This window comes from Crocuta crocuta, unplaced genomic scaffold, assembly GCF_008692635.1.
Source record: "Crocuta crocuta isolate KB4526 unplaced genomic scaffold, BGI_CrCroc_1.0 scaffold337, whole genome shotgun sequence".
NCBI classification, from domain to species: Eukaryota; Metazoa; Chordata; class Mammalia; order Carnivora; family Hyaenidae; genus Crocuta; species Crocuta crocuta.
The window spans coordinates 3,239,867-3,311,955 of record NW_027528873.1 but is presented as its reverse complement, the minus strand read 5'-3'; the positions used below and the strand labels follow the sequence as shown (position 1 = coordinate 3,311,955).

Below are 72,089 nucleotides of genomic sequence, written 5' to 3'. Positions count from 1 at the left end.
GGTATCTGAGTGGGGCAGTGACAGTGTCTACTACATTGACTGAGGGTCTTGATGTGGAAAAACTCTTTTTTGTAATGGGAATGCAGTAGTGTCTGCCTCCAGGAGCTCAGAATCTACTTGGGGACACCCACATGAATGACAGTGGCTGTGTTGAATGGAAGGAAGCATGGGAGACTCAGAGAAGTGACCCTCACCCAGCTTGGAGGGGTAGAGCATGGGGAGCAGGATGCGTAGGGTTTCCCAGAGGAAGGGATATTCAGTAAGGATTTGAACATAATAGGCACTTAGCCTGGTGAAGAAGTTGGGAAAGCAGGGAAAGATGATACTCCAAATAGGGAGATTTGAGATGTAAAAGAAGCCCAACTACAGAAAAAATATGGGATGGGATGTCTAAGGTAGAGCTGAAGGTGCTTTATATATTAGTTACCTAGTGTTGAGAAATAAATTACCACAACACTTTGTGACTTAAAACAGCAAACATTAATTGCCTCACAGTTTCTGAGGGTTAGGATTTTGGGAACAGCTTAGCTCTCTGATTCTAGCTCAGAGTCTCTCATGAGGTTACAGATAAGACATTGGCTGGGGTATCTGAAGCCTTGACTACAGCTGTGAGATCCACTTCCAAGATGGCTCACTCTCATGGCTATGGGCAAAGGCCTTCAGTTCCTCTCTGGCTGTTGGCAGGAGGCCTCAGTTTCTTACTACATGGGCCTTTCTAGAGGGGGCTTGAATGTCTTCTGATATTGCAGCTGGCTTCTCCTAGAGCAAGTGATCCAAGAGGGAGCAGGATAGAAGCAACAATGCCTTTAAGACCTATGCTCAAAGTCATGTTCTGTAATTTCAGTCCCATTCAGTTGATTAATCAGAAACGAGTCACTAAATTTGGCTCATACACAAAGAGAAGGGAGTTGGGCTCCACCTGTTGAAGGGAGAAGTGTCAGGTAATTTGTTAACATATTTTAAATTCATCAGATCTAGGGATGAAAATGAGGTCTGTCATTCTCTCTGTCTCTCTGTCTGTCTGTCTGTCTGTCTCTTTCGCTAACTTTTCCATTTTAGTTTCTCCAGCTAACAATCTCTCCATCTTGGAGGCAGGGGAGAAACAATGGCTTTTGGCAGCCCTTGGTCTACATTATTCTATCTGACCAAAGAGATAAGACATACTTCTCTTCATTTAATAACATCAGAAGGGAAAACTCTGATTTGCCTTATTTGGATCACTTGGCCATACCTGGACCAATCTTATTTCCAGGGGGAACACACTTCTCTGACTGGCTGAGCCCAAGTCACATGCCCATTCCTGTGTCTAGAAGGAATGAGTCTTGTGATCATTGGTCCCACAGGAATCACATGATAATGCTGAGGGAAGAAAGTACCTTCCAGACTGCAGTTTCCATTAAATGTGATGGAAGCAAAGGGGACAGCTTTCACAAAGGTGAGAGGTAAAGCAAGAATGTGATGCTTCCAGGCTAGTCAGTCTGTGTGTCGGGGTTAGAATATTTGTTGGTATGAAAGAGTTGGAGGTAGTGGTAGCAGTGAAAGACGAGACTAAAGTGGGGGCCAAAGATGTGATGATGGAAACCTCCCATGCCTCACCAAAACCCAATACGACATGATAACACCTATTTGTAGAGATTACCGTAGTAATTTAGAAGCTATAATTAGAGGAGGTTGATTGGAAGCAAGCATGCTGGTTCGTAAATGATTTCAGTGATACAGCTGAAAAAAAATCATTTAATAAGAATTTAACATGTCATCACGTGGTGAAATCTTAGTTACTCTTGTTGGGTGACTAGGAGATTACCGTGAAGGAGAGCTTTCTAGCCCTTTTCACCAAGTCTATGTTAGAAATACCTTGGCTAGTCCCATTATGCCCTTTCCCTCTAAGCTTCATGTAATTAGTTAATGTTTGTAAGGCACTTAGACCAGGTAATGGTTAAACCAAAGGAATTAACTGCTAATGAGAAGATATCAGGCATCTTGGCAGGTTGGCAGGGGAGATACTTTGGGTAAGGATAACTACCACCTGGTTCCATGCACAAAACTGTCTCATCCTATCACAAATGCAAGGGATCTCTGATGTTCACACCTTTTTTCATTTCATTCTCATAGCACTTACTGGCCAGGTTGTCCTTTGTGAGCAATGAGCACCTGGCTGTATGACTGTGACCATTAGTCCCTGCATGAGATTGATGGGCAGAGGCTTGTAGAGCCAAGCCAAATGACAATGCCAACAACAGCAAGAAGAGCAATGTAAAAAGTCCCAGGCCAGTACTATTCTAAATATTTTAGACATTTTATGTCTTTTGATTCTCATGACAGTCTCCAAAGTACTATTATTATTGTCATTTTACAGCTGAGGAAACTGAGACTCAAAGAAGTTAAGTGGCTCATAGTCACACACTAGAAAGTGGTAGTTTTCAACTCAGACAGTGTGATATCTACTACACTATTCTTTCCACTCTGCTGTGCTGACTCTTGCTAACACACCACAGACTAAGCCAAGAAAATGCACCTCTGGGTAGAAACTTACTGATGTGGGTCACGTGTGGCATCTCCATGTGTTCTACGGAGTTAGCAGATGGATATGATTGTGAAAACCCTGGGGAACATTTTGTTCTCTGTGAATCTCTAGGCAAGGTCAGGATTTCAACCACTGTCTCTTCCCTGGGAAATGTCCTTACAAGCAGCAGCAAAGAAAAGCTTCCTCCTCCCCGCAAAATACAGCATATTAGAGCAGAAGAATACAGGATAACACCATGCATTATCTCTCTTCATCTTCATATAGGTGCTTCTGCATTAAGAAAGTGCTCTGAAAATGTCCTTGAACAGGAGCCTGAAAAACTCTAATCCAGATGTGGTCATTAGGAATGCAGTTCTCCAGTAATCCTGGTTTTCCTCCTTTTGAGGCATGGCAGGGTTTCACACACCTGGCTCTTTGAGGTCAGGTGTGGCCATGTGACTTGCATTGGCCAATGAAATGTGAGTGGAAGTGACACGTCTCACTTCTGGGTGGAAGCCATGCTCCATCCCTTTGCTGAGGTGCCCAGCAAGGCTCAGATAGGACATGCTGTGTTAGCTGTGTCTCAGAACATCAGAACCCCAGAGGACCTGTGATAGGTATGCAGCAGGAGAGAGTTATACTTTCCTAACACATTATTATTGGGGTTGTTAGTTACTAGATCATAATCTGGCATGTCATGACTGATAATAGCAAGTCTCTGTTAAACCAAAGGAACCCTGTGTCCCACTGTTGAAGGAATTACCTGGGTCTCTAATTGGCTTTGATCTTGGGACATATAATGCTTTGGTGACCAATGTAGCTGGATTTGGAATGGATCTATTGCTTACTTCACAGTAACACTAACCAAAGTAGATTATACATGGAAAATTGAAGTGGAGATCATAATGGTGCTGGATCAATACAGAGAAATTTATTTTTTGAAAGAGTTTCTATATCATAATTTTTGTTGAGAATAACAACAAAAACAATACGTGACATTCTGTTTTCCAATATCTACCGTCCCATTTGCTCTTCTGCAATGTGATGCTGTTTTTCCTCCTTCAGATGAAGTTGATTTCTCCATCCTGGATTCTAGGTAAGACTGTGACTACTTGGACCAGTAGAATAAATGCAGTGGAAATTATGTTGTGCTACTTCTGGGAGTAACTCCTAATTGACTGGAAGTTTCTGCTTCCTTACTGCTGTGTTTAGGGATACCAAGTGGAGGTGGGGAAGAGAAAGAGAGAGAGAGAAAGTGGGGGGGGTTGGAGAAGGGGAGAGAGAGAGATCAAGAAGTGTCATTGTGCCAGATATGTGAGTAAAGCAGCATTCTGGAACTGAATCCTCCAGCCCCAGAAGCCCCAGCTGGTTCTATGCAAGGCTGAGATAAACCTTCCAGCTGCATCCTTCCCCAGATCCTTGACCCACATAATCATGAGCAAAATAGATGATTGTTTTTAGCCACTATCTTTTGTGGTAGTATGTTAACACAGCACTAGATACCCAACACATAAAAACAACAGTAGAACCTGGGAGGGAGGAAGGAGGGCATGACTTATTTTTCTTGTTTTAAAGATAAGAAACTGATGCCCAATGACAGTAAATCCTTTGCTGAGATCATAGTGCTCCTTGGCAAAATAGGAAGGACTAGAACACAGATGTTCTAATTAATGTACCTTCAGATTTTTCCACAACAGAAGATACCCTGACACATAGGATTTGGGGGCATATATTTTTTTTAATATTTTATTTATTTCTAGGAGAGAGAAAGAGAGACAGCGTGAGCAGGGAAGGGTCAGAGAGAGAGGGAGACACAGACTCTGAAATAGGCTCCAGGCTCTGAGCCGGCAGCCAGCACAGAGCCCGACGTGGGGCTCGAACCCACGAACCGCGAGATCACGACCTAAGCGAAAGTCGGACGCTTAACTGACTAAGCCACCCAGGCGCCCCTTGGGGACATATTTTGCAGAGGATCTACATGAGAGGAAAATGAAGCCCAGAAAGATTGAGAGCCTTGCTTTAGGTCCCTTGGGGGAGTTCAGGCCACTGACCAGGCCACTTTCCCTGTCTTCTGACTCTGGGATTTAGTTCTCTGCCCTAAAAGGCTCTGATTCCTCTGTTCTCTGAAAGAAGAGCCAAATAGTTTGAACAATTAAAATGTGTTTTTGTTGCTTTTGTTTCTTGATAATACCGCGTAAAAGCAAATGATAATTCTCGGGGGGATATTAATAAAAAGCTATAAAAATATCTCATTGCCACAGGCTGAACATTTGAAGGGAAATTTGCTGAGGAATGAGCCATATTGTTAGAGCCAAGGGAACTAAGGAGAGGAGAAGCCTGCAGTCTGTTCTCACTGCAGGAGCCCCCTACCTGACAGGCAGCCCTGGCTCAGGCCCACCCCTGGCCATTGGTTTACTAAAATAGAAATAAAAATATAAATCTGTCTATTGACATGCTTAATATATATAATCGGTGTAACTATTTTATTGAATTGTCAAAGTTCCCTTCATTGTCTTCCCATATGTTCTGTCAGATTTCTTTCTTTCCCCATGTAAAGGGGAAAGTGTAACATCTAGAAGATTCCACAGCTTTCTGGTCGTTCCCAGTTACAAGAATTCTGTTTTCAGGTATTTATTAAAAGGTCTAGCCAAGTCTAAATAAAATTCCTGATCTCCCGTTACACTTCTCTGTCCAGTTTACAATGACCCAGGCTTGGGATCTACAGTGAGAAAGGGAGCATTGATGACCTTTCCACTCTTCCTTGTGTTTCCACACCCCTGATGCTGGCTGCTATGCCCTCTACTCTTGCCCACAAAGGTATACCCACAGCCTCTTCTCATTGGATTTCCCCACCTGTTAGACACTACTTGTCATAGACTCTGGGTCTAATGTTCTCTCTTGTCTTAGCAAGAAGGTGGGACTCAAGATTAAAAAAATAGGAGAGATGGCCAATGTCTGGGAAAAGACAACAGCCCCGAATAAGGGTTCTTGCCCCATATTTATTAAGATCAGAAGGCTTACAAATGTGATAGGCATGCACAAAGAGACAAACTGTGAACATTAACTGTGAGCATGAGGGAAAGGGAGGCTTTTGAAGATACACAGTGTTTGGGATTTGGGTCAATAAAAACAAAATCCAGGCACTGGGCAGAGGGGCAGAGGGTTGTTAACGGCAGATAGGATGCTCCGTGTCTGTTTATCTTAGCCAGCCTAGGGGAGAAGACAGGGGAAATAACCTCAGGGTTAACAAGACACCTTTTCTTTTGTTAACCATCTCCACCCTGGGCTACTTCCCCTGCAGTGCAGGTCTGTAGTCCAATTTACTTGTTTTGCCCAACCTAGCCCTATTCTCCTATTGAAAGCAGCTTCTCTGCTAAAGTCCCAACTCTTCTTGTCTGGACATTATGGGAAACTTCTGCCAGATTCTGCCCTCATAAGTTTCTAGGCAGGAGTCAAACATGAGTTTCTAGGTTCACTATGTGACAAACTCCTAAATTATCAAAAGTCTGAAGAACCCACCATTGTATTGGTTAGCTCTTGGTGCAATAACACTATATAACAAACCACCCCTAAACTTAGTGATGTGGAACAAATTTTAGCTCTTATTCTCATACTAACCAGGCTGCAATTCAACTGATTGACAAGTTGGCCTTTTCTGGGAAGCTCGGCTTTAAGTGGTGGTTCTTGTTGGCCTTGGCTCCTTGCTGCTGGTTGGGCTAGGTTTATTTCATGTGTGTTCCTTCTAGGCCAAAGCTAAAGAAGAAGCATCCACCTAGAGGCAGCTGTACCCAGACGATGACAGAAGTACAAGGGTACAAACCATGCCATCCATGTAAGTTACCTCTCAAACCTCTGTATATTTCGTTGGCCTGAGCAAGTCCCATGACTGAGCACAAAGTCCAAGGGTAAGAGGAGGTTGATATACTCTGCTTATTTGGGGCCCAAAGCAAGTCACATGGCCAAGCCCAACACTGATGGGGTGGGAAAGAACACTCCCATGCAGATGGTTGATTGGAGGGAATATTTGCTCAGTAGTACAATCACTGAGATGGGACTCAGTTTTTACAACTCAGTTTCTAGCTGGTGAGCAAACTAGTAGTCCTTCTTCTCACAAGCACCCCCGTCTCTGTAAACAGTTCTCTTCCTGGGGATAGCCGCTGCCACCACTACAGAGGAATAGAGGAAACCAGTTCTTTAATCCTACTTCTTGTTCAATGAACTCTGTCTGAATGACTCATTTTCTCATTTATAACCAGGATGGAATAGTTGTTACTGGACTGGTTTTACTGCCTTTTAGGAAGGCCTGTATAGATGTGTCTAGGAACTCTCTTTAGAATGGATGTATATGTATCACCTTTTGTTCTCAGCTTTGGAGCTTACATCAACCAATAGAGAAGTCCAATTAACTAGTCTCTTCTGGATTATGCTATAGTTCCTCGCATACTAGCTCCTTTTGTTTTTCCCCCATCTACCTATCAGTGGACATCTTTCTATGCCATCACATAAATGCTACTTTCATTCCTTTTAATGACCTTATAGTGTTTCATAGCATAAAGACATATTTAAATAACCAAGCTCTTGAATGGTAGACATTTAGATTGTTTTTACTTATTTATTCATTTTTTTTGTGATTTTGAACCTCTTTGCAACAAGCCTGCCTGACATTCATCTTTGTGTATTTGTTTTATGTTCATAGAATATATTACTAAAAGCAGGGTTGCTAGATTAGCAATAAACTCCAAAATAAGTCTTTATTTTTGCATGGAGAAATTAAAACTCAACACAACATGTTCATAAAACATTTCTTTACAAGTGCTATTGCAGGAAGCATTATTACTCTATAGAATTTTTTTTAATGTTTATTTATTTTTGAGAGAGTGAGAGAGACAGAGCATGATCAGGGAAGGGGCAGAGAGAGAGGGAGACACAGAATCCAAAGCAGGCTGCAGGCTCTGAGCTGTCAACACAGAGCCCCATGTGGGGCTTGAACTCATGAGCTGTGAAATCATGACCTGAGCCGAAGTCCAATGCTTAACCGACTGAGCCACCCAGGCATCCCAGCTCTTCAGAATATTTGCAGACTGGTAATTGTGATGTGAAAATGGAAAATTCCAATAATAAATCTGAGAAGAGTTAAGGAGATAAAGGCAAGAGAAACATCTCAGTTGTCCCTTTATTTTTGTCTTAATTTATTTGTGCATACGCTGCGCAACAGTGACATATTGAAAGGATATCTTAAGGCCAAAGGTGAGACCAGTCAGTGGAGTTTCTTGGATTCATATTCTTTGCAACAGCAGCATTTGGTGTCTTTCTTTGGACCTAAATTAACATGCTGAGTGCAGGGGTGACAAGGATGAGCATTCAGATAATAAAGAGCGTCTTAATAGGATGGGCAAGCTATAGACTGTGGTTGCATCAAAGTCCCTGAATTTATCATATGTATGCCATTATATTTAATAGTAGTAAAAGGTAATGTCCCAGCATTCATTTTGCTCTTTATATTTGAATATTTGAATATATTTGAATATAGGAAAGGGAGTGATAGATTTGTTCAACTTTATTTCAGGACAAAAGCCCTTGGAAAATTAAGTAAGAGGAAGGGGGTAGGGGAGGAGGGAAGAAGCATAGTCTTGGGATCAGAGGAAGAACACAGAGTGATGGAGGGGCTTTGAAAGAGTCATTCATTCAACTCTCTTTCGTAAGGCATCTGTACTTGTTACAGTTGTTAAAACATGTTTTCATTGGCAAAAGCATAGTAGGTTGAAGACAGTTTAAACCTGCTATTTTGATTGAGTAGCAGTTGGGAGCAAATTGGAACACAGGCTCCCTGAATTTGAGAATTAGGCAAAAGTAATCTTTTTATCTAACTTTAGTTTCTGTGACTTTAAGAGCGCAAGATAGAAGGAAAAAACAAAAACAAAAACAAAGACAAATAATCCAACCTAAACCTTCTCTGTGCATGAGAGGCTATATGTGGAGAACTGGCAAAGTGGCTCTGAGCAGACACCATGACCCAGGGACCCTGTAAATGGGATTTATGTGCAGGAGCTAAATAAAGGGGCCCTTGATTATAGCATGATTCTTTCCTGGTTAAACTGTGCTGGAAAAGGTTTCTACTTTAATTATTTTAGTTGCTACAGCAAGCCAACTGCTCAGGCATTGCCTAGGCAACCCTCTGTCACGGATGCCGACATGGACTGGGGGCCGGGGAAGGGCAGCTGGATCACAGCAGGGATTTCTGACCTTGTCAAGTTTGAGGGTCTCCCTAAATGTCAAAATATTTCTGGTACCTCCACAGCTTGGTGCTTGTTCTTATAGTAACTCTTTGTATTTTTATTTGTTCATTGCAGCAGTAGCTTTCCACATTTGAAAAATGCAAGCAAGCTCATGCATGAGATAGGCAGTGCTGTTTTCTCAGTCTGCAAATAGTGCTTGGTGTACATGCCGATTCCCAAAACCCTGTGTTTGCTCAGTGGCCCAATGCTGGGCCTCTCTGGGCCAGGAGCTCTCTGTGAGCCATTCATGGTGGCATGGTGACAGATCTCCCAACACTACTCGGGAGAGTTCAGAGTCCATCTCACTTTTATCTCAGTGCAAAATAAATAAGCTCAGAGATAGGCTAGTTCTCTAAATGCAGGGCCTCAGAACTTGTGGCCCTGGACTCCAGCAGGGTGAGGCATGGAGGTGGAATTAGAGACGTCTTGACTTCACTGAAATCCTGTGCAGAATTTCATGTGTTTGTGCTTTTCGTTAGGGTCTGTCATTTCCGCAGATTCTCAAAAGGAGTCCAGTAATTTGGAAAAAGTTAGAACTGCTCTGCTTTAACAGAGGCAGGCTGCATGAAGACACAGTTGAATGAAATAATGGCAATTGTGTGGATTATCACTGCGATTGTAGCAACAAATCTCAATTGCTAAGCATCTGTCACAGGACAGGCACTATGCTTGAGGCTGTAGGGATATATTCTCATTTTACACCCCTGTAGTCTTCATGATTATCTTTCCCAGTGGGAGTTCATATCCCCTTTTACAGAGTGAAGTCCTGGGGCCCAGAGAGTGTAAATACCTGGACAGAGTCCTATAGGAACAGGATGGTAGAGATGGGACATGTGCCCAGGTCCGGTTGCCTTGATGCTGGTAGTCTCCTGGGGCATCACCCTGGGAAGGTGATAGTTGCTCAAATGTGATGTCCTCCTGGGGATGCTGCAAATGCATCAGGGACTTCCCTTTCCCTTCCTGGCTGTTCCTGAAGAGCTGGAGCCAGGGGGAAGACCTTGTTTGCATAGTTAGAGCTGACCCATTGAGAAAATCCAGCCTTCACAGGTGAGGCTTGAGGTAAGGTCCCTTCAGGGGAGGTAGACAGGTAGAGTCTCACCTTTAAACCTACAGAGGTGCTGGGCTGGTGCAGGGAGAAACCGACTTGGTCTCTAAACTACAGCCTTTCACTTTACCCACATAANGAGCTGTTTTTTTTTTTTTTTTGTTTTGAACTGGGAGACAATGTAGTTAGGGATACCGAGTGTCTGGCACTTGGATATCAGTGGCCTTTCTGTTACTATTCTTTGTGGGGTGATGAGTCCCAAAAGCTTCTACTGATATGAGGCAACCATGCAAGGGAAGGGGCTGTCTGGACCTTGTCACAAGATCTTGCTGGGTGTGCCTTGGCCTAGGCGAGGACCTGGGTCTCTCTTCCAGTGTCTCTGTCCCATGCTACCTTGCAAACTTTATGCCACCTCCATGCTGCCACATGTTCCTTCCCCTAGGAGACCTCCTTGACTTGCTGGAGCATCTTCGGCCCTCCTCGTCCCACTATGGCCCACCCTGTCCTGCATGCTGTGCCCCTTTCCACTGTTTTCCACCTAGAGGGTGAGGAAGTGTCTCCCTTATCTCCGTGTCCCCAGCACTTATCAAGTACTTAGTAAGGTGCTGCTGAAGAAGGTACAGACAAGCCCCAATCTGGTACTAATAAAGGGTGAAGGGAAAGCATGTTGTAAGTGGCAGAATCCCTACTCCAGTTAGCTTAAGACACAAGAGAGGATTCAAGAAGGCAGGTATATCCTGATCCTGACAAGACCCAGGAACACTGCCAAACTCCCCTCTACCTCACCTCATCTTCTCTTGCATTTCAGTCTCATCCTCAGACAAGCTCTCTATGAGACAGGACACAGAGAAAGCAGGGTGGAACCGTCACCCCATCACAGCCTCCAGGACAGGGCTGCATTCCATCTCAACCTCTCTATGCCACTTAGAAGATGTGTGACCCTGGGAAAATTACTTAAACTCTCTGGGCCTCATTTTTCCTCATCAGTGAAGTGGAGATCATAACAGTGCTTACCTCAAAGGGCTTTTGTGAGAATTACATAGCCAGTACATATAACATGCTATGTACAGTACCTGTAATGTTGTCATAAATGTTAGCTATTACTATTATAATTACTATTATTCATTTTCAACTCAACAACCTATGTATGCTTCTCATTAGCAGTAGGATAAACTGAAAATCTGTTTTTCATTGACTCTTGCAATCTGCCTCAAATCCCCATCTAGGCTTAGCACTTTTGAAGAGTAAAAACATGCTCCCATGTATTTCTCCTTCTCTCTCACACTGCTGCCACACTTCACCTCTGACACTTCTGATGTCACTTGTGTGGGGCAGTTCTTACACCAAGAAATTCTCTGTGATATCAGCTGGGGTCCAATCACTCGCTTCAATTCTGACACGATCTACTTGGAATCAGCATTAGATCCCACAGCCTAAGGGCTCAGTCCCACAAGACTGCCCCATTTCAGACACCACTCGCACATCCTAGGTAACATGTATTCTGACCTACCAGCTATAAATCTGGGTTCCTGCAATCCTCCTTGGGTTCAGTCATTTGGTAGAATAGCTCACAGGACTCAGGAAAATACTTACGTTGACCATATAGTATTATTGACCATATAGTTTATTATGGATATGATTATTCACCATATAGTTTATTATATAATAAAGGATATGATAAAAGATACAGAGGAACAGCCAGGTGATGAGGTGTATAGGGCAAGGTCTGGGAAGGTCTTAAGCATAGGAGCTTATGTTTCCATGGAGTTGGCATATGTCCGACTTTCCCAGCAGGTGGATGTGTCTACCAACCCAGAAGCTCCTGGAGCTTTACACTATTGGGATCTTTATCAAGGCTTCATCACATACGTATGATCAATTTAAACTCTCGAGTATGAGGGGTGGGACTGAATTCCAAGCTTTGAATCATAGCTTGGTCTTTCTGGTGACCAGCCTCCAACCAGGAGCCCACTGAACTATCTCATTAAAACAAAAGACACTCCTATCACCGAGCATATTCCAAGAGATTTAGAAGTTCTGTGTCAGGAACCAGGGTCCAAGACCTAGTATTAGAACAAAAGATGTTCCTAGTACTCTAGGAAACTATAGGGGTTTGGGAGCCCTATATCAAGAACCCGGGCAGAGACCTATATAAATTTCTTATTGTCTCATGTTCATACATCTGACGTGTTACTCCAGGCTCTGCACCTTTATTCACACTGTTTCCCTTCCTCCTATGCTTACTTTTCATTCTATGCTACTTTAATTCTCCTTAACCTTCATGACCCCAGGGACATCACAAAGGGCTCCACTCCTTCTGTGAAACCTGGCCTGGACGCCAAAGTCCACGTAGGGATAGGACTTGATTTTCTCCTGCTGTTTCATGTGTGGAAATCCATGGAGGGCACAGCCTGCCCTGTCTACTCCATGTGCCCAGGGCCAGATGGACGCAGCACATGGTCAGTTTTTCTTGACTGAATTTGTTGTCTGCATCAGTGCTCAGAGAGAAACTTCCCACATCTCTCTTCATTAAGATGAAATACTCTCTTTATTCTCATTTTCTTGGAAGGAAACAAAGTCAAAGAAATAAACCCTGAAACTGCTACAGTTTTATATAGAAAGCATTATTTCTGAGCTAAATGATTTTTTTCCTGAAGGAAAATTTAGAAATTATGGCTCCTGGTGGAATTAAAGGAATGGAAATGAAGTCATGCATAGATTCACAGCATCTGAAGAACTCTGTTTTGGACCCTATTTTGCTCACTTCTACAACTTGGTATAAAAAATTCAAGCTTCTGGGCCCACTTCAGCTTTGCAGTATCACGTGTCCCTTGGGCTTTACCCCAAATTGCATTTTTTCCTGGTTTCAGTCAATTATTTGCCTTGGAATGTATTAGCTTTTCTTAGAACTTCTACAAAACTGGATTCTTCTGGTCATTTGCTGGCAAAGAAACCCTTTGATGTCAAACCAGAATGTCCTCATGGATCATTTGGAGACCAGGGTGACAGCGGAAATACCTCACCTTACCCCTTGCCATCTCATCACCCCTACCCTTCCATCCTGTTCTACCTCCCATCACAGATATTAAAGTGTTCTCTCAGAACCATGCCTATTTGATCTTCTAGCCCTTAAGGCCTCAAGGCAAGTCCCTATTAGTTGAGGAAGTTTTCACTGACCTTGGAATGGATGCTGTGGTTCAGAGGCAGTGAATGTGGAATGTGCATGTGTGTGCATACAAGTGTATGTGTGTATACTAGTGTGTATGTGTGCATGAACATATGTATGTCCACACAAATGTATGCATACAAGCATATGTGTATACATGTGTGTGTATGTGCCTGTGCCTGTTTATGTTGATGTATACATGCATACATGCTTGTGTGTCTGAGTGTATGTGTGTATGTGGCATAGCTGAGTATGCAGGGCTGGGTGCTGGTGATGGCTTGTACTAGAAAGGCATGGCAGTAGGAAGAATTAGGGACACTTATATGTAGAAGTGCTCCCAGTATGTTGGTATTCATATTATCTCCTTGCTTTCTGCATATACCTCCTTATTTACTCTGGAGTAGGGCAACTGTTGACATGATATCAGCAATTTAAATTACATCAACATTTCCCCACATACCCTGTTTCTTATTATCTCTCAAAACAAAAAGAGGGAAATACATACAAAGCAACACACCAAACCAGTGAGTGCTTTTTGTGTACCTATTAGGGACCGTTCCTTCTCACTCTTCTGTAGACTATCATCATGGTAGCCTTTTCTTTGTCCTGTGTCTTCTCAGTGTCTCTTTCATGTCATCAGTTCTCCAGTCTGTTTAACCAGCCTCTATGTTCAATTCTCTCTGTTAAAAGGACTGGTGTGGTTTCTCTTTTCCAAGCTGAACCCAACTGATAAAACACCCAGCTGCTGCTATTTGATTCACCTGTCCTTCAAGATCTTCCCCATTCAAGGCTGAACTGTGATATTCTCCAAAGCTTGTCCAATCTCCCCTGCCTGGATCTGCCATCCATTCAGTGCTTAATCCAGAATCATGGGCACCATCCTTAATTCTTCTCTCCTGCTCACCTGTGCCTACCATCCGTTGGTTAGAAAGGGCTATGATTCCACCTTGAATCTCTTCTGTCCAGGTATCCATGCTTGTGCTAACAGACCTCTTGCCTTTTCTTTTGGCCCCCCACAACTCATTTCCTAACCAGAATCAAAAGTACAACTACTGAAATATAAATAGGATGTTATATTGTGTAGCTTAATATCTTTCAACAACGTCCTGAGGCACTTGTCCTCTGTGATGACCCATAGATTCTACCAAGGCCACTTTCCTGTCCTTTACTCCTGCTTTCCTACATACTAGCTTCCTCAGCTGTGTTCCTCTTTCTTAAACATGCCAAGCTATTTCCTGCCTCAGAACTTTGGCATCTACTGCCCTTCTATCTGGAATGCTTTTCTTCGCTGTTTGTCATATGCTGGATTTTCCCCATTCTTAAGGAAATAACTTTAAATTATTTCCTGGGGAACTCTTCATGGACACCCTTTGTTTTCATCTGTGAAGGCTGCCATAATAAAGTGTCATAGTCTGGGTGTCTTATAAACAACAGAAATGTATTTCTCATAGTTCTAGAGGCTAGAAGTCCAATATCAGGGTGCCAGCATGGTCAGGATCTAGGGAGAGTCCTCTTCTGGGTTGCAGACTGCTGGCTTCTTATATCCTCACATGGTAGAAAGAGAGTGAGCTAACTCTCTTATAAAGGGCACTAATCCTATTCATGAGGGCCCCACCCTCACAACCTAATCACCTCCTGAGGCCCCACCTTGGGATTAGGGTTTCAACATATGAACTTGGAGGGGGGCACAAACACTTAGTCCATTGGACCCTCTTTAGAGTTGATACCTCCCAGGCCCCGCATTCCTTTCCTTCCTAGCACTTGTTATCATTTCTAGTCATCCACGTATCTATATCTTTATCTTCCCCCCTTATTCTAGTATAAAATACATGGGGCAGGGACCATGTCTGCTTAATTCACCACTGTATTCCCACACGTTGCATGCAGGCCTCAGTACAGATGTGCCAAATGAATAAATAAATATAAAGTGGAAGTCAAAAGAAAAAAGAAGAGGAAAGAAAAAAAGGAAAAAGAGGAGAGGTGTAAATAAACCATGGTTTACTTAGCCAGCAACTGTACCAATATGCTGCAAGCTGTTTAAGAGCAGACATGGCCACTAATTATCTGTTCCTGTAGCCATAGACTCTTCTCTGAAGACAGACTAATAGGATGTCGAAATATGTAGATATATAGAGAGATTGTGGCTCAGCACAGTGGCATATACCTATGAATTTCTTGCTTATAAGTGGCATACATGTTTATGTATATATACTACTGTGCACATATATCGTTTCATCTTATAAAACCTCATCCTTTTTAACAGCATTTTCCACTTTGTAACATGCTGTCACCTATGTTGCTCATTTGAATCCAACAACTGTCCTAAGAGTCAGGGAAAGGAGCATTATTCTCATTTTATTAAAGATCACTTGTAAAATATCACATCAAACCACATCATTGTACAGACAAAGAAGCTGACACTCAGTGTGAAAGCAAGACTTCCTCAAGGTCACACAGCAAGTTCAGGAAGAGCTGGTGTTAAAACCAGATCCTTGCCTCCTTTTTTATACTCCAGGAAGAGTCCTGGAAAGGGTGCCTCTGCATCATGTGCAGGGGGTTCCGTGCCATTTAGAAATCCTACCTTGCATTTGTAGAATGGCTTGGCTACTGGTTAGGTGGGCCTCTCAGAGAATCTAGCCAACAGTTGTGGTCGCGAAGGCAAGGCTCTGTGTTCTCTAGAGAGGGAAGATCTGGGCACTGTGGCTTATCTGATTCTGGCTGTACTTGCTTGCTCTGTGTATAGGTGTGATCATTGTAATGCAATATTTATACCACTCTGTTTTTTTAAGTTTAATTTCATTTTAGTTTATCAGTAGTAAAATCCCTGCTGGCATGTCATTTAATTTGCTCCCTGTGCTAATGATGATTCTGAAGCCTTTTACAGAAATGATTATATGGTAATACCAAATCTGATGGTGGATTCAAGCCATCATTTACAGTAATAGGATCATAATGAAGCTCCCTGGGGAATTTCTTCTTGTAATACTGTTAGGGAGCGGGGTAGGAATCTGCTTGACTTTATCCTACATTATTAGAAGATCCTCACTGGGGACCTCTCGTGGGAAAGGGCCTTTTCTGGCTTTGATGCTGAGGCTCAGGGCAAAACAAAGGATTACAAAGCAGTGGTCCTATGGGTGAAGCCAGACAGGGTGGCCACACCTGCTCATGGAACAGCTCATGAAAAGGATGGGATTAGAGAAGGTAGAGACCAGTGACTCATGTACCCCACTCCCACTTCTGTGTGTAGACCCTTGTCATGCAGATTGACATGTGGGGAGGAGGGTTATTCTCTGTGCCTGCCTTCCAGCAATACTCTCTCCCTCCCCAATACTGATGTGCAGTGTGAGCCTCACCAAGCCAGACACTGAGAACAGAATGAATGAGATCCCATCTCTGCCCTACAGACTGGGGGCAAATGCAAGCACCGAGTTTCAAGGATTGGAATAGATGTCTCTGTGAGTGATGAGCGTGGGGGAGGAGAATTTGTTTAGTGAGGATCCAGGGGAGGAGGGAGGTGTCATCCCTACCTAGAGAATCAGCAAAGGCTTCTCAGAAGTGGTTGAACTGGGTCTTTAAAGACTGGTGGTGTTTTCCCAGCAGAAATGGGGTATGATTCATGAGAAGGTCATTCCAGGCAGATGGGACCTTATCAGTCAAGAACCCTGGGGATTTCCTGTTGTCTGCAGGGCCAGGCCAAGTTTTGTGAGGCTGGAGCTGACTTGTGATTCTGCTATTCTTTCTTGCCTTGCTTTCAAGGATCATAGAGGAGCCTCCAACCAAGCATTCTGCTGTTCCTTCTTTGCTCTGGGGACCAGCAGGAGTGGGAAGGGGAGGGAGTACTCTCATTCTTTATGGCTCAGAGGCAGACTTCAGATCATGGAGTAAAGTTATGGGAAGGCAAGTCCAGACTCCATAGTTAGGAAATGCATTCTAGCAATGTTGGCTGCTTACTGTTGAAAGAGACAACAGGGTGAGGTAATGAGCTTCCCATCAATCACTGACTTGCTCAAACACTGAAAGGTAGCTAGACTAGGGTCAGAATGTAGACCCACAGGACCTGGCTGCAAAAAGACTGCCCCTCTTACCACGCAGAGACCTGGTGGCTGCCATGTGCATAATACCACAGAATTGGGAGCCAAGGGTTAGGCCCCAGCTAATGGAGGCATAGAAACTTGCTGACTGTTTCACATCTTAGTTCTAAAATAATCAGTGAACAGCAAGCCATGACATCAGGCATTTCCTTTTATTAGCTCTTAGAAGACTCAGATGTTCTGGGAATATCATCGACAACCTCACTGAAGCATGTGGTGAGAAAAGTACGTATGTATGTGTGTATATATGTATATCTGTGGTACATCGCTGAGGTTGCTGTCTGCTCTGCGGGGGGCTCAGAAGCGCTTCTGGAGGGCAGTCTGGATGTTTTTCAGCAGGCCCCACTTAGCTCGGTTCTTCCCACGCCCATCTGGGGTTACCACCTGAAATCAGAAGCAGAGAGCCATGGCACTGGCCACAAGGGAAACAGCAGCTTCCAAGAGTGAGGCCACTACTCTGCACCAGACCCTATACCCGTCATCTCATTAACTCTCCATGAAGCAGGTGCTGCTGACCCCATTGTATGAATGAGGAAACAGCCTCACAAGGACTGGTTAACTTCTCACTTTTCTTTTCTTTTCTTTTTTTTTTTTTAAATGTTTTATTTATTTCTAGGAGAGAGAGAGAGAGACAGCGTGAGCAGGGGAGGGTCAGAGAGAGAGGGAGTCACAGACTGAAACAGGCTCCAGGCCCCGAGCTGGCAGTCAGCACAGAGCCCAACGCGGGGCTCGAACCCACGAACCGCGAGATCATGACCCAAGCGAAAGTCGGACGCTCAACCGACTAAGCCACCCAGGCGCCCCAACTTCTCACTTTTCTAAAGTCACATGCCTAATATGTGCTGAGCCTGAGATTCCACAAACCAGGTTCCATTTCTTTTTATAAAAGGCACCTCATTTAACTGCGTGCTGTGACCCCAGTTAGGCTTCATCATAGAGTAGCCCTCCAGGTGATCCCCAGTCCCTGGAAATTACCCCTGTCATCACTCTTATCATTTGTAAATTCCATTGAATGTGTTTGACTCTTAACAGACTGACCATCCTGACTGGGGTGTGGGGGAAGTGACTGTTTTTCATCTCTGTAATCCCAATGTTGGTTACGGCAAAGAGAAGCTTCTTAGAGAAGTGAATGAAAGATGAATTGAACCACAATTTGTATATCTGTCAGTTGCCTCCCTCTGATGGTTCACACTGTGATCGCAGTGAGTGATCAGAACTACCTGGAAAGGGGAGACTGCACTGGGCAAGTTTCTTACAAGTCTAACTAACTCCATTATACGTGGATCTTCTGGCTTTTCTTTGGAGGTGCTGGGTTTCTCTATGCCTCCGGTCTGGCAGCATTCCTGTTCTTTCCCTGTACACATTTACTGAAGAGGTGGTTAGGGAGTGAGGCTGAGATCCAGGAATGAGAGGCAGCCCACTGGATCAGCAAGCTCTGTCTAGATGAATCAGGACTCACAGGGCAGATGGGGTGGGGGTGTGGTTTGGGTGGCAAAGAACGATGTTTATACACTGTCCCTATATACAAAGCTTGTAACTTTTTATATTACCCATTGCTGGATAAAAATGGAGATAACACAGAGAGACAGCCCTGGTAAAGGTAATAAAAATAGTGTAAAAGAAACACACTGAGCAATGGTAGTGGGTGAATACTGAAGGGATAACAGTGTTGTGGCAGAGTTGGGAATTGACTCATACAACACAGAGGAGTTGAATTTTGTCATAAGTAGTCAAGGTCTCCAGAGACAAAGATCATGCGTGATGTGTGAATGGGGCAGTAACAATTGGGGTGTGTCTATGAACAAGGGAATCAGATGTAAAAGGACAAAAGAAACACAGAACAGAACATGAGATACTGAAGAAATTAAATAATTGACATCCCTTTCCCTACCCAAAATGCTCAGATGGTTTTCCAAATGAATTCTAACAAACTTTTGAGAAAGAATTGTTCTAGAAAGCAGGAAGAGCAAAAGCTTCCTACCTCATTTTATTAAGCTAATAAGATATTGATTCTGGAGCCAGATGAAAACAATATAAGTAAAACATTATAGGGCTAGTTCACTTATGATCATAGATACAATAATCCAAAATAAAGTATGAGCTAACTAAAACCAAGTATATTAAATAATCACAGCATGATCACATGGGGTTAATTCCATGAATCCAAGTCAAGCTTAACATCAGAGAATCAATGTAATTCATTTGATTAATGCCTTAAGGAAAAGAATCATATGATCGTCTCAAATAATACAAAAAATTGCATAAGGTTGTACAAGCTCTCAGCAATTTAGATGTGGAAGGAAATTTCTTTAACTCAATTAGAATTATACACCACAAACACTAAATTAAAAATCATCATAGCTCAATGGAGAAACCTTAAGATTAGGAGTAAGACAAGGATATCAAGCATTTCAGCCTCTATTTTCTGTAGGACTCATGGCCCTAGCCAATGTTTAGGGAAAGAAAAGAAATAGAGGTTCAAGGATTGTAAGAAAGAGATAAAACTATCATTGTTGATAAATGATAGGGCCATAGACTGGAAAAAGCAAGCAGAATCAACAGATAGACTCTCAGAATAATAAGAGAGTTTATCAAGATTGCCAGAATCAAGATCAACCTCCAAACACCAATGGCTTTTATTCTAAGCCAGGAATACATTAGAAAATATAATCAAATATAAGATAACATTCATAATATCTACAAAGTCTGTAAACTATCTGGTTAACCAGGAACACATAGTACCTCTATGAGAAGAATTTAAAAGCTCTAGTAAAGCACATTGAATGAAGATGATTTAATAAACAAAAATATCAAATGTCTCCATATTTAGAGACTCGATGCCATCCTAATCATTCTATCTGGATTTTTTTTTTTAGGAATTCAGTTTACTCACTCTAAAATTTATATGAAGGAACAAATTCCTATGATTAGCTAAATAAACATTAAAATAGAAAGAAGGGTAATGGGTAGTCTTACTTTAGCAGTTCATCAAGACAAAGCAGAAAGCTGAAGTTAAGCAATAAAACCAGTGTGGTATTGACATAAAAACAGACAAATAGACCAACAGGAGACTATAGAAAAGTCAGAGACAACTTCTGAATATATGGCACTTTAATATAAGATTTCAGTGACACATTTACCATATACTAATGGAAGAGACATTGCCTGATAGATACTATTGAAAAACCTGTCTCACTAGATGGTCAAAAATGTGCATCCCTACCTAGCACTACACACAGAGGTGGACTCTGGGTGGATTAAAGCCCTAAATTTGACAGGTAAAACTAAAGTTAATAAAAGACTATGAGTAAGATTATCTTTGTGATCTAAGCGTATGGAAGGACTTTCTTAAATAAAACTTCGAAAGGTCAAACCAGAAGGAAAAATATAACTGATGACTTTGATCATATCAAAATGGAAGTTTTCTGCTGTTTCATGAAATGGACTATGAACAAAGTTAATAGGCAAATGTCAGAATGGAGAAGATATTAGCAATATCTGAAACCATTATCTGGAATATATAAGGACCTAGTGCAAATCACCTAGAAAAAGAACAAATGCAATAGAAAAACAGGTGAAAGATATTTAGCAGGCTATTTACAGAAGAGAAAATCCTGAAAACTAACAAGCATATGAAATGAAATTTCAAACAATAGGGAGATTATTTCACTTTGTACCTGTTGGATTAACAAAATAGTAGAAAGCTGGGCCATGCTACATAGACGTAGGGCTTCGGTTATAGGGTCTCTCATTCATTCCTGGTGGACACGTTCATGCACACATTTAAACCAAGTATGCACATACTCTATGACCCAGCCATTTCACTCAGGTATATATATCTAATAAGGGCTGAATTGTGTTCTCTCAAAATCCGTATGTTGAAGTCCTACACCCAGTACTTCAGAATGTGCCTGTACCGTTGATTCTTGAACAATGCGGGGGTTAGGGGCACTGACACCCATGTCAGTCTGTTTGACACCCATGCAATCAAAAATCCATGTATAACTTTTGGCTTCCCCAGAACTTAACTATTAATAACTTACTGGTGACCAGAACCCATACTGATAACATAAATGGTCAGTTAACTCATATTTTATGTATTTGTTATACATTGTATTCTTAAAATAAAGTAAGATAGAGAAAAGAAAATGTTGTTAAGAAAATCATAAGGAAGGTGCCCGTTTCTCCACATCCTCGCCAGCATCTAGAGTTCTCTGATTTGCTCATTTTAGCCACTCTGACTGGCGTGAGGTGTTATGCTGAGCGAAATAAGTCAGGCAGAGAAGGACAAATATCATATGTTTGCACGTATAGGAGGATTAGGAGGAACTTGACGGAGGAACAAGGGGGAGAAGAAGGGCGGAAATGGTGGGGGAAAGGGAGAGAGGCAAACCATGAGAGACTCTTGAATGCTGACAAAAACTGAGGACTGATGGATGTGGGGGGGAGGGGGGGATGGGCATAGAGAAGGACACTTATGGGGATGAGCACCTGAGTGTTATGTGGAAACTAATTTGTCAATAAACTATTTGTAAGAAAAAAAAAATCATAAGGAAGAGAAAATACAGTACTGTACTATATAAAGTCAGTGCATACATAAACTCACACAGTTCAAACCCATGTTGTTCAAGGGTCAACTGTATTTAGAGAGAGGCCCTTTAAGGGAGTGATTGAGTTAAAACGGGGTCATTAGGGAGGGCCGTAATCCAATCTGACTGGTGTCTTTATCAAAGGAGGAAATGTGGACACACAGAGACCTGTCAAAGGTACACTGTCACAGAGACAAGGCCGTGTAAGGACACAGGGAAAAGGCCAAGTGTCTCCAGCCAAGGAGAGAGGCCTTAGAAGAAGCCAGACCTGCCAACATCAGGATTTTGGACTTCTGGCTTCCAGGACTGTGAGAAAATAAATTTCTGTTGTGTAAGCCACCCAACCTGTAGCATTTTGGTATGGCGGCCCTAGCAAACAAATGCAATGTTCCAGAGAAATCCTCATACCCCTGTCCTGCCCACAAAGTGTCACGAGTGAGGCTGTCCACTGCAGACACCAGGTCACCTGGGTGTCTGTCTTGGCTAAGTGAGCAGGTAAAATGTGGTGCCCAAATGTACATTGCGAAAGATGAGGCAGCATTAGGAATAAGGGAGTGAATGAGCATAACTACATGGCTATAGCATAAAAACACTGTTCAGGGAGAAAAGGTGAGAAACTAAGTAGGATATGTGGCACAACACTACTTGTGCAAATTACCAGCACATTCAAAACAATACATACCATGTAAGAACTCATGAAAGCAATAAGATACACATAAAACATATTAGAATGGATGTCTGGGAAGGAATGGCCACAGAAGGGACTACATACATAGACAAGAAAAGGGCCTTGCATAGACCACTGTTGAAAATGGACCATTAACTGAAGTGTATGATTAATTCAACCCTCTGTAATAGGTCCAGCTTGATCTAAATTATCCTCACTCCAGGGTTCACATCTGTCTGCTGACCAAGTAGGGAGAGGCCAGCAGGACTCTATTTGCATGAAGGATCAAGCAGCAGTTTGGAAAAGAATAAATCCTAAGGAGATAGGGAGTGCAAACCATTTTTCTTTCATTTCAGGGCAGGAGGTGGCTGTGAGTATGTGGGTGGGTGAGGTAGGTTTGGGGCAGTTAATGTGAGTGTGGGATAGTGTTGGTCTCTCAGATTGCCCTACAATCCCACCTCCTGAAGATGCACATCTCAGCCTAGACAGGAGGGCTGAAGTAGGGACAGAGGTAAAACCAGTAGGAGGATTTCATGAAACCCAGGTAAGATGCCCAGGGAGGCCAGGCAGTCTGGCTCTGGGCCTGGAGTTCCAGCCGGGGCAGGAAGGAAGCACTGCAGAGACTGACTTGTTGACAGGGCTATTTCCTGAGCACATGGGAGACACCAGGGGTGACCCCCAATACAGACTGAGGAGGAATTTGAGGGGATGAGTTGGGTCAGGAGTGGGTGCATTTCCTGAGGAGGTATCAGGAAAAACCAAGAAAAGTAGCAGTTTGTGACTTGTTGGACTTGAATTTTTACCTCCAAATGTGATATAACTGGGAATATCTGGTTTACAGACTGTGGTAGGCAGAATTATGGCCCCCAAAGATATCCATTGATCCTGGGAACATGTGAATGTGTTATGTTTCACAGCAAAGGAGAATTAAGGTTCCTAGTCAGCTGGCTTTAAGACAGAGATTATGCTGAATCATCAGGTGGGTCCACTGTTATCACAAGCGTCCTTCAGAATGGAAGAGGGAATTAGAAGAGAGCCAGAGAGATAAAGGTATAAGAAGGATTCAACCTAATGTTGTTGCCTTTGAAAACGCAGGAAGGGGCCAGGAGCCCAGGAATGTGGACTGCTGCCAGCAGTTGGAAAAGGCAAGAAAATAAATTTTTCCTAGAGTCTTCAGAAGGAACACCACCCTGCTCACACCTTGATTTTACTTGGTGACACCCACTTTGGAGTTCTGATCTCCAGAATTGTCAGATAATAAGTTAATTTGTATTGCTTAAGCTATTAATTTGTTACAGTGGCAATGGGAAACCGATGCACAGACGTAAAGTTAGGTTTGTCATGGGAAGACTTCCTGGAAGTTAGCCGAGATCTGAAGTCAGAGGAAGACAAAGTAAGCAGCATTTTCTTTTCAGAAATGGGGATGGTGGTCAGGAGGTACCTGGGGACTAGAGAAAGAGCAGGAAGAGAAACTGGGCTAAGAGATACATGACTTGCTTAAAAACACGTTTGTCCATTCCTTCAAAACTATAAGGCTCTTGGATGTAAGAAACTCTTGGCTGAGGACTGTGGGTAGAGAGGAATGAGGAAGGCCAGCAAGACACCTGTCCTCCTGGGCCTAATAGAGTCAGGGTTTAGGCTGTGGCACACCAGTTCAAGTCCAATGCTCAGACTTGCCTCTCAAAAAGATAAAAGTCCTGCTCTGGGGTGCCTGGGTGGCTTAGTTAAGCATCTGACTTTCGCTTAGGTCATGATCTCGCGGTTCATGGGTTCGAGCCCTGCGTCGGGCTCTGTGCTGACTGCCAGCTCAGAGCCTGGAGTCTGTGTCAGTCTGTGACTCCCTCTCTGGCCCTCCCCTGCTTGCGCTGTCTCTCTCTCTCCTAGAAATAAATAAAACATTAAAAAAAAAAAAGTCCTGCTCTCATTGCTGTTGGATTTGGCAACATTTTCCTGGAATGAGGTGCCAGGTCCCCAGTGTGGGGCCCACTGGCCCAGATTTAGCTGAATCTGAATGTGGTGCAGGGGAACAAAGAGCTCCAGCCTTGGATGAGATGTGGGTTTCCACCCAACTCCTTCAGTTACATGAGAGCACTTTCCCTCTGGAGCTTCAGTTTCCTCATCCATAAAATAGAAGCAGTAACTCTCCACATCCAGTGGTTGGCATGATCAGAGATAACGAATACACAGTATCTGACATGGAGTCAGCCTTCAATAAATGGGACCTTTAAAATGCATTCAAGTTAATTTTCATGCTTTGTGTATTATACTTCAAATAAAATCCCTTAAAAAAATCAGCAAGCCACAGACTATGAAAATCAAATATGAAAGGTGTTACTTCACTTCCTTTTCAAAAGTACATATGATAGAAATATTGTATTTTGGATAAGAAATGATCCTGCTACCTCATTACAGCATTTTAAATGAAACCTTTCAGGAATACCTGCCTAGAACCGATGCCAAAGGAAAAGTATTTCGATTTTATAGGAAAGAACTGAAGTCATTACTTTTATGAAGCTTTATAAATGTCATTCAAACACACCATCTTAGTTTCATTTGCTATTGAAGCCTTTACTTATGCAAATCATGACAAATGTTAAGGAAACCAGTGTTTCCCCTAGAATGCTAATATAATCACAAAAAGAGAGGAAGAATTACTTCTGAAGGAAAAATCTATATTGCAGCTCTGCGAGTCAGATAAAAATGAAGCTTCCAGAAAACCTCATTAATTAGTGCTCTGCTCATTTAGAAATTGTGTTAAAAAGCAAAGAACTGGAATGAGTTTCCTTCCCATATAGGGAGTACAAATTAATCGCATAAACACAGTTTCAGGGAAATGTTATTTCTTGACTGATTGCATAAAACACTTAGCTTTCAGGCATCTTATGGTACTTTGTAATTATTAATTTTATTCATCAATTTATTTCTTCACTCTTTAATTTAGACGTTCATTCATATATTCATTTGTTTGGTCACATTTTCAGACATGTATTCATTCAATAACCATTAAGAACCTGTGATATGCACAGTGCTGTGGTAAGCATTGTGGGAGAAAGAGAGATGAATTAGATGTGAAGTTTGTTCTCAGGGAGTTCAGAGCTTAAGAGGGAGGGCAAAACATCTACTTAAGAAGGGCTGACACAGTTCAGTCTCTCCACCCCCTTTCCTTGTGCCTAGCTTGTAAAAATAATAGGAGATGTATTAAAAAAATATTAGTAACAGCACTGAGTGCCCTTCATGGGCAAGACATTTTTGAGGAATTTCTTAAAAATGAGAAGGCAGATGGAATTAGATGAAGGAAAAATCCATAGCTGAAATGCAAAATATGGTAGCAGCTATGGGTGTTCCATGCTTGGGAGAGAAGGGTGGCAACATGAATTGGGCCCTGAGGCAACTGACAGCTTAGCTGGCTGGGGTAGAGCGAGAGGAGCAGGCAGGCTGACTTTCTCCTTCTGCCTCCTGCCAAGGTGAGTATCTGGCCTCTGTGAGAGTGGGAAGGGGTTCATGCGAGTGCCTGCTCCAGAAGCAGTCCTGACTAGAGAGCCTCTGCCTTCAGCTGATTTGCTACTGGTACAATGACCAACAGCATAATCCTGCCCTCACCCTACCTCCTACTTCCCTTCATCACTAGAGGTAGCAGCCAATCAAATACTCATCTGCAAACATTTGACCTGAGACAAGGGAGTGTTGCTAGTCAGATTGTATTGGTCACACAGAAGTTGGGCCAAGACAATCCAAAACCACAAGCAAGCTGAATTTAGAGGAAGGAATACTACAAACTAGCTGAAAGTGATGCAGATTCCAACAGAAGCAGACATGGAAGTGTGGGCAGAGAGAGAACAGAGAGAGAGCGATGGAAGGGAGAGGAACTGATGGCTTTCTAGTTCCCTTGAGGATCAGATGTATGTGTGGCTGGAAGTGGTCTCATGAGATTCCTCTTTCTCTGTACCATGCATTTCCCTTTTCAAAAGCTGAAATGAATGAACTTACTGTTTTTCCTCTAAAGAATCCCTGAGTAAGCCATAATCTACTTGTATAGCTTAGTACGATAGCTAATACTATCCTAGTACAATAGCTCTACGAAGTCTTGATATTTTTCTTCCTTTTCTCCTTTATCAATAAAATTAGACTCATGAATGTATATCTCCTGGGAATATAAAGAAAAGTCAGCTTCAAATCATACACAAAAAAGGAATACTCCTGTACCTTTTTCGGGGGGAGACCATTCTGACATGCTCAGTGGTTACTCCTTGACTTTCAGATAAACAACAAATAAATTTTTTAGTATAACTATGTCTGAAATATTGCATGGGACATACTTATATTAAAAAAATATTTGTTGCTTGTGCCTTTTATTTATGTCTGTTAAATCTGGCATCCTACACTTGCTTTGAGTCACTACCGAGATTAACAATGAACTTTTTTTTTTTGTCCTTCTCATACCACAATTATTTGTTTAATAGACCCTGAGCTCCTTGGAAGCAAGATTACGTCTTATTTTCCTCTGAATCTCTACATCCTAACAGAATGCCTGGCCCAAATGTTTTTTGAATCAAACTGAACTAACGATGCTCAGGCCTCATTTGCCAAGTTGGTTGAGGCCAGCAGCCCTCTCTTTGACCCTGAGTTACAAGTTTTCTGGGATCAGAGGGGGCAGTCACACTGTGGGTTCTGTGATCTTCTGATCATCCTGACAGAGCTGCATTCAGAGCTTATAAAGAAAATCTGAGAAAAAAATGTGCACAGTACCTTGCAGATGTCACTCCATTGCCCAGGACCATTATTGTTGATGGCTCTAACTTTAAACAGATACTCAGTGTTGGGGGTCAGGTTGTGCAGCTCCAGATTCTGCTGCATTATATCTTGAATTTGCCCACAGAGCTCTGTCCGCACATTGTTAGGAGGGGTAGTAACAAGTTCATAAAACTCCATCTCAAAAGAGTCCACGTCTTCTGTTGGGCATGTCCAATAAACCTATGAAGCAATGAACATATGGATGTGGTACTAATATACAGTATTCTGCTTTCTTTCCCATAAAGATTTGTGTCATTAACTATCAGTAGGGTGGATTTAAGCTGACCCCATCTCCTCCAGCTGCTGAGGACTTCAGTGTGGACTATGTGCAGCAGTCTTGAAAGGCTACCTGATAAGGCCTGACATGATGCTCATAATGCATTTCAAAAATAGAAGAATGCTCCTCTGGGTTCTGTTACCATCAGTCAACATGGCAGTGACCACTGTTCTCTTGACATCATTAACCAAGGTAGCTGCCATTGATTGAACACCTTCTATGCATCAGATTCTGTGCCAGACATTGCCTAACTCGCCTAGTCTTCACAAATCCCTGGAAGGGAGATTTTATTATCCCATTTTACAGTTGAGGGTCAGAAAGATTACATTTAGCCAATTCCAGACCACAGTCTATTAGACAATGAAAAGTGTATCTATTCCAACCCTCTATTTTATACATAAGTAAGTAGAGTACCAGAGAGGTGCAGTGGCTTACCTAAGGCATGAGGAATATATGTTCACACTCAAAACATAAGATAATCAATTTTTGGAAAGAGATATTAACAAATGTCAACTAGCAGATTGTGACCTGGCAGATATTTTCTATTTATAAACAGATAATTGTGTTCTCTATTTTTTAATAAATTAAAATGGTATTTATAAAATTAATTTATAATTACTCATAAGTGCATAAAGTTTTGTGAATTTATAATTGATTTTTGGTTATTTTTATATACTTACACTTTTAAAACTTTTTATAAATTTATATGACTAGTCAGTAAAAATTAAATTATTTTTTTCTGAGTATGAAAACAAACATTATAAAAGACTTGGAAAATACAGAAAAAATACAAGGAACAAAGATAAACATCACTTATAATCCAAAAATTCAGTTAAAAATTCATTTCTTTTCAATTTTAGAACATACACAAACACATAAATACATATAATTTGGATTATATTTGTTTGACTCCTGCTTCCTTTTGTTTTTTATATTTTATATATTTCCCTATATTATTATTTTCCCTATATTATTAAAATATAGGTAATTATAGGTAAATCACCATTTTAATAGCTGCCCCATAAGTGATTTAATCCTTTAGTAGCCAAACATTTAGGTTGTTTCTAATTTTACACTCTAATAAATAATGATGCAGTGAAGACTTTTGGGGCATGAATCTTCACCTGAATTTTTAATCATTTCTCTGGGAAAGATTTCTAGAAATAAAATTGAGTTTTATAAAAAAAATCCTTAGGATTTTTATTAAGATACATATCAACAAGTCATAAGACCAACTTTGTGAATTTTTTCTATGCCAAAAGCCTAAAGGGGACTCTTGGTCAACCATCACTTGAGAGAGACGTCAACACAGGTTTCATCTTTGGCATCACTGAGCACTAGGATTCCTGTGTGATTCCCATTCCATTATCCTAAGAGGGATCACTGATACCTTCACATCAAATAGCACTATTTGGCAGTAGATTTAGATGTCCTCTCTTGACAGGCAATGACTTGACTAGGTTTTCCTGTGTATGCCCCTCTCTTGGGCTCTTACAGGGACCACTAGCCAGTGGCATGAGGTGACTGTTTTCCAAGTCCAAATATGGAGCAGACATCACCAGAGCAAGAAACTGCTCTAAGGTCTAAGTTGCATGGAGAGATGTAATGCCATCACTGAGCTAAAGTCACATACACTGCAGGCTTTACTGATCCAGTATCATTGGAAATGAAGGTTCGGTTACTCATTTGTAGGTGTCTCTTATGTGAAGGGCAGAGATACTTTGCTGTGTCTGATAGCCCATGGGAAGGTATATTCTACTTTGCAAAGTAAGGTCATTCTTGCTGGCAATTATAGACTCTAAAACATAGATTATGATGTCTCAGGAGAACAGCAAAGTAAAGCTTGGTTAGTGTCTGGCTTTCATTTTCTTGTTTTTAGACCCTTGATACTAAAGTGTAGTGTGCAGACTGGCAGCAATGGCAGCACCTGGAAGGTTGCTAGAAACAGAACTTCGGGGCCCTTTGAGACCCACCGAAACAGAATCTGCGTTTTAACAAGACCACGAGGTGCACATTAATGTTTGAGAACTAATGGCTTAGACTTCAGGGATGCTAAAAGTCTTTGGGAACGTGCTCAGATTATGAGGGCAAAAGATGGGCTCTGCCACATGGAAGCAGGCCATGGGCTGGCCTGGGAGATGTCCCTAGAGAGAACCCCAGGAGAGGCAAGGTGTGCTGTGATAGGATATCTAATTGCAAGTTAATCTTTTTCCTTCCTTGAACTTTAATAACACATATATAAACAGTTTGATTTAGGCTCAGCTGGATTTGAATGGAATGTTAAGGGAAAGGTTATTTGTCCGTGTTAGGTCAAGAGGGTCAAGGAGGAGTCATGTCTCCTGAAGTCAGATGATGGCAGCTGTAGAGGTCTGTGAGAGATCAACACTTCCCCCCACCCACCCCCAAAACCAAATCTTATGAAATTAGAATTGGAATTCCTTTGGGGATTATCCTTCTGTTCTTTCCAAATCATAGAGTATGGATGCTTTCTTTAGGAAAGGTAGCAATTTAGAGGAATCACTGCTGACAGATAATGGAGCCTATATTTCTAATTGGATTTTCTATGTTCTCATTACAATTGCAGGCTTTCCTCCTGGGAAATATTACACCCTCCAAGCAGTCTCTTCAAAGTACTTTGGTTCCCAAATTGGGATGCCTTTGAGATGGGGTTGGGGCTTTCAGATGGATTTTTGACTATGTGTTAAATACATTGTTTGGTTTAAGCCAATATTGAGCTACTTAAGATTTTAAGAACTTAGGAGCAGACTTGAGTGACTGAACCCTAGAGGTCAAAGAGGTAGATGCAGCCTTTTCTGACTACCCACCTCCATTCTTTACCACCCGTCCTCCCACCTTGCCCATGGGCCCAGAGTCTTCCTTACCTTGGCAGCTCTAGGATACACCAGAGTCTGGTAGATAACAATTGGGCCTGGGGTCTTCATAGAAGCATCATTGAATGAGTACCAGTTGTGGAAGCTGCTGCTATTTTTCACACACTGGTTTTCTGCCCCTGTACTCCAGTAGCTATACAGGGCATCTGTGGGTTTGGCAGGTGTGGCTGACTGGGCTCGCCCACAGGCTTCCAGACCCATTTTGGCCTTCTCACGGCTGGTGTTGAAGGACAACAAGGAAGAACTTCGCTGGCATATCTGCTGGTTGCCGAAGCTGTGAGTGCTGAAAGTGACCTTCCTGGAGATCATCATTTCTGAGTGCATGGGATAGGGGGAGGACAGGGAGTCCCCTGAAGAGCCTACTTTCTTGGGTTCTGTGGGGAAGAGCTCATAGATGGCACTGGAGAGCTCAGCAAAGTTCAAGGGCATGCAGTGCAAGGAGTGTAACCGGAGCTGTGGGTCAGGCCGAAAGGTGCTCTGGATGCCATCCTCAATCTGGTCCACCAGAATCTTGGCAGACTGCAGGAATGCTACCTGGCCTGTCTCCTTCAGTGCTTCCTTGGAATAGGCGATCAGGCCATCCATTTCGTTCACTTTCATGGTTGTGACGTATACATATTTTTCAATCTCCTTCTGCCTGGACACCTCCAGATTCTCTATCTGCTCCATGACGGACTTCTCCTTCTCCTGTAGAATGCTGCGCAGCTTGAGAAATCCGTTTCTAATCTCTTTTCGCTTCACCTCCTTGTCAGCTTTAAAGCTGTTTTTTAAAATGTTGAACTCCATTAGGTCATTATCAATCTCATAGCGGACTGCAAAACAACCAGGTTAGTGACTTTGGTTAAAATTTTCATCTCCCCAGGTGCCAAAGCTGACTGGAGTGAATTCCCTCAGATTCCATGAAAGTGGGTGGAGAGGGAGGGAGGGCACTGTTCAGTAGTAGAACTGAAATAGGCTCAAACAGGTTTATGACATGCATCTGGCCTCCCTCAGGATGCCCCACCTCTGCCTCCTTGTCTAATACTTACCTCAGGAGTACCAGCCTTTCTTTCCTTGGCATAGTTATAGCTATAGTAATCCCTGCGGCCCTGAGTTGGAACTGAAAGTTCAAGGCCACCCTTGATATGAATTTCAGACTTCACTTGTCAGCATGTTGGACTTGAGAAGAGGTAATGTCACAAAGTGACTGGTTTTCCCTGTGTGAAAGTGAAGCTTCTGCAGGGGCAAGAGAAAGAACTAAATTTGTGATGACTTCTTCTAAATGCTGCCTTGCCTCATTCATCAAAACTCAGCCCTAGACAACAGTAGGAAATTAGCTGGGCTTCCTCTCTTGCCTTTCCCCCATTTCCTTCTAAAAAAGAGTCTGCTGTTGCACTTCAAGGAGAACTCAATTTGTTCTGGATTCTCTTAGCTGGTTTTCGGATTTTAAGTTCACTCAGTCATTCAACAAACATTTACTGGATACCTATGTCACATGCCTTCCAAGGTACTAGGGATACAGATATGAATATGAGAGGGCACCAATACTCAAGACAGTCATAAATCCAAAGATATTACACTGTAGAGGATGCTATGATTGAGAGTATGTGGTACATCTCTGTGAAATGAGTACCTTCGTTGGCTTTACAGTGATTTAGACATCAGGCAGTGCAGTGATGTAAAGACATGTCAACCTTCTGTGGCCTAGTCTAAAGGTAAGGTCTTCCCTTGATAGGCCAACTTTGCAGTGAATTGATGGGCTCTAATCGTCACCAGATTTTACTCATGAGTAGGCATGCCCAAGATTTTTTTGTACTTTGTTCTTAACATAGTCCCGGGTGCATAATCGTCTGGAACTTTGTGGCTGGTGGCCATTGTAACAGTGATGTGCATATGGGTAAGAGAAACCCAGGAGTCCTGTCAGACCATGAGAACAGGGAACATGGCTCTCTTAGTTATCACTATGACTAGGGTGTGTAGAAGGGCTTGAAAGGTATTTATTGAGTGATAGCCATTCTGTCCTGTGTTCTGACATCTTTGGAGTAAATGTTACCATTTGGCCTATTTTGTGAAGCTGCTGTTTCCTCTGCCCACCTCTTCTCTCATGCTGGAAGAGAAGGATGATGAGGCAATGCAGATAAGGGCTGAATGGGAAACTATTAGGGTGATTGCTGAGGAGCTAAGAAATGCTTCCCACTCTCCCCCAGTGCAAGCCCACTGTGACTTATGCCAGCTGAAGTTCCACTTTGTTCGTTAATTTCCTTGACTGTTCAATAGTTATTCACTGCCAAAGAATCTTGCATAGGAAATTCTTTGCTTCATTAGAGATTAATTAATTTTATGTTTAGTCCTGAGAGGTAGTATAAAAATTCCTTAGGTGAGGGGGGAAGAGGCAGCACCCGAGAAAAAAAGAGGCCAAAAGCACCCCTCCTGCCATCTTACAAATAGGGCAACTGTGCAAGAGCTGGTCCTAGAGCAAAGTTAAGTCAAAATCTCTCTCAGGCAATACACTTAAAAGTAGCTATTACTTATTACGTATTTATTATGGGCCAGATCTATATAATACACATACTATGGATCATATCTCTCTATTATCATATATTACATGTATCTTCCTATGAGGAAGATATTGTTCCTATTTATAGATGAGGAAACTAAGGCACAGGGGGTTAAGTTACTGTCCAGTGACACACAGCAAGTATATGGGAGAAACCGAGGCCTGTCTTGATAGATAATTCTATCTAAGATAATTCTACTTGTCTGTTTATTCTATTTATCTATTTATCCAAAGCCTATGTTCTTAATTGCTCCAGTCGTGGTTCTCAGTCCTCTGTGAGCACCAGAATCTTCTGGGGGAACTTTAAAGAAAACTCTTCTCTTGGCCTCACTTGGTGAGATTCTGAACTGGCCTGAATTGGGGCTCAAGAATCCAGTTGAGGCAGTTAGCAGCTGCCGGGAATCTTCTGGGGATCTTGTTAAAAGTACAGATTCCCAAGAAATTGGTATAGATGGGGCCTGAGGTTCTGCATGTCTAATGGGCTCCTGGGTGGTGCCATTGCTACTGGTCCTAGTTAGTAAAGTTCCCAAGTGGTTCCAGTGTGCATCCAGGGCTTGACACCACAGCTTCAAGCGACCCAAACTAGATCCTCCCTCCAGGACCCAGAATTTCTGTGTTTTGTCAGGTCACCTGCTTTGAATTACTTGAAGATTTATTTAAACTGCAGATTTATGGCACCTTCCCCAAAAATGAATTGAGCCCTTAAAAGCAAGTTTGAATTCTGGTTAAAAAAATGTGAGGGGCGGGAGCGCCTCTCAGTCAGTTAAGCATCCGACTTCAGCTCAGGTCATGATCTCACCATTTTTGAGTTCAATCCCCACCTTGGGCTCTGCACTGACAACTCAGAGCCTGGAGCCTGCTTCGGAATCTGTGCATCCCTCTTTCTCTGGCCCTCCCCTGCTCATGCTCATGCTCTGTCTCTGTCTCTCAAAGATAAATGAACATTAAAAAAATTTTTGAATTAAAAAAATATTTGAGGGGGGTTCCCTCAGCAAGGTTGGACAGGGTAAATTTTTTACCTACATATAAATAGATATGCCATGAAGATGACACCTGTCCCCTTCCAATTGCTGGGCTCTTTGGAATTTACACTGATGTCCCCTTATATTGAATTGAATTTCACTGGTCTGGCTTCTAGGTGCTCTGCACTCTGAGAAAACTATCCTACATTTCTCCTGTGTTAAAGGCTTCTTATGGTTGCATGGGTGGGGGAGGTGGTGCGGCACAGCAGACCTCCACAGAAGGGGAAGAAACTTCCCTTCTGATGCTGAGGCCCCAGAGAATCCAGCTGAACCCAGGCAGTGATTCCACCTTAAGAAAACCCTCTGGGAACCAATGGGACCCATTTGCTTGGTACTGTGGCTCCTATAGAGTTTCTTTAATATAGAGACCTCCCTGATGGCGGTTCCAAAACAAAATAAATATCAATTGACAAACAATGTTTCCTAGTATAAGCATTTGGGAAATGAAGGTATTCCTGAAATATCCGTGCTGGTGAGAGGTCGCAGGTGACAGAGTTAGCAAAGTCCACCTCTGACCCACCTCAGCATCCAACAGGACCTTTTTGTGCAGCTCAGAGAAAAACTGTCACTCACTCATATGTTCAGTCATGTTTACACATGGACACTGAAATATCTGACAAAAGGAAAAGGCTGGGGTGACCTGGTGTACTTGGGTCACTTGATGCAGGCCAGCCCTTAAGGAAATGGAATAGACCACAGATTGTGATGGTGGTAGTGGTGATGGTGGTTTCTGTTGTATTCCAATCCTCCAGTCTTTAGATTCTGGTCACTGTTTAGCACAGAGCAGATTGCCAAAGGAATGCTATGGATTTAATTAACGTGGACGTTGGAGTCATATAGTCTGGGTTTGCCATTTACAAGTTGCCTTGTGCCAGTGACTTCTTGGAATACCCGTTGTCTTATTAATGGAGGGAATTTTAGTGCCTGTGCTGTAGGCTGACTGAGGAGACTAGACATACATCTAAAGGGCCTGGGCAAAGTAGGCCTCTACTCAAGGAAGCTATTCCCAGGGGCTACAAGCCCTAAAAGGATGCCTGAGTTCCTCATGTCTAATCAAGTGGATCCACACCCAGAAATTATGAGGCTCTTTGCTGAACCCTGCAAGATATCGTACTGGTTTCCAGCATGGAAACTAGGCTCAGTTTCCCTTACACAAAATGTACCTGTTTTATTGGTATCCAATAGAAAATAACCTTGAGCAGGCATGCAGAGGAAAAACCAGCTTTTGATCAGAATGTTACTGGCTGTTTCTGAGTTTTTCTGTTATTATGTGTTTGTTGCCAGTTCATTTACTTTGGTGTTTGCAAGTTTTGGGGAAAACACTGTTAGGGAAAATTTTAAATCAAAATAATTCTCGCATCGATTTAATTTTTTCCTCTGCAAATTAGGAAAATACAGAAGATATTCTTTTGTGACAAAGCCCTTTAAAAAGGCTCACAGAACTTTGGGATACTGGAAGATCAAACTTCTTATTTTCCAAAGGAGGAAATAAGGTCCAAGGTCATGAAGATTATAACCAAGCTTATAGAATCTTTCTGCACTGATTATGTGCCAGATACTTTTTTGCCTGCTTCGTGTAGAATAACCCATTTAATCCTCACAGTCACTCAATGGAGTTACTACTGCTATGTCTGTTTTATAGATGAGAAAACCAAGGCCCAGGGAGGTTAGGAGGCTGGTAATGGTTGTCGGGCATGCACACCACGCCAGTGGCTCATAGTCTGGGGCAGTGTTTCCCAGCGCTTGGACTGGCACACCAGGTCGGGGAGGCTATCACCAAGCAGACTGCCAGGAGCCGTTCTCCCTATTGAACTAGGGGTTACTGCGCTGGGAAGGAAAGGGGACCAGGACCTGCTTTGAACTTGGCGATGGCGCTGAAGAGTGCGGCCGCCCTCTCAGAGCAGGCGTCGATGAGGCTGATAGTGTCGTGGCCATTGTGGAAAGCCGTCTTGCAGAAGGTGCAGAGCAGCTGGTTGTCTAAACGGCAGTACTCAATGATGCGGCTGGACGGGTGGTGGATGCAGATCCTCTCGTCCTGGTCCTCGGTGCTGGTGTCCACGAAGATGTGGTCCTGCATGGCTACATCTGAGTGGAAGGACTTGAGGCAGTCGTTGCAGAGGTTGAGGCGGCACGTGATGCAGCGCTTGTAGGCGATGCGCCGAGTGCGGCAGACCTGGCAAAGGACGGGCCCAGTGGAGCTGTCAAAGCGCCACTTGAGGTAACCATGCTCCTGCATGTAGCGCTTGGTGAGGCGCCCACGCAGGTAGTTCTCGGGCAGCTGCATCTTATGGCTGTAGGGCATGCAGTGCGAGTGGCTGCACAAAGGGCAGACGAGGATGAAAAAGTTCTCAGTGACTTCGGCATGCTTCTGCAGTTGCCGTAGGCACTTCTCGCACAGGCTGTGGTTGCAGGGCAGTATGAACGAGCGCAGGCGCAGCCGCTTGCATAAGGGGCACGAGAGATGGTGCACTAGGTTGCCGGTCGTGGACATCGTCTTCACCTCATTGACCTGGGTGTCGCTGCTCCCGATGCGCAGCGCGGTCTTGGAGCTGGAAGGAGAAGCAGACACGGGGAGGACTAAGGAGGCCGGCTCCAGAGCTCACCCCGTTTCTGGCCTCTGAAAAGAACTGGGGGTCACTGCGAGGTAGGCCAGTGTGATGGCAGGGAGCACAGTCTAAACCTGCCTCCACTATCCTTTAGCTGGGTGACCTCAGATCAGTTCATGAACCTCTCTCTAGCTTTTTCCTCTTTATAAAATTAGTAGTCACATTATAGAGTTTCTTTAGGGCATTAAAACTACATTTAATACCTACAAAGCTTGAGAGCAGTCCCAGGAACACAGTAAGTGCTAAACGACCGTACATTGTGATTTTTGAGCAAGAGAAAACAGGAGAGACTTGTCTGCACCATCCGTGGGGCTTCAGTGTTCTGTTGCTCATCAGCAAGGTCACAGAACACCAACACCTGGCAAAGCCATTCTGGGACTGTGATAGAGCAAAGCAGAAGTAAGACTACTTCATCCTGTTTGAATCCCCACAAGACAACAACATCTTCCAAACCACTAAAATGACCAGACCTTGCCTATTCTGGTTAATGGGGACGACTGCTGCTTTTTCACCAATGGCAGCATTAGGCACCCTGTGTCCTTCTCATCCTGTACACCAGATTTTTATTAAGATAGCCACTAGGAGATTTACCCCCACTTTCTCACCTGAAATGAGCCTAAATCTCATAATAACTTGCGGATGCCTTCTTACCAAGACATCTCTCTCTTAACCATGGTGTATGTTCTCACTTGTTGCAATGACTTAGTAAATCCAATCTCGTCCACCTGCAGGTATGTTCTTGGTGAGTTTTGCTTGGCAGGCATTGACATCGTCAGTATTACTGTATGTAGGATGGAACACAGAAGAGGATGGATAAAGTGTCCTTCCCAGGACACCAGGAGGTCAGTCCCTGAGCCAAGCATAGAACCTGTGTGTTCCGACCAGCAGACTGACATGTAAGAGTTAAAGGTCTAGGCTCTAGGGACAGATTGTTCATGGCAAAATTCACCCTTTAGTGCTGCACCTTTGAGATGAATTTCCTAACCTCTCCCATTCTCAGTTTTCTCATCTGTAATCCAATGGTCAAAGTTAACAATACTATTCATGAGAATTTTACAAAGTCTACATGAGGCAATCCATGATAAAGTGCTGAACTGCTGGTACATAGTAAGGACTCAATAAATATGGTCACAGCAGTTATTCCCCTCTGGTACTGGTCACCTAATGTCCACAGTAGAGGAAAACAGTGGTCAAGTCCATGAAAAGCATATGCTTCTACTGTGTGTGTGTGTGTGTGTGTGTGTGTGCGCGCGTGTGTGTGTGTTGATTCTTTATTTGTCTAATATCTGAGGCTGACTTCATATATTTAATTGTAGGAACTATGGATGAAGTGAAAGCATACTTGTAAAATTCAAGTGCATGTTTTAAGAAGCTACAATCAGGGCAAAAGCAGTTTATGAAAATAAATGAATTAGCTGTGGGGATGGAGATGCAAACAGATACACAATTTGTGACTGATCCTGTCTCTTCTCTTCTGTTCACATTGGTGACATTTGAGTGTTGATCTTGACATTGTGGCTGTATTCTCTCCTGTTTCTGACTTCTTGAAGTTCCTATATGCCCCTATCTCCTTCCCCATGGACCTATGTCTCAAAGCCCAGAGAGTCAAAGCTGCTGCCAAAGCATACTGAAAGGGAGTGGCCCTGTGGTGACAGAGAGTGCCTTTTGTGGGCACTCAGCCTCCTGGAAAGTTCATCCCTTAGGGATATATTTGGGTGCTGAGTCCTAGGCCTGCTGGCCTCGATGTTCTCAGCCCATTTCCTCTCTGCTGTCTCAGTCTCCTTCCTGGGCCCTGAAGGGGTCACTGGAGGTTCAGTGAGTTGTACACGTGGTAGCTGGAGTTGTACACGTGGTAGCTGGATGAATCTCTCTAGTTCGGTATGGTAGGACTCTGGGAATCATGGTGTAATATTAAGAGGGAGTGAAGGTGACATTGGTGGAAGAAACAGAGAGCAGGGCTTAGAGGTATCCCAGGAAGCTGGGGTGGAGATAAAAAAGGAAGTGGGAAATAAATGAGAAAGTCAGAGAGAGATGCATGAGACCAGAGTGGGACTGGATGAGTGAGGTGTTGAGCTAGAAGTGGCGATGAGGAGCAGAGGAGGCAGTGATTCAGAAATCAGGAGAGAGGCCAGATGGAAGATAAGCCTCAGTGTACCCTCTGCCCACCTCCTGACATTTGCAATAGCATCTCTGACTATCCTCTGAAAGCCTCAGGCTTGGACCCGGGCATTCAGTGGCTGTGGCTCCATGCCCAAACAGCCACCAAACCCAGCAGCCTTGCCTTCTTGCTGAGATATCTGGCCTTTCCTCCTCTGCACATACCCTCCCTCCAATTTAGGCCTTTTCTAGCATCTGGGTTCTCACTGTGTCACCCAGCAGGTATCTTGGCTTTCCTCCTGATTCCTCCAGGCCATCTGTATTTTAGTATCACTTGGGGTGGTGTTTACAATTCTGATGCCCAGGTGATACCCAGGACCAATGAAATCAGAATGGCAATGAGATCCTTTGTAAAGACCCCTGAGGTGATTCATGTAAAGCAGTTTGGGAGCTACTGACCTGAGGCATCTTCCCACAACACCAATGTCATCCCTCCTCCATTGAACTGTGGCCAGTGACTCTCCATTTAGGCTCTCTAAGTGGGGCATTAAGAGAGGAATGTGGATGCGACTTTCTGCACCTGAGAACTTCTGGACTTGCATCTAGAACCCCTGGATTCTCTACCCATGCAAACACCACAGAGCTCCATGAATAGAGAGCAGTATTTATTAAGCATCTACTAAGTGTTGAACTGCAAGATGGATCATATTCTTCTCCTGAATTTACTGACCTTGCTCACAGAATTGTTTTTCCAACCTGAAAGTCTTCAAACCCACCTCTCATTTTTCTGCCTCTGCAAAAACTCTCATCTTCTAGTTCTGAGCTTTGATCTTTCCTTGTCTAAGAAGTCTGCCTTCGCTACTCCAGACTCATAGGTGACATAAAAGGACTGCCTTGGTCAGAGCAGGAAGAGAATATGCAAGTGCTTGACACAGAGCATTCATGCCCCACATGAGTAACTGAGACCCTAAGTTTCATGACTTACAGATAGATAGAAAGAGAAGGCTGGCAGGAGTTGGTTTGGGGTACTTATAAAGGACATAGGGGTCAAAAGTGGCCTGTGGAAATTATTACTTTTCCAATAAGTGTTGAAGGTATCAAAAGCTCAGAGGAGGAAGAGAAAAGGCAACTTACATTTTTATATCCCATAACAGATTTCAAGGTGCATTCACTAATCCACAAACCCATGACAGATCCTAAACTCTCCATTTTGCAGTACAACATTTTTAAGTTAAGGCACAGATTCTGGGTTCAAAGTCTGGCTGCATCTTACTAGATGTGTGATCCTGGGCAACTTAACCTTCCAAAGGCTCAGTTTCTTCATTGGTGTGGTGGCTGTGGGGTGAGTGTTGCCTGAGGTCACACATGCAGTGCCTGGGAAGTGGCTTACACACTAAGTCTTAGCCACTACTACTTAGTGCAGGTGAGAGAGTGCAGTGCTTATTCGCACAGCTGATGGGGCATGGATTTGGAACTCAGGGCTTGATGTGGTTACTGGCTGTTTAGGACATGCTTAATTGCTACAACATTCTTGGCTTCCTTTTTTCAGATGGAGAAAGGGACTTGGGGTGGGGACATGTATGGAGCCCACAGTTGGCAAGGAGCCCATTGGGCACCCGGCACTTACGATGTGTGGATGCTCTTGAGGCGGCCCTTGTGGAACGTGATGGTGACCTGACGGCAGCAGCGGCTCTCATAGTAGTAGCACTGGAGGTTGCTGCTGGCTGTGCAGCAGCACTTGCAGTTGGGGTCATTGGCCCAGGAGCAGCAGCACCAATGGCAGTTGGGATTCTCAGAGCAGGTACAGTGGCAGCACTGGCAGTTGTGCTCATCTTTGTAAGGGCAGGGGAAGCAGGTGCAGTTCCTCTCTGAGGTGAAGAGGAACCTGCAGCACAGACAGGAGCATAGTCGAGGACAACATCTCTGCCATGTACAACATGGAAAGCAAACACACATGGCAGTCTCCATGGCGCCTACATGATGGCTACCAGCTGCCGAGAGCTCTTGACACCTTCTCAATCAGAATCCTATGGTCTCCTAGCAGGAGTCCCTCCTCCCCCTGATGAGGTTCTCAGCTTGGAGGTTGCAACAGGTTGGCTATTATGAGGCCTTCACAGGTGGTGTCCCTACTAGGAGGCTCCTGGGCTGGCATTTACATATATCAGCCTGAGGCCATTTGCTTATGTCACAATCCCTGTCTCCCCACCATGTCTCACCATGCTGGGTGGGTGAGATATTGGGGGTAGTGGTGGGGGGTGCTGATGGACACTTCATGCTTCCACAGGATCAGGTACACAGGAGGGTTGATGCAAAGAGCATTCTGGAGATTTAGCTGTCACTTGTCACCTTTTGGGTTATGGGGTGGATTCCAGAAGCCATTTCTCTTCGCTTGAGGTTTCCCCTGACACTTGGGCTAGTTGACTTCAGGGTATGTCTTCATGGGCTGAAAGGTCTGGGATGATTAATTGATTAATTGTGAGTGGACTGACATGATGTTCCTCTCCTTGCACTTTCTCTGCATCAATTGAACTTTTTATGCAATGAACAAAGCTGCATATTTACAAATCATGACAATGCCACATTTAAAGGGAATCAACATTTGGAGAAATAATTAAAGGGAAAAAAAAAAGATAGAAGTTCAGTTAGGCATGTCATTGAGTTTGTCAGTTGCTGAATAGTCATTGCTGAGTTTCAGGAAGGTTCATGCGTATGTCACTCTAAATATTTCCTGGCTTTTTTGTAGCTTCATGAGGTTTGGCTGAGGCTCAAGCTCTATTTTCCTACCCCCTCCCTGCTACTCCCATCCTGTGATCTCCCTTTTATCAAGAGGCTGGAACTCTACATGACCATCTTTAACTTTGCTTTTAGTATATGCTCAGTATTTCTAGAAATGGACTTATATTTTAGGGGAGAATTTTGATTTCCACTTTATGCAGCTTACAAAGATGAAAAGAACAGAGGTTTCATGGTCATACTACCCTATGATATTAACACTGTCTTATTATTTTTCCAAAAGGAAGCAGAAGTGAGAGCTGAATTTGGGTGTAGTTTATTGTGTAATCTATTATCTCTCCCTGTGATCGTCACCTTTATATTAGGTAAGAACATTCACTGAGTGCTAACTGTGCCAGCCACACATTGATTTTAGGCTTCTACATATGAAAATTCTGGATCATAGGGTATGTGTTTTATTATTTTTTTGATAGATTGCTACTAAATTACTTATTTAAATGAATGTGACAGTTTCTACTAACACCGACAATTAATGGGAGATGCTTTCCCCCATATTTTCCCAATATTCCTCTCTATCCTCCAGGCACAGAGGTTTGAGTTTTACTCCTGGATCTATAGTACGTTTTCATTACTGGTCTGTGCAAGGCTCCTTCTTGTTTTAGTTTGTTTTTAATTTTAAAACTTTTTATTGAGATATAATTTATCTACCATGAAAATCACAATTTTAAAGTGAACAACTCAGAACTACACATCAATATCCCTGATGAATATGGATGCAAAAATCCTCCACACAGGAGGTTCCTCAGGAAACTAACAATAGAACTCCCCTATGACCCAGCAATAGCACTGCTAGGAATTTACCCAAGTGATACAGAAATGCTGAGGCATAGGAGCACATGTACCCCAATGTTCATAGCAGCACTCTTCACAATAGCTAAAACATGGAAAGAGCCCAAGTGTCCATCAACAGATGAATGGATCAAGAAGATGTGGTTTATCTATACCATGGAATACTACATGGCANCTGCTTTGGATTCTGTGTCTCCCTCTCTCTCTGCCACTCCCCCGCTTGCACTGTGTTTCTCTCTCCCTTAAAAATAAATGTTAANATTTGACAATAAACTATTTGTAAAAAAAAAAAAAAAATCTTCCACACAATACTAGCAAATCGAATTCAACAGCGTATGAAAAGAATTATCCAGGGGTGCTTGGGTGGCTCAGTTGGTTAAGTGTTCAACTTCGGCTCAAGTCATGATCTCATGGTTTGTGAGTTCAAGCCCCCATGTAGAGCTCTGTGCTGACAGCTCAGAGCCTGGAGCCTGCTTTGGATTCTGTGTCTCCCTCTCTCTCTGCCACTCCCCCGCTTGCACTGTGTTTCTCTCTCCCTTAAAAATAAATGTTAAAGCTTAAGTGTCCATCAACTGACAAATGGATCAAGAAGATGTGATTTATCTACACAGTGGAATACTACATGGCAATGAGAAAGAATGAAATCTGGCCATTTTTAGCAACACGGATGGAACTTGAGGGTGTTATGCTGAGCAAAATAAGTCAGGCAGAGAAGGACAGATACTATATGTTTGCACGTATAGGAGGATTAAGAGGAACTTAACAGAGGACCGTGGGGGAGAAGAAGGGGAAAAATAGTTGGGGAGAGGGAGGGAGGCAAACCCTGAGAGACTCTTGAATACTGAGAACAAACAGGGCTGATAGGGACTGGGGGAGGGGAAGGGGAGTGATGGGCATGAAGGAGGGCACTTGTGGGGATGAGCACTGGGTGTTATATGGAAACCAACTGGACAATAAACTATTAAAAAATAAAATAAAAATAAAAATATTGAACTCTCAAAAAGTGTTTAAAAAAAAGAATTATTCACTGTGATCAAGTGGGCCTCATTCCTGGGTTGCAGGGCTGGTTCAATATTCGCAAATCAATCAATGTGACACATCGGGGCGCCTGGGTGGCTTAGTCGGTTAAGCGTCCGACTTTCGCTTAGGTCACGATCTCGCGGTTCGTGGGTTCGGGCCCCGCGTCGGGCTCTGTGCTGACTGCCAGCTCAGAGCCTGGAGCCTGTTTCAGTCTGTGACTCCCTCTCTCTCTGACCCTCCCCTGCTCACGCTGTCTCCCTGTCTCTCTCCTAGAAATAAATAAAACATTAAAAAAAAATCAATGTGACACATTAACAAAAGAAAAGATACGAACCATATGATCGTGTCAATAGATGCAGAAAAAACATTTGACAAAATACAGCATCTTTCTTAATAAAAACTCTCAAGGAAGTCAGAATAGAAGGAAATTACTTAAACATCATAAAAGCCATTTATGAAAAGCCCACAGCTAATATCATCCTCAATGGGGAAAAATTGAGAGCTTTCCCCCTGAGATCAGGAACACGACAGGAATGTCCACTCTCACCACTGTTGTATAGTGCTGGAAGTCCTAGCATCAGCAGTCAGACAACAAAAGGAAATAAAAGGCATCAGAATTGGCAAAGATGAAGTCAAATTTTCACTTTTTGCAGATGACATGAACTCTACATGGAAAATATGACAGACTCCACCAAAAGTCTAGGACTGATCCATGAATTCAGCAAAGTCGCAGGGTACAAAATCAACATACAGAAATCGGTTGTATTTTTATACACCAATAATGAAGCAACAGAAAGAGAAATCAAGAAACTGATCCCATGCACAATCGCCATAAAATACCTAGGAATAAACCTAACCAAAGATGTAAAAGATCTCTATGCTGAAAACTATAGAAAACTTATGAGGAAGACACAAAGAAATGGAAAAACATTCCATGTTCATGGATTAGAAGAATAAACACTGTTAAAATGTTAATACTATCCAAAGCAATCTATACATTCAGTGCAATCCCAATCAAAATTGCACCAGCATTCTTCTCAAAGCTAGAACAAACAATCCTAAGATTTGTATGGAACCACGAAAGACCCCAAATAGCCAAAGTGATATTGAAGAAGAAAACCAGAAAGGGAGGTCTCACAATCCCAGACTTTAGCCTCTACTACAAAGCTGTCATCAAGACAGTATGGTACTGGTACAAAAACAGACACATAGACCAATGGAAAAGAATAGCGAACCCAGAATTGGACCCACAAATGTATGGCCAATTAATCTTTGACAAAGCAGGGAAGAGTATCCAATGGAAAAAAGACAGCCTCTTTAACAGATGGTGCTGGGAGAACTGGACAGCAACATGCAAAAAAATGAAACGACCATTTTCTTACACCATACACAAAAATAAACTCAAAATGGATGAAGGACCTGAATGTGAGACAGGAAACCATCAAAACCCTAGAGGAGAAAGCAGGAAACAACTTCCTCGACTTTAGCCGCAGCAGTTTCTTACTCTGCACATCTCCAAAGGCAAGGGAATCAAAAGCAAAAATGAACTATTGGGACCTCATCAAGATAAAAAGCTTCTGCATGGCAAAGGAAACAATCCATAAAACTAATAGGCAACCAACAGAATGGGAAAAGATAGTTGCAAATGACATATCAGATAAAGGGCTAGTATCCAAAATCTTTAAGGAACTCACCAAACTCCACACCCAAAAAACAAACAATCCAGTGAAGAAATGGGCAGAAGATATGAACAGACACTTCTCCAAAGAGGACATCCACATGGTCAACAGACACATGAAACAATGCTCAACATCCCTCCTCATCAGTGAAATACAAATCAAAACCACACTGAGATACCACCTCACACCAGTCAGAGTGCCTAAAATGAACAAATCAGGAGACTCTAGATGCTGGTGAGGAGGTGGAGAAATGGGCACCATCTTACACTGTTGGTGAGAATGCAAACTGATGCAGTTGCTCTGGAAAACAATGTGGAGGTTCCTCAAAAATTAACACTAGAACTCCCCTATGACCCAGCAATAGCACTGCTAGGAATTTACCCAAGGGATATAGGAGTGCTGATGCATAGGGGCATGTGTACCTCAATGTTCATAGCAGCACTCTCAGCCAAATCATGGAACGAGCATAAATGTCCATCAACTGACAAATGGATCAAGATGTGGTTTATATATACAATGGAATACTACATTGCAGTAAGAAAGAGTGAAATCTGGCCAACGTGGATGGATCTCGAGGGTGTTATGCTGAGCAAAATAAGTCAAGCAGAGGACAGATACCATATGTTTTCACTCATATGTGGAACAGGAGAAACTTAACAGAGGACCATAGGGGAGGGGAAGTGGAAAAAAATATGTAAGGAGAGGGAGGGAGGCAAACCATAAGAGACTCTTAAATACTGAGAACAAACTGAAGGTTGACGGGAGTTGAGGAGAGGGAAAAAGGGGTGGTGGGTATGGAGGAGGGTACTTGTGATGAACACTGGGTGTTGTATGGAAACCAACTTGACAAACTATAATAAAAATAAAGTGAACAATGTAATGATTTTTGGTATATTCACAAGATTGTGCAACCATCACCACTCTCTAAATCCAGGATATTTTCACCACCCCAAAAAGATACCGTCACTTTCTATACTCCCTTCCCACAGCCCTGAGCAATCATTTATCTACTTTGTGTCTCTATGGACTTGCCTAGTTTGGACATTTCATATAAATTGAATCTTATACGGCTTTTTGTATCTGGCTTCTGAGCATAATGTATTCAAGGGTCATCCATGTTTACCATGTGTCAGTATTTTATTTTTTTATGGCTGAATAATTTTGTAGATATATAAAATATTTTGTTTATCCATTGATGGCCATAGGTGTTTTTTCCACTTCTTGACTATTACGAGTAATGTTGCTGTGAACATTTGTGTGCAGGCTTTTGTAGGAAAATGTTTTGAGTTCTCCTGAGTATATACCTAGAAGTGGAATTGCTGGGTCATATGGTAACTCTGTTTATAACTTTTTGAGGAAATACCAAACTTTCCAAAACAGATGCACCATTTTACATCTTTCCATTCCCCTCAGCAATATATGAGAGTTACAATTTCTCTACACTCTTGCAAAAATTTGTTATTGTTCTTTTAAAATTATTATTATTATAGCCATCATAGTGGGTATGAAAGTGGGATCTCAAAATTACATCTGTTTACTCAACAATTCCAATTACAAGAATCTCTTCCAAAGATACACTGGCAAAAAAAAAAAAAGAAAAAAAGAGAGAGCTTCACTCATGGTGTTATTTATAATAGCACTATTTTGATAGCATAAAATGAGAAACAATCCAAATACCCATCAATAGGGAGCTGATCAAATAAACTAACATACATCCACACACACCAAAACATATCCATGCAGGAATATCCACTGTCTAATGCAGTTATATAAAAGAATGAAAAAGACCTCTGTTGACTGTTTCAGAATGATTTCTCAAATATATTATTGAGTGCAAAAAGGCTGGTGTAGAAATGTGTGTGTAATATGCTACTATTCATTTCAGGAAAGGTCTTAAGTCATTGGTTAATCTTTTCCTATGATATTGAAAAATAAACCACAAGCTTAGATTTATCAGGGAGGGCAGAAAAAAGATGAGGGACCTCTATGACCTAATTTATAGAATTGATTTTGAAACTGCTTAAATATTTTACATAATTGTAGAACAAAATTAAACTAAAAAGCCAATCCTAAAAATTAAAGCAAGATGAAACAAATGAATCTGTGAATTGAGTTGGTGGCACATATGAAGAGGAATTATTTTAAGTTAGTTTAAAACATAGTAATTTGATGATATATCCTGGGTGTGTGTGTGTGTGTGTGTGTGTGTGTGTTGCACATTAATCCCTAAGGGGAAACAAAACAACTAAATAAAGCAAAGAGAAATCTTAAATTCTTTCAGTAATATAGTTTTGGTATTGTTATTCTGGAAATCTTACATGGGTAGGGCTTTATATGTACAGTTAAGCAAATGAGAAATTAGGTTGATGTCAGTGAGAATCCCCATTTTGGGCAAGGGGGAAGGGCACACAGATGAAGTTAAGAAAATTATGTAGTCCTGAATATGAAACTCATGATTAATTTTATGTGAAAACAAAACAAAACAAAGCAAAACAGTGTATTTCTTAACTCCAGCCACTGAAAAGGCCCAGAAACCATGACTTATCCAGTAGTAGTGAGCCCCTCCATCTCCTGGATTGTGGTCCTGAATATGACTAAAAGGAAGCCAGGCTCTTTGGAGAAATGGATGATACCAGGTCTAGGGCAGGAAATGTACAAGATAAATGTGGGTTTAGATCTACATTTTACAAAACTGAGCAGGTCTGCTAGTGGATACAGGGCAGGAAGGACAGCATGCCAGCAGGGCAGAGGTAGGTGTGATGGCTCAGGTGTGAAGGAATGAGACAAAATGAGCAGGTGTGGTGATGCTGTGGTACACAGCCTAGGGATCCTTGGTAAGACTGAGTGCTGGCTGCTCACAGGTCACACTTGAACCAATCTTTGGGGATTGCATTCAGTGGAGAATAGCTGCGTTGCCCAGGATTATGCTCCTATTCAGGGAGCAGACCTTACTAAATTAGGACTTTAAATGGCCATCCCAGCTACTGAGGAAGTCCAATTGGATTGGCTGAGGTTTACAGTTGAAACTATACTGTAGTTTAACTCTTTCCTCTGCAAAATCTGATCTCCCTCACTCCCGAGTCTTCTCCAATAAACCTCCTGTCTACAAATTTCCATTTCATAGTCTGTTTCTTGGGGAATCTGGCCCACTTTGAATGAGTATAGGAGATATTCTGGTTTATAGGCTCCATTCCCCCATATGAGCCAGTATGTTTTATTTCCTCCCAAAGGAATAGCTTTCAGTAGGCCTGGCAAGGGACATACCTAGTTACAATAATACACTGCATTAGAGGCCCTCAAACTATGGATTCTCACTGGGTATTTATAGTTAATTCACAGTCGTCCCAAGCCAGGTATAGTTTACTAATTAGAGGTCATTTTTACCATAAGCAATGTTGCTTGGTAACATAGATGGCATTCCACCTTTATTAGGTTTCCAGGGGAACAGAGCTAGAAAGTTAACCCAAGGTCATTTTTCTGTAGAGAAAGAGAATGAGTTTTGTAACCCGTTATTCGCATTTGAAAATCTGCAAGTTTATAAAGATAATTGAAAGAGAACAAAAATCCCACCAACACTCATTTAGGTGATACTAGGAAACTAATTTGTTATTTTGAAACCTGGTAAACGAAGGGAAAGAATAATTTATCCAGACTTTGTTATATTGGTTGTGCCTTAGTGGGGAGTTTTCTCTTTATAGAAGTATCCCAGCTGAGAAATGAAGAATGGTGAACTTAAGATTCCATCCATTTGCATTTATCTCCTACAGAAAAGATGAATCTAGGCAATATTATCAGTGACTGCTAATAACACAAAATAGGGACAGCCAGACATTGTGTGCTCCTGATGGAAGTATACAGAACCACCTATGAAGTATTCTTGTAGAGTTCCAACCTGATTCCAATCAGACTTCTAGATCTAAATAACAGTTGTTGGTGACAGGATGATATTGGGGTGAGGCAGTTTGTAAAATGCAAATTGTGGAACACTGTTCAGCACAAATTACTTTTTTGTCCCTCCCTCCCTCCCTCCCTCCCTTCCTCCCTTCCCTCCTTATTTATTTATTTTGAGAGAGAGAGCACACAGGGTAAAATCATAATAGGGGAGAGTGGCCTAGGCCTGCATTTAAGCATGTGACTCCTAAAATTTTTTTTTCTTTTTTTTTTTATTATTTGTATAACATAGCCCATTTTTTTTTTACAAATAGTTTATTGTCAAATTAGTTTCCACATAACACTCAGTGCTCATCCCCAAAGTGCCGTCCTCCATGCCCATGCCCCCCTTCCCCCCCACATCCATCAGTCCTCAGTTTTTGTCAGCATTCAAGAGTCTCTCATGGTTTGCCTCTCTCCCTTTCCCCCACCATTTCCGCCCTTCTTCTCCCCCTTGTTCCTCCGTCAAGTTCCTCCTAATCCTCCTATACGTGCAAACATATGATATTTGTCCTTCTCTGCCTGACTTATTTCGCTCAGCATAACACCCTCAAGGAGAGAGTCCGAAACAGAAAAACATCCTAAATTTTTTTTTTAAGTTTATTTATTTTGTGTATCAGTGAGAGAGATGGCGTCAGGGGAGGGAGAGCATCCCAAGCAGACTCTGCTGTCAGCACAGAGTCCAATAGAGGGCTCAATTTTATAAACTGTGAGATCAACAGTCAGAGGCTTAACTGACTGAGCCAAGCCACCCAGTCACCTCATGACCATTTTTTTTCAACAAAGATATTGCAAGGGACACACACACACACACACACACACACACACAAAGAGGAACATTTATAAATTAAAGGGGCTTAAGAGACAAGAGACATATTAACCAATTGCAATTCTTGAAACTTAATAAGATTCTGGTTTGAGCAAACTGTAAAAATATTTATTGTTTATGGTTCAACTGAGGGAATTTGAACACTGCCTGAAGACAGGATGTAGGAAGAAATAATTATTAATCTTTTAGGTTTGATGATGGTATTGTGGTAATATTATTTTAAAAAGTTCTCAACATTTAGAGATACAGGCAGAAATATTTACAGATTTTGTGGTAGAATTTCAATTTTCCTCCAACATATTCTAGACTGTGGGTAATGGAGTTGATGAAACCAGATTGGCCATGAGTTCATAACCACTGAAGCTGTGAGCATTAAGCATAGGGGGGCTCATTATTTGGTTTCCTTTACTTTTATCTGTTTGAGAATTTCCATTATATAAGCAATAGAAGCATACATACATCTAATTTTTTGAGAGAGATCTTTTTACTTGATTGATTGATTGATTGGTTTTAGGGAGAGTGGAGGCAGAGAGAGGGTGGGCGGAGGGATCTTAAGAAGGCTGCATACTCAGCATGGAGCCTGACATGGGACTCAATCCCACACCATGAGATCATGACCTGAGATGAAATCAAGAGTCAGATTCTCAACCAACTTAGCCACCTAAGGGGCCCCAATACATTTAATTTTTAATATAATAATCTCACTCCTGGGAATCTATCCATAGATGTTATCCATGTATGCATGTTTAATGTAGCAAAACTAACACAAGGGAAAAAAGATTCTGGAAATAAATTGAATACTCAACAGTGACATACGGTTGAATAAATTGTGACACCATGCATTCATTAAAAGGAAATATTTCGAGGCAAACCTTCACCTCGGATGAGTTTTCAGTAATGTTGCTGAATGAGAAAAGCGAGATGCACACATGGATGTAGGAGACCTCATTAAAAAAAAATAAAGGGGAAATTCTACGCAGGCACATTTGTATTTGTGTGTATGGGAGGGTGTCCAGCAGGTGTTAACATGGTTACTTAGGGCCAGGGGGAGGGGGAAAGTGCTTTGGGTGGATGATGAGGAGATGAGGCTGCTGAAAAACTTTGGAAAAATAAAAGACAGCTGTGATTGGCTCCTGTTCTGCTGTCAGGGCAGGCTCTGTGGCAGGAGCGTGGGCCGTGGGCCAAGCTGTGCTGCACCCCAGCTTTGCCGCTTGCCAGGGTGTCACAGTGGAGAGTCCAGCAGTGTTCACGAAGCACCTATTGTGTGCCAGCCTGGCCTGCACACTTGCAACACAGAGATGACCATGCTGTTCCTGCCTCTCAGAGGCTGCCATGCTAAAGAAAAGAAGGAAGAGAATAGGTCAGCATGTGTCAGTGTTTTCCACACAGGATGCTATGGGCATATTACTTAACTTTTATGAACCTCAGTGTCTTTATCCATAAAATGGGATTACAGTGTATGCTTCACAGGGCTAATATGAGAATTAAATACATACAACATGAGGGTAACTGCATCCTCTTGGGCCTCATCCCCCTCAACATGCTGTTATTGTTCCTCCAGGTGGGAAGATGGGCAGTGAGAGTGGATATGGTGGGGGAGGGTTGTCAGTCAGGAAAGACAAGCCTGAGAACTGAGGCACACAAGAATAAGGCTGGATTTTATGATAGTTTCTGGAGAACATAGAAGGAGGTAACTGTATTTGTTTAATCATTCATTTGGAAGCATTGCTTAATCCACTTATATTAGACACCAGTGAGCAAAGTAGACCAAGATCTGTGCCGCTTCAGAGGTTATATTATAATCCAGAAGGAGGAGATAGACAATAGACATTAAAAGAAAAAAATGATTATTTGTTTTTTGGGTGCTGAGTTTGGTAAGTTCCTTATAGATTTTGGATACTAACCCTTTATCCGATATGTCATTTGCAAATACCTTTTCCCATTCCATCGGTTGCTTTTAGTTTTGTTGATTGTTTCCTTTGCAGTGCAGAAGCTTTTTATCTTGATGAGGTCCCACTAATTCGTTATTGCTTTTTAATTCCCTTGTCTTTGGAGACCTGTTGAGTAAGAAGTTGCTGTGGCTGAGGTCAAAGAGGTTGTTGCCTATTTTATCCTCTAGGGTTTTGATGGTTTCCTGTCTCACGTTTAGGCCTTTCATCCATTTTGAATTTATTTTTGTGTATGGTGTAAGAAAGTGATCCAGTTTCATTCTTTTGCATGTTACTGTCCAGTTCTCCCAGCATCATTTGCTAAAGAGTGCTGGGAGTGTCTTTTTTTCCACTGGATATTCTTCCTGCTTTGTCAAAGATTAATTGGCCATACATTTGTGGGTTCATTTCTGGGTTCTCTATTTCATTCCATACTGTTTTTGTGCCAATACCATGCTGTCTTGATGATTACAGCTTTATAGTAGAGGCTAAAGTCTGGGATTGTGATGCCTTCCAATTTGGTTTTCTTTTTCAACATTACTTTGGCTATTCAGGGTCTTTTGTGGTTCCATACAAATTTTTGGATAAAGAAGATGTGATTTATATATACAATGGAATACTATTTGGCAATGAGAAAGAATGAAATCTTGCCACTTGCAACCATGTGAATGGAACTGGAGGATATTATGCTGAGTGAAATAAGTCAGTCAGAGAAAGACGGATATCATGTTTTCACTCAGATTTGGAATTTGAGAAATTTAACAGGAGATCATGGGGGAAGGAAAGGGGAAAAATAGTTTCAAACAAGGGAGAGGCAAACCATAAAGAGACTCTTAAATACACAGAACAAACTAAGGGGGATGGGAGAGGGGAAATGGGTGATAGGCATTGAGGAGGGCACTTGTTGCGATGAGCACTGGGTGTTGTATGTAAGCGATGAATCCTAGGAATCTACTCCCAAAGCCAAGAGCACACTATATACACTGTATATTAGCTAACTCCACAAGAAATTATATTTCTTAAAAAAGGAAGAGATGATATTGTGTGACACATTAGAAAGTCTCATGGGAAATAGGAAAAGCAGAATAGAGAGAGTGTATTAGTTTCTAGGGCTGCAGTAACAAAGTATCACAGACTGAGTGGCATGAGCAACAGAAATGTGTTGGCCCACAGTTCTGGAGGCCAGAGTTCTGAGATGCAGGTGTCTGGGAAGGATCTGTCCCAGGTGACTCTCCTGGTCTTTGGCTGTTCCTTGGCGAGCGGCAGAAAAATCTCAGTGTTGTGGCTAAAATGAATAAATTAGGAGACTCTAGATGCTGCGAGGATGTGGAGAAATGGGCACCCTCCTACACTGTTGGTGGGAATGTAAACTGGTGCAGCCCCTCTGGAAAACAGTGTGGAGGTTCCTCAAAAAATTAACAACAGAACTCCCCTATGACCCAGCAATAGCACTGCTAGGAATTTACCCAAGGGATACAGGAGTGCTGATGCGTAGGGGCACATGGACCCCAATGTTCATAGCAGCACTCTCAACAATAGCCAAAACATGGGAAGAGCATAAATGCCCATCAACTAACGAATGGATCAAGAAGATGTGGTATATCTATACCATGGAATACTACATGGCAATGAGAAAGAACGAAATCTGGCCATTTGTAACAACATGGATAGAACTTGAGGGTGTTATGCTGAGCGAAATAAGTCAGGCAGAGAAGGACAGATACCCTATGTTTGCACATATAGGTGGATTAGGAGGAAGCTAACAGAGGACCATGAGGGAGAAGAAGGGGAAACATAGTTGGAGAGAGGGAGGGAGTCAAACCATGAGAGACTCTTGAATGCTGAGAATAAAATGAGGGCTGATGGGAGTGGGGGAGAGGGGAAGGGGGGTGATGGGCATGGGGGAGGGCACTTGTTGGGATGAGCACTGGGTGTTATATGTAAACCAACTTGACAATAAACTATTTAAGAAAAAAAAAGAAAAATCTCAGTGTTCACATGTCATTCTCCCTGTGGGCATGTCTATCTCCATGTCCCAATTTCCCCTGTTCATAAGGACACCAGTTATGTTGAATTAGGGACCCACATGACTCCAGCCTGACCTCATCTTAACTAACTACATTGACAATGACCCTATTTCCAAATAAGGTCACATTGAGAGCTCATGGGGGTTAAGACTTCAGTGTATGAATTGGCTTAACAGGATGGGAGGTCAAAGTGCCCAAGTTGGTGAGTGGGCGGTCATGTTAAATAGGGAAACTTGTTGAGAAGGGAGCATTGGAGAGAAGCCTTACAGGAGGTAGAAAGAGGGCCATGTGGATATCTGTAGAAGAGTGTCCTAGGGTCCAAAGGTACTGTGGCAGGAGTGTGCCTGGGATCTTCCTGGAACAGAAGGGAGCCAGCATGCCTGTAGCAGAGTGTGAGGGGTGGGAACCAGGAGGTGAGGCCAGATAGCATCAGGACCAAATCACACAGCTCTTGAAGGCCACTGGAGGACTTTGGCTTTTACTCTGAGATGAGCACAAAGATTGCAGATTCTGATCAGAGTGCCACACTGACAGCACACTGTGGATCTGTGGGAGGCAGGAAGCCACAGCTGTGATTCGGGTGGGAGATACTGATGTAGGAGAGAGCATGTCCTCAGTAGAGAAGTGAGGATGGGATCTGGTGCATAAGAAAAGGGATTGACATGGAAACCAGGCCTTGGTAAATATGTATAATGTAAATGCTTTCCCCTTATTGCACATTTAAAGGATCTGGCAAAATACACAATGGACAGAAGACCCTCAGTAAAGGTTAGCTTCTTTCATCTCCCTTCCATCATAGAATCTGGACTCCTCTGTATCTACCCCACTGTTCTCCATTTTCAGCCACTCATCTTAGTCTTTATTGGCTCCTTAATCTGTAAAGAGGACAAATGGTATTGGCTTAAAGAAATGAATTGTAAATGGTCTTCTGAGGAATCACAGGGTTTTGAAGCAGTGCCTTGGTGTCCATATGAGAGTGAAAGAAATAAGTGGAGAAACTTCCAGGTATCCGTGCCCATTCGCCCTGTCCCTGTTCTATTCCCCACTTCCAGAAAAACTCAATATCTATTGTTTATAAGGGCTCATTAAAGAGTTTTACTATAAAAAGTTTCCACTTCTTCAAAACAACCAATTTTGTAGAGCATTTTTCCTATCTGAGATATTTAAAACCTTTTAAAACAAAAGAAATGAGACTCTAATGGTAGAATTTTAGATCCTGGTTCTTCTTTCGCTATGGATAGACTTGATGACTTCATCTGGTAATAATGATGATGACAATGATAACTAATATTTATTGAGGGCTAAACTTGCATTTGTGTAGGATCCTGAATAGGTAAGTATAAAGATTGATGCTATGCATAGTCAAAGTCATAGGTTTGTGAAGCTATAGACCATTAGAGCTTGGAGAACTCTTCATATATTCGAGTTGCAACCCTCTCATTTTATTAGCAAAAAACTGAGAGAAATGTTTACTTGGTCAAGATCATCCAAGGACAGGTGAGTCTAGAGTCCAAGTGACCTATGTCCCAAGTTCCCAATTTTCCTATTACGTCCTGCTGAAAGACAGGTATGTTCAGACTCGGAAACGGAGTGCCATATTACAGCTGTTGAAACAAAGCGTAGACAGGAAATGTGTACTGAAGCCATTTGATGTGACATTTACTGTTCCTGGGAGTTTAGATTTATAAGCTCTACCACATTTAAGAGCCTTTTAAAGTCTCTAATTGCTCATTTATCTGATGTTACAAAAACAGTCTCCACAGATACAGACCGACAGGTAAATAGCTTGTTGAGAATTTATTTAAAATGATAAACTAACATAATGCATCTTCTCTTGAGAGAATTATCAAAAGCACCACAGTTTGTGGCAATATTTTCTCTGTAGTTATTATTGGCTGTGGCCTCCTAATTTTCTTGGGAAATGTTTCAGTTCTTGATCCCATGAACTCCCCCACTGTAGAGAAACCTGGCACTTCCCACGGAGACAAGTAGATCAGAGTGCCTGGTGAAAGGTAAAGAAAACAGTCTGGGGCTTTTCCAGATCTGGATGTGAATCCTGCCTCTGCCTCTTAGATTTGTCTTACTTTACGTAAGCACTTTAGCTCTCTATGCCTCATTTCCCCCTCTGTAAAATGGGAACTATAATAGCATGAGTGTTAGGATGGTCATGGGAATGAAGTAAGTAGAATCTGTGGAACATCTTATGCAATGTTTTTCTTGTGGCAGGTGCCAGTCGGTGGACACTCTATTGGGGGGCAGGATAGAGCCTTGCATTTCACTCCAAGTGTGGGCCCTGGACCAGTAGCATCAGTGCATCCAGCTGGAGGCACACTGGTATGATTTTTGAGTCAGGCTGGTTGGGGTCAAGTTTCAGTATGGTTCCTAATTAGCTATGTAATATAGGATGAGCCATTTAATTTCTCAAAGTTACTGTTTGTTAATCTTTGAAATCAGAAGGATGATGATAGGAATACCTATTTCATGGGCCATTTTTACATATCAGTGAGATGCTCCCAATCTCTCACAATGTCTGGTGTGCGAGGAGACACCATTATGATTTTCCAGATTCTGTCATCCAGAAGCAGCAAACCCGTGGTAAAGAAAATTAATATGAGACTTTGGGAAAAGAAAAGTTACCTTCTATTCATATTTTCAAAGTTGCTAATACACTGTTGGGCAAAATGCTTTTCTATGTATCTATGGATTTTTCTCTGCATTTGTGTTTTCTCCTTTACTGATTCTTAAGGTTATAATTTTGTGCTTCCTCTCTTTCATTCCTGATTAGGTTGCTTAATGATGTATTGGTTGTATTGATTTTCCCCCCAAAGAAACTGTTCTTAATTTAATTCTACTATTTGTTGATCACAAATTCATTGTTTTTATTTGTTTTTTTTAAATAGTTTATTGTCAAGTTGGTTTCCATATAACATCTAGTGCTCATCCTCTCAAATGCCCTTCTCCATCCCCATCACCCCCGTCCCCCCTCCCCCATCAGTCCTCAGTTTGTTCTCAACATTCAAGAGTCTCTCATGGTTTGTCTCCCTCCCTCTCCTCCCCTATTTCCCCCCTTCTTCTCCTACATGGTCCTCCGTTAAGTTCCTCCTAATCCTCCTATACATACAAACATTAGGTATCTGTCCTTCTCTGCCTGACTTACTTCGCTCAGCATAACACCCTCAAGTTCCATCCATGTTGCTACACATGGCCAGATTTCATTCTTTCTCATTGCCATGTAGTATTCCATGGTATAGATAAACCACATCTTCTTGATCCATTTGTCAGTTGATGGACATTTATGCTCTTTCCATGATTTGGCTGAGAGTGCTGCTGTGAACATTGAGGTACACATGCCCCTATGCATCAGCACTCCTATATCCCTTGGGTAAATTCCTAGCGTGCTATTGCTGGGTCATAGGGGAGTTCTAATGTTAATTTTTTGAGGAACCTCCATACTGTTTTTCAGAGGAGCTGCACCAGCTTACATTCCCAACAACTGTGTAGGAGGGTGCCCATTTCTCCACATCCTTGCTAGCACCTAGAGTCCTCTGATTTGCTGATTTTAGGCACTCTGACTGGTGTGAGGTGGTATCTCAGTGTGGTTTTGATTTGTATTTCCCTGATTAGGAAGGATGCTGAGCATCATTTCATGTGTCTGTTGGCCATGTGGATGTCCTCTTTGGAGAAGTATCTGTTCATGTCTTCTGCCCATTTTTTCACTGGATTGTTTGTGTTTTGGGTGTGGAGTTTGGCGAGTACCTTATAGATTTTGGATACTAGCCCTTTATCTAATATGTTATTTGCAACTATCTTTTCAAATTCCATTGGTTGCCTATTAGTTTTACTGATTGTTTCTTTTGCCGTGCAGAAGCTATTAATCTTGATAAGGTCCCAAGAGTTCATTTTGCTCTTGATTTCCTTGCTTTTGGGGATGTGTCAAGTAAGAAATTGCTGCGGTTGAGGTTGAGGTCATGGAGGTTGTTTCCTGCTTTTTCCTCCAGGATGATGGTTTCCTGTCTCACGTTCAGGTCCTTTATCCATTTTGAGTTTACTTTTGTGTATGGTGTGAGAAAATGATCTAGTTTCATTCTTCTGCATGTTGCTGTCCAGTTCTCCCAGCACCATCTGTTACAGAGGCTGTCTTTTTTCCATTGGATACTCTTTCCTGCTTTGTCAAAGATCAGTTGGCTGTATACTTTTGGGTCCACTTCTGAGTTCTCAATTCTGTTCCATTGGTCTATGTGTCTGTTTTTGTGCCAATACCATACTGTCTTGATGATGACAGCTCTGTAGTAGAGGCTAAAGTCTGGGATGGTGATGCCTCCCGTTTTGGTTTTCTTCTTCAATATTACTTTGGCTATTCAGGGTCTTTTGTGGTTCCATACAAATTTTAGGATAGTTTGTTCTAGTTTTGAAAAGTGCAATTTTGATTTGCATTGCATTGAATGTGTAGATTGCTTTGGGTAGTAATGACATTTTAACTATATTTTTCCAATCCACGAGCATGGGATGTCTTTCCATTTCTTTGTTTCTTCTTCAGTTTCCTTCATACANTTTAGGAATTTGTCCATTTCTTCTAAGTTTTCCAGTTTGTTGACATATAATTTTTCATAGTATTCCCTGATAATTGTTTGCATTTCTGAGGCGTTGGTTGTAATCAGGCCATTTTCATTCATGCTTTTGTCTGTTTGAGTGTTCTCTCTTTTCTTTTTGAGAAACCTGGCTAGAGGTTTGTCAGTTTTGTTTTTCAAAAAACCAACTCTTGGTTTCATTGATCTGTTCAGCTATTTCTTTGATTTCTGTATTGTTTATTTCTGCCCTGATTTTTATTATTTCTCTTCTTCTACTAGGTTTGGGATGCTCTTGTTGCTCTCGCTCTAGTTGCTTTAGGTGCACTGTTAGATTTTTCACTTGTGCTTTTTCTAATTTCTTGAAATAGGCCTGGCGTGCAGTGTACTTTCCTCTTAGGACTGCTTTTTTGGCATCCCATAGAGTTTGGATTGTTGTATTCTCATTTTCATTTGTTTCCATATATTTTTAAAATTTCTTCTCTAATTGCCTGATTGGCCCATTCATTCTTTAGTAGGGTGTTCTTTAACCTCCATGTTTTTGGAGGTTTTCCAGACTTCTTCCTGTGATTGATTTCGAGTTTCATAGCATTGTGAGCTGAAAGTGTTCATGGTATGATCTAAATTCTTTTATATTTATTGAGGGTTGCTTTATGTCCCAGTATGTGATCTGTCTTGGAGAATGTGCCATGCGCACTTGAGAGGAAAGTGAATTCCATAGCCTCAGGATGGAGAGTTCTAAGTATATCTGTCAAATCCATCTGGTCCAATATGTCATTTAAGTCCATTGTGTCTTTATTGATTTTCTGTCTCGTTGATGTGGCCATTGCTGTAAGTGGAGTATTGAAGTCCCATGCTATTAGCACGTTCTTATTGATAAGAGTGTTTCTGTTTGTGATTAATTGTTTTATGTATTTACGTGCTCCCATATTTGGTGCATAGACATTTATGATTGTTAGCTCTTTCTGATGGATAGACCCTTAATTATTATATAATGCCCTTCTTCATCCCTTGTTACTGTCTTTACTTTACAGTCCAGTTTGTCTGATAAAGTATAGCTACTCCAGCATTTTTTTTTTTACTTCCAGTAGCATGATAGATATTTCTCCATCCCCTTACTTTCAATCTGAAGATGTCTTCCAGTCTAAAATGAGTTTCTTGTAGACATCAAATAGATGGATTTTGTTTAATCCATTCTGCTACCCTATGCCTTTTTATTGGCGCATTTAGTCCATTTACATTCAGCGTTATTATTGAAATATATGGGTTTAGAGTCATTGTGTCGTTTGTGGGATTCATGCTTGTGGTGGTGTCTCTAGCACCTTGTGTTCCTTGCAACATTTCCCTCAGAAAGTCCCCCTCAGGATTTCTTGTAGGGCTGGTTTAGTGGTACAAATTCTTTCAATTTTTGTTTATTTGGAAAGACTTTTATTTCTCTTTCTATTCTGAATGACAGGCTTTCTGGTTAGAGGATTCTTGGCTGCATATTTTTTCTGTTCATCACATTGAAGATCTCCTGCCATTCCTTTCTGGCCTGCCAAGTTTCAGTAGATAGGTCTGTTACCACTCTGATAGGTTTCCCTTTGTATGTTAGGGCTCTTTTCTCCCTAGCTGCTTTCAGAATTCTCTCTTTGTCCTTATATTTTGCCAGTTTCAAAATATCACTATGATATGTCGTGCAGAAGATCGATTCAAATTACATATGAGGGGAGTTCTCTGTGCCTCTTGAATTTCAACATCTACTTCCCTCCACAGGTTGGGGAAGTTCTCTGCTATAATTTGTTCCAGGACTCCTTCAGCACTTTTCCCTCTCTCTTCCTCTTCTGAGATTCCTATGATATGGATATTGTTCCGTTTTATCATATCGCTGAGCTCTCGAACTCTTCTTTCATATTCCTGAATCAGTTTATCCCTGTTTTTTTCAGTTTCTTCTTTTTCTATAATTGTGTCCTCTAAATCACTTACTCTCTTTTCTGCCTCTTCAATCCATGCATAGGATGCCTCCAGTTTATTATGTATCTCATTTATCGCATTTTTAAATTCCTCATAGGTATTTTTTAAGTTCCATAGTGTTTGTAGCCATAGTTTCTTTGATGTCCTCCACGCTTTTTTCAAGCCCAGCAATTAATTTTATGATTATTGTTCTAAATTCTTGCTCAGTTATTTTGCTTGTATCTGTTTTGAGCAGTTCTTTAGCTGTCAATTCTTCCTGGAATTTCTTTGGAGGAGAGCTCTTTCGTTTTGTCATTTTGGTTAGCTTTCTATCTCTTGTTCGTTTTAAAAGCTTGTTATGCACTCTCCACCTGTAAGTGCTTCTGTACCAAAGAAGGCTTTTTGACTGTCCAGGGCCTGTCCATTCAGAAAGTGTTCTTTGAATGGTATCTCTTGGTCTCTCTTGTTGAGAGCTTGGTTATTTTATTTTCCTACTTGTAGTGGTATTTGGAACTCTCCACCATGTGTACTTTGGCTTCTTTCTTGAGGTAGCCCTAGAAAAGAAAAGAGACAGACAAATACACAGGGAACAGGCACACAAACGCACAGACAAATCCAACAAACACGCAAACCAAAAGGGAAAACAAAAAAGAAAAGAGGAAGGAGGGAAGGCGAATAATAAGAAATAAAAATACATAAAAAAGAAAAGGAAAAAAGAAGAAACCCAATAGACAAAGTACAGTTTGAGGCATGTAACCAGATTTCCTAGCTACAAATAAATAGCCGGGTATATGCAGTGCTCTTGGAAAAGCATAGAGCTAGAGACAAATGACAGGGCGGGGATGAAGTGAAATTGGAAATGAAAGGACCAGGCAGAAGGACTAAGAGGCTTTTTTCAAAGAGTGAAAGAGTGGAATACGGTTGGAGAAGAGGTGAAAGAGATGACGATGATGGTATCCAGAGGAACTATATACTCTGATTACTCCAGAGAGAAAGAGATGAAAAGGTAGGTATGTGTAGAATTTACATCTAGAGAATGGATTAAATGTGACTGTTTAAGCAAGCCAGTGACCAGAATTAATCAGGGCAGTGCATCCAGGTTGGTCTTGCCTTGGCTCCCGTAAAAAAAAAAAAAAAGAAGAAGAAGAAGAGGGCAGCTCTCACAGGGATTCGCGTGGTTTGGTCCAGTGCGTCCTGCAGGAGCCCTGCCTTGGCGGTTGTGGGGAGAAGTCTGGCGGCGCCCCAGTCCCTTCTTGAACCAAGCGTTGCAACTCATTTTTTTGGGTGTGTAAACTCCCTGTGCTGGGGGCGTATCCAAGGTGGGCTGTGCTCTATATCCCAGGCCAAGTCTCGTTTCCAGGTCGCAGTCTGCGCACCCCATTGAGATTGCCAGAAATATAAACTCAGAGGCGAGCCCCTCAGAGCAGTTTCAGGCCTCTCGCCTTCCCCCTGGGGATCGAGCCAGAAGCTGCTGCTCCTGTCTCCTCCAGGTTGGGCTGGCGAGAGAGGAGCACTTTCACCAGGGGTTGCCTGGGACCAGTGCTTCCTGCCTAGGGTCAGCTGGACGGCAGGAAACCGGGTCCCTCTGTGTCCCGTCACCCGAAATATAAACTTGCGGGCAAATCTCTCAGAAGTTTTAAGCCTCTGGTCTCCCTGCTGGGGATCCGGCTGAGCCAGAAGCACAAACGCTCGGCCGCCACGTGTCCCCTCCAGGTTGAGCTGGCGAGCGGGGAGCAGTTTTCCAGGGGGTTGCCTGGGACGAGTGCATCCCGCCTAGGGTCAGCTGGAGAGCAGGAAACTGGATCCCTTTGTTTCCCGAGCGGAGGGTTTTTCTCTTCTCCAGTGATAGGGACAGTGTCTTGAGCAGTTTCGGCCACTTCTTTTCTCCCCTAGACTCACTGTGGCTCCCCACAGAGGAGGATCCCCTCTCCCCACCGTGTCTCTGGTCCCCGCCCGATTTTATCTTCCCCAGTTCGCACTCACGCTATAAAGTTTTCTCAGCGGACTCTGTCTCGTTTTCCTCCCAAACTTCTGGATTCTGTAAGGGTTCCTATGGCTTCAGGCCTTCTCCGTGTGAGATATGCGGGCAAGTGAGATGTAAGGAGCTCCCTGCTTCTCCGCCATCTTGCCCTCCACCAAATTCATTGCTTTTTGAGTTTATATTTTTCTTCAAATTTTTTTCTTTATCTTTTAACTTTTTATGTTGAGTGCTTCTTTATTTTTATTCTTGTTTGTATAGTAATATAAATGTTTGAGGTTGTGAATTTCCCTGTAAGTAAAATTTTGAATGTATCCCAGTTTTTTTTAATTAGTTCATTTTTTTTTTGAGAAAGCGAGAGTGATAGAGAGAATGTGTATGAGTGGGGGAGGGGCAGAGAGAGATTCCCAAGCTGGCTTTGCACAGCAGAGCTCCACTAGGATCTCCACATGGGTCTCAACTCATGAACCATGGGATCATGACCTGATCTGAAACCAGGACTCAGACACTTTAACCACCCAGGTGCCCTGAACATTTCCCGGTTCTAATTGGTAATGCTATTATTTTATTTTTTAAGTATTTGATAATTGTAATTTATCTATTACCTTTGACCTAATAGTTAATTAGGAGAGATGTTTTCCCCCAAATCTCCAAATATGTGGCTTTTCTATGTTTCTGTTTGCTACTTATTTATTGTTTTATTGTACTGCAATCTTAGAATGTAGTTCTTTGCCTTATAACACTTTGGAATTTATGCCCAAAAGATGATAATTTTTGTAAATGCACCATAGCAACCTAGAAAGACATAATTTTAATTATATTCTTCACATATTTTATATCTTTATTTATTTTCATATACTTGATCTGTCAGAGATTTAAAGCGGTGTATTAAAACCATTTACAACTTCATATTTTTTTCAATTTCTCTTTGTATTTCCTATGGTTTTACTTTACTGATGTTGATGCTTTGTTATTTGATTGTTAATGGTTCATGACAGGATTATCTCCACTGTGGATTGCATCCTTCATCATTGTGAAGTGACCGCACACAGTGCTTTTGACCTTGAATTCAACTTCATCTAATAACACTAGTCATAATTCCTGCCTTGTCTCTATTCAGGTTTCTGCTCCAGGTTAAGAAGCTGGTTTGGGGAAGATAAAAGTGGTATGGTTGCCCATCCCTCTCTCAGCTTTGCTGACATTGTTTTGTTTCCCCATGTGGTGGAGGAACAGCCTTCCACAGGGATCCCTGCTTCTCCCTTGGCTCACTCAAGCCCACTGTCTCCATCTCTCATAGGAGAGAGCTCTCCAGATCTCTTTCCCTGATGTTTTCAAATTTCCTAAGCATGGGGGATGCACCGGTAAGTAACACACAGACCTTGGGTCTCAAAGCCATCTCACTATAGTGGAGACAGTCAAAGGGAGAAGTCACAGTGCAGAACAGCAATGGTTACGACTGATGTTGTTTCTGTTCTATGTAAGTGGATGCTGAAGTCCAGTCTTCCCGAGGAAGACATGGATCACATATGGCCTGAATATGAGTCAGCAGGCAAATGGCAAGGAATATGTGGGCATTCGAGACAGAGAGGATGCAATGATGTAAGGCATAGAGATAGCATTTTTATATCTATTTCACAAAGAAGGTAGTAGAATTTCAAAGAAGTGAAGTAATTAGCCAAATGTAAAAGTTAGTAGGTAAGATAACCAGATTTGAATTAATGTCTTTCTGACTCTAAAGTCTGTACTTTGCCCACCCTAGGGTACCACTTGCCCAAATACCATTTCCCCTCATTGGCAACCCATTTTCTTGCCTTCCTCTTGTATTTAGTTCCTAGATATCACACTTTCTTCTCTATTAAAAAAGCTTTCACACAGAGATGCAAATGATAGATAACAGTTTAATGTCTAAGCCACTTTCTTTCCAAAGACATCTGTATCTTAATGAGATTAAAGTCAAAAGCTAAAGCAATACAACACCAGCAGTGGAATTTCATTCTTTATATAGAGAAGGAAGTTTGGGATGTGCCTGAGAATGTTTCACCACTTGAGTTCACCCAAAGACTGGCATCCCTCTTTTCTTCCTTCCTTCCTTCCTTCCTTCCTTCCTTCCTTCCTTCCTTCCTTCCTTCCTTTCTATTCTTGGTGTCCCTTTTCTCACACTGATTTATAACTCCTTTGTACAAAGCAGTCTCTCACTCATCTCTTCAGTGACTAAAGCCATGGAGGAGCCCTGGACCTCTGGGAGGGAGGTGCTGATAAGGGACACCAGCTTCAGTGGTGAGAACAAAACTTTGCTCAGTTTATAGTTTTCTGAAGCCATTCCTGCTCAAGTCTAGGTTCTTCCTTCAATTCTAGGTCTGGTGAGGACTCCTCTTTCTGGAGTCCTGTACCTTCCCTGTCTGAAAAGAGTTTTGAATTGCTGAGAATGCTTAACTTGCCACTGTCAGGACAAAGCCAGTTTCTTTCTGCTGTGGACCTCAGGCTCTGCATGAATTTCTTCTGCAAATTCTTGCTGCCCATGTCAGCTCTCACCCACACCTCCCTTTGATGTTGAAGGCACGCTGAGGCACTGAATCTGCTTTTTCACTGCTCCAGGGGTGCATCTGCAATGTGGAGGTGGGGACCGGAGGGGCCTTCCCTTAGGTTTGTCTGTTCTCTGTTTCAGGGAGACAGGTGGCCTTGCCAGAAGATGGTCAGTGAGAGCCTTCTTACTCACAGGCATTTTATTTTGTGACTCAGCTTTTAGTGAGTTCTGCTCATTCAGCACTGACAGACAGTTGCTTATTTACTAGAAAACTTCCAAATTCCAATGATCATTGCTTTGAAACCCAGGGATTCCCTAACACTTAATATGAATTACTCTTTTTGGCTCCACTCATTCAGTCAGTCCAACACACACACACACACACACACACACACACAAACACACCATCTTGGAAAGCTATAGTGTGTAGTCAGGATGTGCTAGCTGCTTTGGAAAGCATAGAAATATAGGCTCTTTATCACATCACTCAATTTATACTTTTACCTACACTGAGTGTATTTTTCAAAACTAAAATCGGGGTATATGGTGGAGCACTTAGAGTTTTTGTTTGGTTTGGTTTTGAAGTAAAAGAATATCATATCAAAGCCTGCTATGGGGCCTCTGGGGGGGATGGCTTAGCCCATTAAGCATCTGACTTTGGCTCCTGTCATGATCTCAGGGTTTGTGAGTTCAAGCCTCATGTCTGGCTCTGTGCTGTCAGCACAGAGCCTGCTTCAGACCCTCTGTCCATCCCCCTCTCTGCCCCTCCCCCACTGGTTCTCTCTCAAAATAAATAAATAACCTTTTAAAAAACCTGATTAAGCAGGAAAAAGGGAAAATTGTTTATTTACCAGAACCATCCAATTATAGTTTCAGACATTGCTGAACTTAAGGACTCAGTTACTTTCCACATCTCTTGCTCTGCCTCTTTCTATCTTGGCTAGAGTCTCAGGTTTCAAGTGGTAACATGATGGTGGCAACAAATCTCAAAGGCTTTCCTCTCCGTGGTTTAAATCCAGAAATGAAAATACCTACCTCTTCCCCAGAAGCCCCAGCCACATCTTACTGCATTTTTATTGGCTCTGGTTGGGTCATATGACCATTCCTAAGCAAATGGCTATGGCCATGGAAATGCAGTGTACTGATTGGCTTAGACTCAAGTTATGTGTTCAAACCTGGAGCTGGGGTTGGTCTGGACTCACTCAGAGGACGGTGTCTGAGTGTGGGAGGGGCTAGTTCTCCAGAGGGGGCAGGGATTAGTTAGGAGTAGAATGGCAAGTGGGGTGGGGGTCAAAAGCTGTAGATGTTCACCACACCTGATGTGATGAAAATTTTTGAGCTTCTAGAACCTAAAACCAACTTGAGAGAAGTAATTTGATGTCAGTGTATTGTCATTTCTGGAACATTTTTTTTGTGTGTGTGCAATGACAAGCCTGTCACAGAATATCAATGATTTATGGTCACTGAACTGCTACCTCAATCCCTATGGTCTTTATAATTATTTGGTAATATCTCCCAGGGTAAACCAGTAGAGAAAACACAGTGTCGCATCCAGTCTATATATTGTTGGCAATTTTAAAAAGAGATTGTTTTGAAAACCTATTTATTATATGTGCTGAGAACTTATAAATTGCTTTCAACACTTTCCAGGGAAGTGTGAAGTGTTCTGAAGGCTGCCAACAAAATGCCAAGTCAGCCCATTGACAGAAAAAGGAAGAGAAACCTTTGGAAAAGACATTATTGTTTCCCATTAGCTTACTTTCCACCTGAATCTGAGCACCTGACCAGAGGAAGGAGGTAAGAGAGGATAAAGGCATGAAATGCTGAGTAAGCCTTTTACTAATGGTTTCAGTAGGAGAGATGCCACCTTCATCATTGAAATTCTAAGGGAAACATCCATAGCTTCAAAGATGCTGGAATGCTTCTTCTTGCATTGCAGAACTTTACAGTGTGAAAAATAAATTCCAGCATAAATTTCTTTGGGCATCTTTTATTAACAGACTCAGGCTTAACCAAGTGATTCCTCAAAAGCTCATCAAATTTCCAAGAAGGAAGGCAAAGTTTTAATCATGAAATATTAATTGTTATTATTTCACTTATTTTAGAGTGAACATAGAATGGCGAATTTGTCCCAGGACAGTGATCTGAGAGTGTTGGAGAGAGAGAGCCATGCTGAATAGACCAGAAGGCAGGGCAATGGAGGAATGGATACAGGTAAGTAGAAGCAATTCAGTCCACTAGCTCCCATGAAAAACTTCTGTTCAGTAGATTCAGGGTCTCAGTGCCAGCTATCACAAACAACACAGTGATAAACATTCTTGCATGGGTCTCCTTATCCTTGGACTTATGTAAGAGTTTCTTCCAGGTGAGTACTAAGGTATGGGGCTGCTTCTTGTCAATCCTGTGTGCTATGTGTCCCCTCAAACACAGCAATACCAGTTACTCTTTTCTCAGCCAGGCACTAGATAGTAATTGTTTAATTTTTTTGTCAATAAATGGGTGTTTTATCATGGCATCAAATCTTATGTCCTCCTGAGAGGGGAGTAGCCAGAAGCTCATGACTGTTGAAATCACTGAATAAAACATAGTGTTTTTGTTGTTCACTATACACTTCTCTGATTACTAGTAAGGTAAAAAATTTCTTCATAAACTCATCAATAACTTAGGGTTTCCTTTCCTGTGATTTGCCCATATCTATTGTTTGTAGTTTTTAGATCTCTTGCCTTCTTATTGCTGATATGATAGAGAATAAAGGAGAAGTGTATGTGTGTAAGTTACATTTTTTAAAACCATTATCCTATTGATATATGGGCCATTTTCAGTTTGAAATAAAGCATATGTCAGTTTATTATTTGAAAATGTACCAATGTATAATTATAATATATATAACAATATATAATACCAAAATATAATTCACCATTGCAACTAACAAAAAAATAGAATTTCTTCATCTCCGTATATACAGAAAAAAATATTTGATAAAAACAACACATGATGAAAACTCTCAGAAAGCCAGAAATAAATTGAATTTCCTCAATCTGATAGAGCTTTTATGAAAAACCTGCAGTTAACATCATATTTATTGGTGAAAGATGGAATAATTTCCCTCTAGGTTGGGAAACAAGGGAAAGTGTGGCCACTTTCACCACATCTGTTTAGCATTGTACTGGAAGCCATAGCCAGTGCAATAAGGCAGGAAAAAGAAATAAGGGATATGTATATAGGGAAATAAACTGTCTGTATTCTCAGATGACATAATTGTCTTCATAGAAAAATCTTAATAAATCTATTAAAAAGCTGTTGGAACAACTAAGTAATTTTATGGGCTTATAGGACATAAGGTCAGTGTACAAAAATGAATTGTATTCCTGTATTAGCAATAAAAGTATCAGACTTGAAATTAATAATGCCATTTAAAGTAATATTAAAACTATAAAATCATTTAGGGAAAATATAAAATATTTAGGGAAAACATTTTAAAAATACACACAAAATCTGTGCATATTGAATATATTTTTAGCATACTGAAAAATATTTGCCAAGAAAAAATTTTAAAGACTTAAGAGACTTCAGTTTATGATTCTGTAGTAAAGATCTTGGAATTCTACTCTCTCCTAGCAACAGGTAAAAAGCTAAATGAGAAAATCAACAACTCTCCTTAGATCCATAAGAGACGGGAGGACACAAGACACAGGGCCAGTTACTACACCCAAGACTTGTGAGACAGACATGCAAATGCAGGGTGTCATGACTAGAAGCCAGCAGAAGAACCAGTGTTGGGGTAGGAAACCCTGAACTGTATTTGACAAATTGCTGGAGGCCTAGTGTGGACAAGTCTGAGAGTTAAAAACTCCAGGAGGATCCCAGTCATAGGGGAGGATCACATTATTCTGTGAGATTTACCTCTAGGAGCTAGACTACTTTCCCACAGTATATATCCAGGAAAAGTCCCCTTGTGATTCTGGCAGGCAGAAGGGAAAAAGAATAATTTTGAAATATGCCAGGGTACTCTGTTATTAACAAGGTCTGCACTCAGGGGAAACTAGTTAACCAGAGCTTAACTTGCTGAGGTATTTATCAGACCGACTAGGGGAAAGGGAAAGCACCAGTTCCAGCTGGCTTTAGCAGTTCTGTTCCACCTAAGGTGGGGAAGAAAAAAAGCAAGAAACTCATGTGAATTTCAAAGTCTAGAGGCCCAGGCTCACTAAGACCTAATCACAGGACCATAGAAAGCTTTCCCTCCCATCACACCTCACGACCATATTACTAAAGGCCTATTTACAACATTTGCTTCTACCCATTACATCTTATCTACCTATCAAGGAAAACATCACAAAGCATACCAAAAGGCAAAAAACACACTTTGAGAGACAGAACAAGCATCAGAACTAGACATGTCAGGGATGTTGGAATTATCAGACCAAGGATTTAAAATGATTATGATTTATTATGTTAAGGGAATCTAATGGATAAAATAGACAACTGTGCAAGAACAGATGGTATATGTAAGCAGAGTGATAGAAGTCCTAAGAAAGAACCAAAAAGAAATGCTAGAGATGAAGAACACTATAAGAGAAATTTAGATTGCTTTGATGGGCTTCTTAGTAGATTGGATACAGCTGAAGAAAGAATCTCTAGCTAGAATTTGTTTCAGTGGAGTCCTTCAAGACCGAAAAGCAAAGAGAACAAAGACTGGAAAAAACACAACAGGATATCCAAGGACTATAGGACAACTACAAAAGGTATAAAATATAAATAATGGTGGTACCAGCAGAGGAGGGAGATGGAAAGGAACAGAAAAAATATTTCAAGCAATAGTGACTGAAAATTTCCCAAATTAAGGTCAGGTATCAAATTACAGATCCAGAGAGCTTAGAAAACAGCAAGCAGGATAAATGCCAAAAAGCTACACATAGCCACATTATTTTCAAACTACAGAAAATCAAAGATCATGAAAAATTCTGAAAGAAGCCAGTGGAGAAAGAAATCTTACCTATCAAGGAAGAAAGATAAAGGATTACATCTGACTTCTCAGAAACCATGAGAGCAAGGAGAGTGTAGTGAAATATTTTTTTTTAATATATTTTTTTAATGTTTTATTTATTTCTAGGAGAGAGAGAGAGAGACAGCGTGAGCAGGGGAGGGTCAGAGAGAGAGGGGGTCACAGACTGAAACAGGCTCCAGGCTCTGAGCTAGCAGTCAGCACAGAGCCCGACGCGGGGCTCGAACCCACGAACCGAGAGATCGTGACCCAAGCGAAAGTCGGACGCTTAACCGACTAAGCCACCCAGGCGCCCCTGTAGTGAAATATTTAAAGTATTTAGAAAAAAAAATTGACCTAGAATTCTGTACCCTGTGAAATTATCCTTCAGAACTGAAGGAGAAATTAAGACTTTTTCAAACCAACAAAAATTGAGAGAATGTGTTTCCAGTATAACCAACTTGCAAGAAATGTTAAAATAAGCTTTTTAGAGAGAAGAAAAATAGTATAGATCAGAAACTTGCATCTAAATAAAGTAAGGAAGAATACTGAAGAAGGAATACATGAAGGTAAAAATAAACCCTTATTTTCTTATTTTTAATTGACCTAATAGGTAAATGATCTAATAGTTCATTTATAATGACTTGTGTTGTAGGGGCACCTGGGTGGCTCAGCTGGTTAAGCATCTGACTCCAGCTCAAGTCATGATCTCATGGTTTGTGGGTTCAAGCCCGTGTTGGGCTCTGCACTGACAGCTCAGAGCCTGGAGCCTGTTTTGGATTCTGTGTCTCTCTCCCTCTCCACCCTTCCCCTGCTCATGCTCTGTCTGTGTGTCTCTCTCTCAGAAATAAATAAAACATTAAAAAATGATTTGTATTGTATTTGATTATACATGCCTATGTATTTATCTTATGTGTATATATATACATATATATGCTTACGTATGCTTAATAAAGACTTAAGAAATAGAGTAATATGAATAGGTTTATGAATTTGAAGACTCAATATTGTTAAGATGTCAGTTCTCCTGAAATTGATCTATAGATCCAAAAGAATTCTAATCAAAATCATAGTAGGCTCCTTACAGTTTCTTTCACAAGCTGATTCTACAATTTTTATAGAAATGCAAAAATCTTAGAATAACCAAGGCCATTTTTGCAGAGAAGAATAACAGGGGAGAACTCACAGTACCTAGTTTCCAAACTCACTACATAAAACTACAGTAAACAAGGTAGTGTGGATTTGGCATGAAGATAGACATATAACTCAATAAAATGGAAGGAAAAATTCAGAAATGGACATATACATACATGTTCAATTGATTTTCAACAAGGTGCTGTGAAAATTCAATGGAGAAAATCTAGTCTGAAAAACAAATGGAGTGGAAGCAATTGAATAGTTATATGGAAAGAAAAATGAACCTTTATCTTGACCTCATATAATATATAAATAGTAACCCCAAAATGGGTTATACTATCATATAAAAGCTATTACTATAAAATATCTGGAAATAGAAAGAAAATGTTTGTGACTCTAGCTTAGGTAAAGATTTCTTAGATAAAACACAAAAAAATTAGAAACTATAAAAGAAAAAATGTGATAAGTTGGACTTCATGAAAATGAAACATTTTGCCCTTTGGAAGACCCTGTTAAGAAAATGGCAATACAAGCCTCATACTGGGAGAAAATATTTGCCAACCATATATTGGGTAAAGAACTTGTATTCAGAATATTTAAAGAACTCTTAAAACGTAATATTGGGAATCCAAACAACCCAGTTTAAAAAAAATGGAAAAGATTTGGTAAGACTCTACACCAAAGAAGATATAGGTATAGCAAATAAACATGAAAGGATGATTAACATCAGTTGTATTAAAGGAAGTTCAAGTTTAAACTGCTTGAGATACCATGACACACACATTAGCATGACTAGATTTAAAAAGACTGGCAGTGCCAAGTGCCATAGAAGACGTGGAACAGCTGAAGTGCTTGTAAATTGCTAGGGGGAGGGCAAAATGTCATTGCCACTTTGGAAAATAGTTTGATATTTCCTTGTAATGTTACACATACATCTAGCACATGACCCAGCCATTGCATTTCTAGATATTTGTCCTTGAGAAATAACATTTGATCTTAGCCAAAAGGCCGAGAAGCGATGTCCATATCCTGCATAAATATTTTTTACATAAAGTTCATAACAGCTTTATTCAAAATAGACAAAACCTGGAAACAACACAGACGTCTGTTAATGGATGAATGGAGAAATAAATGAATTGCGGTATATTCACACAGTGGAGTACTACTCAGCAATAAAGAGGAACAACCTAATGGTGGATGCAAGAATGAAACTGAATTTTAAAAGCACTTCAGTCATCTGTGAAAAGTGAATGTTTGACTTCTTCTTTGCCAATTCTGATGCCTTTTATTTCCTTTTGGTGTCTGATTGCTGATACTAGGACTTCCAGCACTAGGTTAAACAACAGTGGTGAGAGTGGACATCCCTGTCGTGTTTCTGATTTCAGGGGGAAAGCTGTCAGTTTTTCGCCATTGTGGATGAC

The 72,089-nt window shown here is 41.7% G+C and overlaps 1 protein-coding gene across 1 annotated transcript; it reads right to left on the bottom strand.

The window, feature by feature from the left end:
• Nucleotides 1-17,213: 17,213 nt before the first annotated feature.
• On the bottom strand, nucleotides 17,214-40,666 carry TRIM42 (tripartite motif containing 42). Its single transcript, XM_077756655.1, has 5 exons — nucleotides 40,184-40,666; nucleotides 35,705-36,402; nucleotides 30,287-31,107; nucleotides 27,083-27,307; nucleotides 17,214-17,464 (listed from the first exon to the last, which is right to left on the bottom strand). Exons 1-5 carry the CDS (start codon nucleotides 40,522-40,524, stop codon nucleotides 17,378-17,380), a joined length of 2,172 nt encoding a protein of 723 aa, XP_077612781.1. The 5' UTR covers nucleotides 40,525-40,666; the 3' UTR covers nucleotides 17,214-17,377.
• Nucleotides 40,667-72,089: the final 31,423 nt, after the last annotated feature.

Coding starts and splice junctions, on each gene's coding strand:
- TRIM42 (XM_077756655.1), bottom strand. CDS start 40,524: ATGGAGACTGCCATGTGTGTTTGCTTTCCATGTTGTACATGGCAGAGA. Junction 36,403..40,183: donor CTCAAGAGCATCCACACATC/GTAAGTGCCGGG, acceptor TTCTCCTTCCAG/CTCCAAGACCGCGCTGCGCA. Junction 17,465..27,082: donor AATGGAGTGACATCTGCAAG/GTACTGTGCACA, acceptor TTCTGATTTCAG/GTGGTAACCCCAGATGGGCG.